Below are 72,089 nucleotides of genomic sequence, written 5' to 3'. Positions count from 1 at the left end.
TACTTAGATTAATTATTCAGATCTAAGTTAAACACAAATAAATCATATCATGTAAAGATGCGAAAAAGTAAATAACACCATGATATGATGACCTAGGAAAACCAATTAAACGAACTGTTTCAAGGTAAAACCTGGAGAGGATTTTACCTAACTATCCTTAAGGTAAAACAAATCTATTATAACAGAATTGAAATTTTTATAATCAGATTTAATCCTAAATCTATTGCTGCCTCCAGTAGAAATTGCTGCCTCCAGTAGAACTTACTGACACAACCACGTGCAAGCTCCGAATTCACAGACTCCTTCTCTTCTTGGATTTACACCAACACAAGCTGCCTTGCTTGTAATTTTGAGATCCCACTCAAAGGTTTCAAATCACCATTAGTAATGATTATGAAGTAGCAACTATATTCTACTGACGCTTGATTATAGTTTTGGCTCCGATAGATTCTTGTATAGTTAAAAGGTACAAAATCTCTCAAATCTCACAAAGAGTAACACACAAATCTTCTAAGCATCTTCAAAACGTAGCTAGGGTTTCCCTTTTATATGTGGAGAAGTTTAGATGAAACCCTAAAAGTTTTCACGGGCTTGGGCTTGGGCTTGTTCAAAAATTCTGCAGAAAAACTGTGCTTGCAATTTTCAATCGGTCAAGCCTAATTCACAATAGGTCGAGCAAGGCAGAACCTCACTTTCTTTTTTTGCAATCAATTGGACTTGAATCTTGAAACAACCACTTTTAAGCATTGCCTAAAAACCTAGACTAAACATGTTTTGTTCTCAGTTTGCCAACACAATAAAAACATGATTCTAAATATTTAAATCTAAATCTTTAGAACCTAACAATCTCCCTCTTAGGCAATCAGTGACAAAACACACATAAACAATGAAATACTTAAATTTAAATACTAGCCCAAATACAAGTTATTGCCCTAATACAATCCTTACACAACTACTAACTATTAGTTGCTAGTTTATACAGCAGCTGTTGAAAGAATTAACCTGTAAATTCCTGAAACACTGAAAACGAACCATAAACACATGTGCGGAAAATACAAGTACCATAATCTAAGTAAAAAAAAAAACTGAACTTTGATTCACAAAACATATAAAGAGACAATAAACACACCAATAATGAATAATTTCATCATCAACAAATATCATAACCAATAAGCACATCAATGTTTGTGAATCAAGAACATAAACACTAAACAAATATAAACAATGAAAATATAAACAACAAAACCAAAAAAAAAAAAAAAAATACATCAAACTCCCCCTAAATACAGTATAATTACTCCCTCTACGAACAAAAAGTCCTAAAACTACTCCCCATTTTTGTTACGAATTGCCAAAGGCAAAATTAGTCCTCAAAGGGTGAAGGAGGTGGAAAGGCACTCCTATACTCCATAAAATTTGCTTTCAAGGAAGCAACCTCCGTCAACAACTCATTGAGAAGCTGTCCATAAGCCACCTGTGTAGTCATGAAAGACTTAATCATGGCATGGAGTGAGAGAGGAGGGGCAACAGTAGAGTCTGCATTGTCAGCACCACCAGAAGGATCCATAGCAGTAGTTGAATTCACAGAAGTCTCCTCAGCAGCATGCATAGCGCCAGAGGCAAGAGCTGTAGTAGAAGCTACTCCTCGTGATCTCTTAGACGACCCAGTGCTTGGCTCAGCACTCTTCATCTATGCCTGTTGCTGTCTAAGATAAGTGACTCCTACGGGAGCAGTGATGTGAACTAACTCTAAGGGAGGAAAATCTGACAACCCTAGAAACTTCAAAATCCTATATATGTACATAAGGAAAAACAACTTTTGAGCTTTACTAGTACTCCTATAGATATCAACAATGGTTTGAATAAACATAGAGGGAAAACACATAGAACCATCAGTGACAAGAGCATAAAGAAATGCACACTTATCTATGGGAATAGTATGTACATGAGAAAAAAGATAGATGTTATGACAAGAAATCCTTAAGTACAAAGAATTAAGCTCAATGAATTCACAAAAATTGATTCTTGGTTCAGTACCCCAAGAAATAGGACGACCACAAAGAAGTGACATCATGTCATCAACAGCAAGAAAATCAGTGTATGGGTATGTGGGTTTACGAACTATAGGCACTCCTAAAGTTTTAGAAACTGTTTGCTTATTTATGGTAAACTCTTGACCTCTAATTCAGGAAGTCAAATAGTGACCACCTGTCATTTCAAGATAGATAGAGAGATTTGAATAAAACTCTCTAATCAAAGCTGCAGGAGAAGGATTAGACACCTCACACAAAGAAACCCAGTTCCTAGACACAAAGTTCCTACAAATGGATGGATCTAGCTCACTCAAGATAATCTCCATTTCACCCCAAATAGACCTATATTTAGTTAAGGTCTCATAAGTCTCTTCACACTTATCAATGAGAAACCTAACTCTATCAAAATAAGCTGAACTAGAAGAGGATGAACTAGGATTCTTATTTGCTCTAGTTTTGAACTTCCTACAAACCTTAGGAGCCATGACTAAGGACAAAAACAAAGAAAACACAACAAAAACCAAGGGCAAACTGAATTAAGAAGGGTTAGAGACAAGATAACATGCAAATTTTAAAAAATATATGATGCATGATATTAGAATGCATATGATGCATGATCTAATGCTCTATCAATCTAAAATCATCATAAGTTTGACCAAGAAATTTAAGAATTATAGAAAATCACCAATTTTGAAAACCTAACTTTTGAAAACAACTTGATTTTGATAAATTGAACAACATAACAAGCACAAAACATGTTATAATCACTCAGTCTATCAATCACACAAGTCAATTTTGTCCAATTTAGCTCAATTTTACAAAATCCCCAAATCTCTCAAGAACATTAGAACCCTAATTTCAAAAATTTCAATTAGCCACAAAATTTTGAAATTAAAGCATGTGAATCATGTTTATATGTTGCATGAACAAAAACCCATGATTTATTTTTGATCAAAAAGCCCAAAAATATCAAAAATGCCAAATTTTGAAAAGTGCAAAAATCCAAAAAAAAAAAAAAATGCATGAGAACATGCAATATGATCAAAAAGAAAGGGCAAAAGTGTCTTATCTTAGGATTAGGAAGAAAACCTTTGATACTTTGACCAAGAAAACAAAAAAATAAATAAATAAATTAGAGAAGGGATTGAGAGAGATATCCATGAGATAGACAAAAAAAAAAAAAAAAAAAAAAAAAAAAACTTTTGGAAAAGTCAGATCTGATTCCTATATGTTTTTGAAAATTGAAATCCGATCGGTCGAGAGGAATCGGGCAGGAATCGAAATGTACATGAAGAAAGGTTCAACTAGTCGAAAGGAATTGGGAAGGAATCGAATGGACCTAAGACTTTAAATCAAAAACCTGTTTTTCTTCTTCACATTTCGATCGGTCGAAAAATAGACTCGGTCAGTCGAATTCTGAAGGAACAAAAATTTAAAAAAATTCTAGAAATTTTTTTTTTTTTCCTTCAGAATCATTTGAAAAACTGTTTTTGTGATATGACATATATGTTCGTGGCTTCAAATGATTTTCAAAACCAAAATTTTCAAAGAAAAATTCAACCTTTATCAAATTTCTTTAATCTTTTCTTTCCTCACTCCCCAAAATGCATTAAACACATCAAGAAGTTTAATTTTGGATGGTCATAAAACTTAACACACAATCACATGTACCAAATTTAACAAAGTTTTGCTTGTGGTGTGTGCAACTAGTAGGTGTATAAGATACTTACAAGGTGATATGTAAACAGAGAATAAACACACTTTCTACATTATTCATCACATAAGTTTGAAAGTGACTATCACCTAAAGAGTTACATAATATAACTCTCACATCTCCTAGAAAACACGCTTGCAACCATGCTTTTTTTTTTTTTTTTTTTTTTTTGCTTTTTCTTTTTCTTTTGAAGCAAATTTTTCTTTGTTTTTCATTTTGCTTTTTGCCTCTTTTAACTAATGTACAATAACACCTTAAGTATTTTGTTGTGCAAGTGCTACACTTTACCAAGCACGACTTTTATGATTTGCACACAAGTGTTCATAATTGGCGAGTAACAGTGGTGAGATGGTTATTTTTGCCTTTCTCCTAGGATTTTTTAGTATTTACAATCAAAAGAATGTGACTTCAAAATCAGGAGAATGTGATTAAAAACCATAAACAACTCACACAATATAAGCACCTACATAGCACAAACTAGCAAAGTGCAGAAAAAATAAAGCTCATCAAAGCTAAACATGGTACACAATCTTGAAATGTAAATTTCATAGGCCAACCGCAATTACACATCTTGAAGATGTATAATACAAAAACCTCTTTTTTTGTTTATTTTCTAATTTTCTATTTTTAAAAAAAAAAAAAAAAAACATAAAAACAAACCTAGAATGCAATCTTTGAATATTAAACAAATGCAAACCTAAAGAAAAACAATTTTGGTCACAAGAGATAGAAAGAATTAACACAAGGACTATGTTAGACAGACTCACTGAGGCTGAGTCTTATGCATCCAGACCTTTTTAGATGCAAAATTGGAGTTGGGATTTCTATTAGAATTGACCCTAATTTCAGCTCCAGTGTTGGTATAAAGGTTAAGAACCTTTACCAGCTCATGAATAAGTGCCACAGGATCTCGTGCTTTTGGCACAGGCACTTTTTGTTTGGAAGCTTGCTTTAAAGCTTGCAACTTAAAGCAATTTAGTCTAGTATGCCTAGCTCCACCACAAAAGTGACAAAACCACTGAGGTTTGTAGTTTTTCTTACTTCCAGATTGATTGGGATTCTTAGGTTTAGACTCACTCAGATCTACCTTAGTTCTTCTAGAAGCTGGAACTACATCCTTATGTACCTTAACTTTAGAGAGAGTTGGATGAACATTAGAAGATTATGTAGCAGGTACAGACTTAAGAGGATTCACCACAGTAGTAGATCCACTCTCAACAAACCCTAAACCTGTCTTATCAGAAACAGACTTTTGAACATGTAACATCTCTTCTAGTTTAGAGGTAGAAGTTTTATCTATTTGTTCTCTAGCAACATATAATTCTAATTCTAAACTTTTAACCTTTTCAAGCAAAAACATGTTCTCAATCTTAACAGAGTTTAAGAGTTCATTAGCATCAAACAACTTTAGCAGCAAATTCTTCTTTTCTTGTTCAAGAGTGTTTATCTTTTTCAACCCTGATTCAACACTTATAGCATCTTTAGCTGCTCTCTTGTAAAGCTTGTTGTAAGCTTCTTGCAAATCTACATTCTTAGAAAGTTCCCTATCAGAAGGGTTCTCATTAGCAGTCTCAATTTCACTTACTACAGCAGTAGCAGTGAAAGTCATGAAGTTTCCTTCTTGATCACTTTTAGACTCATAATCTGAAACTTCATCATCACTCAGAGTGACAGCCATAGCTTTACCTTTTGACCTCAAGAAAGTTGAACACTTAGATTTTAGATGACCATAACCCTAACAACCATAACACTGTTGTCCTAAAGAACTATTTGAAGATTGACTTACTTTATCTTTTGATTTTTCAGAGTTGTTGTTTTTGGCAGTGTCATTCTTCTTAACATTCTTAGTATCAACATTGTTTCTATTTCTTGCCCTCCTATTATTGTTTCTCAGAAAATTTCTAAAATTCTTGGCAAGATAAGCAATCTAAGTAGATTATTAGTTTTTGGTAAGTCAGATTCATAGGACTGAAGAGATCCTACAAGTTCATCTATAGGGATAGATTCAACATCTATACTTTCAATTATGGCAGTTACTTTAGGTCTAAAATCCTTAGTTAATGATCTAAGAATTTTCCTAACAATTTTTGGTTGATCATAAACTTCACCTAAATTAAAAGCAGAATTGACAATATCATTCAACTTAGCATAGAATTCATCAAAAGATTCATCATCAGACATTCTAATACTTTCAAATTTAGAGGTCAACTGTTGCAATTTATTGATTACTACCTCAGTGCCTTCATGCACTGTTTGCAAGATGTTCCAAGCAACGTGAGCAATCTCCACTTTTGAGATCCTCTTAAATTATTCCATGGAAACAACATTGAATATCGCATTCATAGCCTTACTACTAAAGTTTGCTGCTTCCTTTTGGGCAGTAGTCTATTCACCAATAGCAGTGGTTGGTCTTTCCCAACCGTTCTCAACAGATAGTCACACTCTCTCATCAATGGATTTCAAGAAGGCTTTCATCCTAACCTTCCAGTGACCATGTTCCATGACAGCAGGGGTCAAGGATCAACTCTAGGTTAAGAAACCTATAAACAAGAGCTAACCTACTCTGATACCACTTGTTTGTTCGTTTAGACCCCTAAAACCAAATTGTTTAACCTGTAATTACTTAGATTAATTATTCAGATCTAGGTTAAACACAAATAAGTCATATTATGCAAAGATGCGGAAAAGTAAATAACACTATGATATGATAACCCAAGAAAACCAATTAAACGAACCATTTCAAGGTAAAAATCTGGAGAGGATTTAACCTAGTTATCCTCAAGGTAAAACAAATCCACTATAAGAGAATTGAAGTTTTTACAATCAGATTTAACCCTAAATCTATTGCTACTTCCAGTAGTAACTTACTGATACGACCACTTGCAAGCTCCAAATCCATAGACTCCTTCTCTTCTTGGATTTACATTAACACAAGCCGCCTTGTTTGTGACTTTGAGATCCCATTCAAAAGGTTTCAAATCACCGTCAGTAATGATCTTGATGCAGCAACTATGTTGTACCAACGCTTGATTATAGTTTTGGCTCTGGTAGATTCTTGTGTAGTTAGAATGTACAAAACCTCTCAGATCTCACAAAGAGTAACACACAAGTCTTCTAAGCATCTTCAAAATGTGGCTAGGGTTTCCCTTTTATATTTGGAGAAGTTTAGATGAAACCCTAAACGTTTTCGCAAGCTTGGGCTTGTTCAAAAATTTTGTAGAAAAACTGTGTCTGCGATTTTCGATCAGTCGAGCCTAATTCTCGATCAGTCGGGTAAGGCAAACCTCACTTCCTTTTTCTGTAATCAGCTGGACTTGAACCTTGAAACAACCACTTTTAAGCATTGCCTAAAAACCTAGACTAGACATGTTTTGTTCTTGGTTTGTCAACACAATAAAAATATGATTCTAAATATTTAAATCTAAATCTTCAATGAGAGGAATCTTATCCCATTGTATTATGTCTTTGCTTACTTCTACCTTTTGCATTTGGATGTTTGAAGAAGCAGATATTACCTTAAGCTTCCCTGTGAGTAATGAAGAGAGTGGCCGCATAAAGGAGAAGCAAAGGAATAAATTCAGACCTAAAAGTGTTTTTAACTACTATTCTATAGTACTATTATTCTATCCTTAGATATATTATTTCAAAATTACTTGTTGATATTTAAATTTATAAAATGACTTGAATTTAGGTCAAAATAAAGTTAATTTTGTTCCATAAACTATGCATCAGATCTCAATTTCATTTGGTATCATATTCAAGTTCAACTTAGTACTTATTTCTCAAAAAAATGTTCAACTTAGTACTAGTGAATATTGGACCTGATGGTAAGCCCCATCCCAAACGTACCCAGAAAAAAAATCTCGGTGAACCTAATAATATGAGCCCCTCTTTTCTTTTTAAAGAATATTGGCGTGTAGTAGGTGACAATATTAGTATTATGAAAAATGTATTGTCAACTATTCAACTTGAAGTTTCAAAAAAAAAAAAAAAACTATTCAACTTGAACTTTTAGGATTCTCTAAAAAATAATAATAATTTTAGTCTTTTTTTTTTTCTAAATAATTGCAGTCATTTGCTTGAAAAGAAAAAACGTTACATATATGCTTAATGTATTAGTCAACCAACTCAAAATAAATAAATAAATAAACCCTACCTCATCTTAGTTACTTTTGAGATAATTAATTATATTAAAAACAAGCGTACGGGCAAAACAAAGAAAGCAAGAATCGGGCAAAACGCCCAACCCAACGCTGCATGCATTAAAATTTAAAATTAGAGGTGTTCACAGGTTAGTCAAACTCAAATTTGGCATCAAAGTGACAACCGACCTGAAAATGGCGATTCTGAAAACTACAAACCTATTGAGTCAAAACTGATAAGGCTTTGATCTTTAATGGCACCAACCAGATCTAGTAGAAATCTCACACCAGATTTGACAAAGATCTAACCAAAATCTAACTGAGATCTTGTGGAATCTAGCTTAGATCTCCTCAAAACTCTTAGACAAAGCTTAAGTAGTGACTCATGGCAACACTGGCGAAGCACCAGCTTAGTTGAAACGTCACATATATAGGTAAAAGTCATTGGTTCTTCAAGCGAGGAACCCACCACTGGGACTGATATTGCTGGTTTTGTTAGTGGGGAAACATTGTCAGCCAATTCAACTCCTTGATCCAGTGGTTTTTGGTTCGGGTTTCACCATGTCGAATGGATTTATTGGGTCTAGCCGTCTAGGTCTGGTTGGAAACTTCTACTTTAGAAGAGTGAGGTACTCCATTTTAATTACTAGTGCACCCAAAGATTACATTAACCCATTAAGGAAATTACAATAGGGAGGCCTTCTCTCCTTACCGTTTGTTTTTCTATGTGAAAAAGGTCAAGCATCGATGGAGAATAGTTTGCTGTTTTTGCTGATAACAGTCTGCTGTTTTGCCAAATATATATAAATAAAAAAATAATAATAAAAAAAGGATGCCAAGAAATTTAAGAGAAATATCTAGGAGACTAGGACTCTCATCAATTATAGGAATATCAAAGAAGCAAACATTTTTAGAGTTTGTATAAAAGATTCAAGGCTAGAAAGTGAGGTTGTTGTCCAAAGTTGGTAGAGAGAAACTCATCAAAGTGGTGGCAGAAGCGATTCCAACGTATGTGATGAGTGTTTTCAAGCTCCCAACTACGTTAAAGTAAGGAGTTAAATGCCTTGATTATTAGCATATTCTGATATGGACAAATTAAGAAAAGATGAGAAAGAACTCATTAGGTGAAATGGGACCGTTTGAATGACTCAATAAAGCATGGGGGTATGGGCTTCCAAGACTCACAAGCTTTCAACCTTTGCCATTTAACTAAACAAGATGGAGACTTGTGTACAATCATGATTCTCCACAGTTTTAGAAGCTAATTAAGTACAATAAAAATGCTTCATATATTTGTAATATTTTGGACGTGAGGAAACTACTCCATGAGAAAGCAACAATGACACTGATTCTGAAATCAAGTTGTGGAAAATTGATTTATTAGAGTTTATTTGTTTGCCATTTTGAAGTAAATGATATTTAGGAGATAATAATGTTTAGTTCTGAATTGCCTATTGATAAATTGATTAATTGTAAACTCTAGTAGAAAATTTATGGTCAAGAGTGTGTATAATATGTGGCAAAAAGATGTGGAATTCAGAGGAAAGCATTGTGATCGACGAAAAAATCTATTAAGATAATAATAAATAAAGAAAATGAGGGTACGTACGTTGAGATATTTTTTGATTCTAAGATTAAATTACGACGATCAACAATTCAAAAGACCAAATTGGAACCTAACTTATAGAACAAGGAACAAAAATCATAGTTTGACCATTGAATTGGTTATTTATTTATTGTACCATTCAATGTGGTAGGTATCATCGAGCTAAATATCCATTAGCAATATGTTTCTGTAAAATTGGTGCACAAAGTCATAGATTCCCTAATTAATTACACATGTCATATATTGGTAATTGGTGTCATAATATGACTTTCATTAGCATTGATGTGCTCTATTTTTTTCCACCATCTTTCTATAAAGCTAGTAATGATGCTAAAGCTTGTGCGGTTTCGAATTAGGACTAACAAATTAGAAAATTAGAACCAACTTACCAACCCACCCACACACACACACATGCATGTCTAGCCTCCAAAGTTGTCACATTCATGCACATTGCGGTATTTTAACTCTTAAAGAGTTCAACTATGAACAGGAAAAAATATGAGCCGACTATTTTGCATGATTATGCCTATTACCGACCAACCCCACCAAGCATCAAATTTTGGTGGTTCATGACTTCATGTTTCTTTCTTCTTTCTTTCTTTCATCTATAAAATATTTGTTATTTCTTTAATCTCTCTCTCTTTTTAAAAAAATACATTTCTTTAATATTTTTTAGGTATTTTTCTCAATTGCGTTGTTGAATTGTGCATCTTATTAATCCTAGATGGTGTGTATTTGGGAACATATTATAAGCTAGATTTTTGTTTTTCAGCTTTTATTTACAGTTTTTTTTTTAAATCTCAATTTTTTTTCTCACTTTTTCAAAGTATAAATAAATTTGAGCACACTTTCAGCAAAAAGCAAAAAGTTAAATAAGTTGTTCTCAAATGGATTTGTCTATAACTATATACTTAGTCTGGTACAGAAATCATGGAACCTATGAACTTTGATGAAATGAAGGGTCCTGAATCTCTCAATTGTGAAATGTGCTAGGAACAGAAATTGATAACGATAGAGAGCAGATTCTCCAACGGACATGACTAAGTAATGGTGCCTTGATGATGACTCTAAAGGAAAAATGTTAAGTCCTAGGAACCTTTCCCCAACATGTACTAGTGGTAGTGGAAATAACATGTGCTGTATGGGTTCATAAAAGATTGGAGGTAAACTAATTTGGAGGAATTTCCTCTAATCTACTATGTGATGTATAAGGCAATTTATGTACATTATTTAAACAAGTTGCATGACTTATCAAAAAAGTCATTGGACTAAAACATAAATAGTCTCTTCAATAATCACATAGCAAGTTGGACAAAAATAGATTTAAATTACAAAGGGTTCTCCAAAATTTAAAAAAAAAAAAAAAGAAAAAGGAAAAAAAAAAGAAAAAAGAAAATAACATAGACCCTATTAATTCAGTTCTGCTATTATTTTGCAGACACAAACCCAACCCAATCACTAGGCCCAACCGCCTGTCAATTAGGTATAGAATCATCAAGTAACAAAGTTCTTGAATACCCATTGACATCATTTACTCTGACTCAGCATAGAGGTCAAATGCCAAAGACGGCTCATTTCTCCTGGAAATTCCCACTACATTTTCCATTTCTTTTTTGATAATTAAATTCCCACTACCATTTCTTCTTTCTCAAGCTTCCTATAAACAACATTATCATATCCACTATGTCACTTCACTCACATCTATTAAAACCTGGGGAGACTAAACTCTTAAGGTGGGATGCCTAGAAATCAACAGAATTTTTCTCAAAGTTTAATCAATTAAAAGTCAAACTGCTTGGAAGGTTTATCTTTATACAACCAACTAAAATATTGCTATCCATCTCACCTTGAAGTTGAAGGCATAGATCTCTACAATCACTATTCCGTCCAGCGGAGACCATGCATTTCACTTGTTCCACATAAACGTTGTACGAAAATGTGAATTTTCTATTCGACACTGCAACCAATCACAGCTCTCTCATGTGTGTCTATGCACAACCCTTAAGATCCTCCCCCTCCCTGAGAAATTATAAGATCTTCATGGTGGACAAGTGGCGTAGCCCACTATTTCATTAAAAGACTCACATCTGTTTAAAATTGTTGAGTTAGAAATTTTTTTTAAATAAAAACTAATTATTGACTCAGCAATTTTAAACAAGTAAGAGTCTTTTAATAGAATGGTAGACAAGTGATATGGTCCACTAGAGGACTGCATAATTTCTCCCCCCCTTAATAGCTAGTTTGGATGGAGGGAGAGTAAAGTAAAGCACAGTTAGTCGGAAATTGACCAGATATAATGGAAGGAAATATAATAGCTATAATATATATTTAAAACAAGGTGAAGATGTGCCCATGGACAGCCAAGTCCAAGCACCTAAATATAATGGGAGGAAATATAATGGCCAGTATTTATATTAACAACTAATTTATAGAAAGTGAGGGGTAAACACAAATGCAGTGCATATGATCTACTCAAACAGATCAAACTATTGTGGCATAGATAAAGCAATTGACCAAATAACCCCAGGTTGTGCCTAATCATAACTAGCCAGGGGGGCATTATACCTTCTATAAGCTCAAACAAGAATATAACAATTCAGCGTAAATGTGACTCTATTCCCTAATTTGTCCATATCAATCTAATGTTGGTGGTATGAATTCAATTATAGAATATGACTAAAGAGGCGCTACTAAAAAGGAGCTGAAATGCTTGCTTGAGAATTCATTTGGACCTTTCCTAAAGTTTTTTTTTTTTTTTTTTGGATAGATAACCTTTCCTAAAGATTTAATATCTACATGCTACAAACATGTTCCATACAGACGAAGAAGGCTGCTAGTGCTTGTTAATCAATCACTACTAAATCCACCTAGACAGAGTAACATAAATTTCTAGAAATCACCAAGCACACTGGAGGAGAATTTTGCTCAACTTGGAAATAATTATATGATAAGCATCATACATTGGAAAATCAAGTACCATGAAGGATAACAAGAGCTCGTATTAATGCATGGGCAGGGCACCAATTATACAATGCAAAATGACACATTGCAAAAAGGAAGAAAACCAATTCACCTATGAAATTGTAATTTAGGCCAATTAAATGTATAACATCTATAATTCAGAAACAGCAGGAAAAATATTAGTGTGTGCTAACATAGTCTTAACAAAACTATATCCCTAATATATTAGCATCTACCAGCTAACTTTTGATTTGAAAATTGCTCCTGTTAACTAGCTTAAGCCGACTTGCTTTCATTAATGAAGATGCCGACTGATTTGAACCAACGCATGAGATTCCGGTGGTCCTTCACATAAAGCCATGCTTGAAGGAAAGGAAAGAGACTCTCATTTATTCCTCGCTCATCTATGTAACTGTGAAGTGCATCCCTCATACTTTCATCAAGATCTCTGTCAATTGACAAACAAGTTGAGCCAAATATAGGTTAATCAACATTGAAGAACACAATCAAATTTTAATTCAACAGAAAGTAAGAATTAAGAAGAAGATATTACATCTGCTCAATAGGACATAAAAACAAACCATTTTATAGGGCCATTGAGTACAATTGGATGAAATAGAAAATGCATGGGGAAATTGTTTTGACAAAATATTATCCCATAAAATTTAAAAAGACCACAGTAGATTTCACTTTTAGAATTACCTATTCATAAGGAGGGGGTATAGAAGAGTGGAAATAAATACAGGATAGAGTTATTGATAAAAGACGAATATGTTGAGCAATTTTTTAAAAACTAGGATATAGTACGATGGTGATACACTAGTAAGAATCCTATCATTGTTTGTTTAATTGTTAACTGGTCCATATTTATACCATGTGATTGTTAATTATATCGTTTTTGATGATTTCACTCACAACTATATTAATTCTACACTGTTTAGGTCATATCCCAGCTCTTAAAGATCATCCAATATTAATCTTTTGGATAGGTAAAAAACACTAGCACCTGTATTGACATTATCAAATACTAAAAAGAGTATCGAAAGAATAAAATATGTTTAAAAAGTTACAGATTTCAGACACCAGACACATCTGTGAAACATCATATACATATCAGGAAGTGCACGAAAAGTCCAACTATTGTCCAATAAGTATACAAGAAGGGTATGGATCCCTTCCAGGAATATCCATGCCACATGACAGACAAGAGTTTCTCCCAGTTAGAAAAGAAGCCTTCAGAACAAATACTGCTTAAAGTCATTAGATGTTTACACAATAAACATTTTCTGACAAATTACTGCCAAATACAGATTTTAAGATGCAAAAAGTTAGCAATTGTTCCATTAGGGAAGCTTTATATTCATTATCAACAATGTTAAGAAGCAAACAAAATGAATGTTCAAAATATATATTGAGACAAAACAAATGAATTAAATTCAAAGGTGTGACTAATATAATGCATTTTGGCAAAGAGGATGCTAAGTAAAAATCATATGGTGGCCAATTCAATAGTAGAATTTCATTATTAACAATCATTTCAAATTCCACTGCATGAGACCAAATATATATTCGTAAGGAGCTTATTTACTTTGTCTGTCGACTATTTTTTTTCTTTTCCACTTTTTCAACTGATATTTTTAGACGCTTTCTTCTTGTAGGTTTAATGAGACTTTTTGGACTGTACCTTTTGTGTAGATCTCATGTACAAGAGATGTACACCCTTTATGCCACTTTGAAAGAAAATCCCAACATGAGAACTAATGTATTCTTTAGATGCATCTCAACTATGTCAAAACCAAATGAAATATTCAAAATAATGGGAGCCTATTTCCATTGTTTTTGACAAATTTTGGATATTGTTCTAAACAGAATATCAATCTTATTTAAAAAGCTAATAAATATGATAATATTTTGATGTCAAGGAGCTATGGCTGAAATGGGCACCATCTCTTCTTGTATAAACAAGGTAAAGGATGAATTTGTGGGTTCAAACTCATTGAATACATGTGTAATTTGTCACTCAAAAAACATGACACTCCCTCTATCCCAATTTAAATACTTATATTTATTTTTTTGGACATCCCAAAATACATATATGTGGACATTTCTTCAATTTCCTATTTTACACTTACTTCAAGCTATGAACTCTAGCTCAAATAACACTTCCTCCTACCATGATTATGGGATGAAGGTGAGGTTGTGGGTTCAAAATCCACTTGGTAAAGTCGCATAATTTTACAAAAGTTATTGACATTTTAGGAAGATTACTATATTTTAACCTTTTCTGATAATAACTACGAAAGATGGTTAAAGTCAAAACAATCCAAGAAAAATGATAAGATAATTCCCCTATTTCATCGCCAATGAGCTATAGCTGCTCAAGTGACGCTTCCTTCTCCCATAATATGGGATGGAACCCATAAGACCCATTGGATGGGTGTGTAACTTACAATTAAAAAAAATATATCCAAATTCATAAATTGTTCTATATTATGGGACTAACTACGATAAAAAAAACTCTTACTGCCAGTTTTTGTACACACTTTGCAGAAGATTAATTATGCGTGTATTTATCCATGGATTCCCCTGCAATTCTTGCAATCACATTTCTCTTGTCAATGATTTTCCATCATGTTGTTCACAACTTAAATATCTCAACAATTAGCATGTTCCTTCAATTGACCCAAACAAGAAATCTTGACTCCATTTACGATCTTCTTCAAAGCTCAATCCTTTTAAAAGATAAACTAGACTTATCCAACACAAAAACCAACCAGTCTCAACTTCCTCCAAAATAGATCCATCAAGACACAGTCTCATATCCTAGGACCTCAAACGTTACGGTAGCTATTGCTGTATCTTAATTTTTTCGCAAAAAACAAAGACCTAATTAGATGAATACACAACTGGAAAGGAGATGAGACCTCATCAAATAGACACCCTAATAAACTAAGGCAATAATCTATTGAGTTGTATGCAATCCACCTAACAATGGTAACATGACTGCTTTAGAGAAATTTCCATATGTACTAGTTAAAATCAACTGAATTCCCACACCAGGTACGGGAAAATGATTCCCTGTTCTCCAATAACAGAACTTTGACTCAAAATCACATCTTTACAAATCATTTCCTAATTCTCAACTCACTTCCAAAAAAACATTTCCTACATACTTAAAAACCAACTACTCATTGGTTTGGCATCAACCTATTTGGCCTTTTACAAATTGTTTATTTTTTAACAAGCGGGCTAAACTATACTTGTACTTGTAATTGTTTATTTACTCATTTCATGTGTCATTTCAAATTTTCAACCAAAACCCCAACAACGAATTAGTACCAAACAAAATAAACCAACGATAACAATCACATTTAAATGAAAAACAACCAAATCAAAGGCAGAATTTTATTCCAACTCACTCGAAAACTGGCCCGGTGTACTGAGACGGAACAACGAGAATGCCAGAACTCTCAGCCTTAGGCCGCATCGAAACAGAGTGAATCCCCAATGCATCCGGATACAATCCACAGAGGAAGTGCAGAGAATCCTGCTGCCCGGGTTTCGACACGTTGACATGAAGAAACAGCTGATTCATGCTATCATCATCATCATTGTCATTACCATTACCACCAGGGATTATGTTAGCTAATCGCATAACGGAAATGTTGATTTCTTCTTTGTCGTTGAAAGTCCTTTTGAGGACTGGACCATTGCCATCTAAGGCGCCTGCCAAGATTGTGAATGAAGCCGGAGGGCTCACCTTCTGTATTATTCAATTGATTAATTAATACCAGTCCCTTATCGTAAGAGCTTACATAAAAAAAAAAAAAATCTACATTTTTTTTCATAGATACATAAAAATTATATGGCTTAATGATTGATCTTTATCATCAGACGGGTTTGAACCCAAATCTCTTATTTGACTACAGGAACTAAAACCCATTAAAAATATAGAGGTTTTAGAGAGAAGGGTTTTAGGAATAGGCTAATTAGTTAATAATATGAAAAACCCTTCTTCTAAAACCCTTCTGAGTGTGTGTGAGCGTGAGAGAGAGAGAGAGAGAGAGAGAGAGAGAGGTACTTACAGGGGGAGGAACCATTTTGGAGACTTCGAGATAGTGGTCTTTGAGGGAGCGGAGGAGCATGGAGTTGACGGCGGAGGAGACGGTGGTGTTGGTGGAAGAGTGGCGCCGGCAAGCTATGCTGAGACATGGCTGTCGAAGTGCGGAAAATGTTTTCCTCCACATTTTCTGTCCTTTGTGTTTCTTTCAGATGCAGCAGGCACAATATTTGCAGATTTCCAGACTCGAGTTTCGTATAGAGGCCTTGCTTTGCTTGGAGGGCTTGGGGCTGTACTGTAGAGTAGTAGCAGATAGATACTAGTATTTTCTTTTATTTTTATTAGCATTTGAAAATTATGGGCATTCAAATCCAAGTCACAATTCACAAATTAAATATATATATATATATATATATTACATAGCAAAAAATTAATGGATGCTTTAAAGGTAAATTCTTAGAATTTTTTATATAAAAAGGAAAAAAAAAATTGATGATTTTTTTTTACAACTTTTTATATTTCTCATTAAAGTAGTATTAAAATTTTTCTAAAATAGTCAATTAAAAAATTGAACTAATTAAAACTCAAATCAAATAAATGTTTATGGGAAATGCTAACAACTGCCTTTAGGACATTCGTTAATAATTCATTTAAAGAAAGTTTTTATGGGAAAAGAAAAAAAAAAAGTAATTAATGTTTTGATTTTTTTTTTTCATTTTCCATAAAATTGATTTCAAAACTTTTCTAAAATAGATATTAATCAATACCCTAAGAGCACTTATTAGAATGACCCAATGTTTATAATAGACTTATTCATTTAATGGAAAAGTTAACGAATACATAATGATATCAGTTTAGAAAATATTTTTAGACCACTGCGCGATGGTCACTCCATAAGTATAAATGTTTGTTGGGTGTGGGAGGTAAGGGCTGGAATTCAAGTTTTTAGGAGGGAGTTTCACACACATGACACATATACACTCAAATTAGGTTAGAGTGGAATTTCTATCTTGTATAAAAATAAAATAAAAATTAGATACTTTTTATGTGAAAAGAAAAAGGTAAATGGTTTTTTTTTTTTTACGGCTTTTTATATTTTTCATAAAAGTGGTATAAAAAATTTCCTGAAATGCTCTATCTTTTACCTAAGAAAAAAAAAAAAAGCTTTCCTATAATTGTATATTAAAAAATGCCTTAAGACACCTGTGGGGTCCAATAATTGACGGGCCAGGCCCATTTGCTGATGAAGGGTCCAAAGGCCTAAGTCGAAAAAGGTCATGGCCAGAGTTCAAGAGTAGTATGGCCCAATTGGCCCGGAGAAGCAGCCGAGGACAGTGCAGTCCTCGGCTGACCCAAGAACAAGGGCAGAAAGGTAAAGGGACGTGCTTGAAGGGAAATCTAAAATATCTAAGAAAGGCTTCCTTTGCCACTTTCCCCATGCATATCTCTGCGCCTAACAGATCCTTATCCGTTAACTTTATCAACAACTCTCAACGACTTAGGTCTAGGACTGATGGGACAAGTATCAGTCTTGGAAAGGTCGACCCTACACGTGGACGAAGGAAATTGAACGCATGCTAATATAAAAGAAAAAATATGTAACCTAAAAGAAGGGGGGGTTCAAAAGGTGAATACACCTGAACCAGGTATGAAAAGCTTAACAAAACCACCACCGGGTGAACACGACTTAGCCTTTCGATCCCACTCTCTACAAATGATATTGTATGGGCACACTCACGTCCTGACCCAACTACAATTTCGGTACGTTCTAGAACGTGACCCTACAATTGGCGCCGTCCGTGGGGAGGCTTGCGCGTTAGCTCGAGCGGTGGCGAAGTTGAGTTTCTGTCGAACAAGGGGCTACGAGGGCGCCTTTATCACCGGCGACACATTGTTGCTATTCCAACACAAGCTCCCACTAGGGGCTACGCTCCGCGGGGTCAATGACATGGGCAAGTCTAGGGGCTTCAAACATCAGGCTAGCTTCCCCCACCTTCTTCGAGGAGCTAAACTTACGAAAGATAAAGACAGAACCAAGGCCTTGTATGGTCCTCGGACCCAAGCCTCTGGGGAAACCAATTACTTAAAAGGAGAATACAAGTTTTGGACAGAACCAAGGCCTTGTATGGTCCTCGGACCCAAGCCTCTGGGGAAACCAACTACTTAAAAAGAGAATACAAGTTTTGGACAGAACCAAGGCCTTGTATGGTCCTCGGACCCAAGCCTCTGGGGAAACCAACTACTTAAAAGGAGAATACAAGTTTTGGACAGAACCAAGGCCTTATATGGTCCTCGGACCCAAGCCTCTGGGGAAACCAACTACTTAAAAAGAGAATACAAGTTTTAGACAGAACCAAGGCCTTGTATGGTCCTCGGACCCAAGCCTCTGGGGAAACCAACTACTTAAAAAGAGAATACAAGTTTTGGACAGAACCAAGGCCTTGTATGGTCCTCGGACCCAAGCTTCTGGGGAAACCAATTACTTAAAAAGAGAATACAAGTTTTGGACAGAACCAAGGCCTTGTATGGTCCTCGGACCCGAGCCTCTGGGGAAACCAACTACTTAAAAGGAGAATACAAGTTTTGGACAGAACTAAGGCCTTGTATGGTCCTCGGACCCAAGCCTCTGGGGAAACCAACTACTTAAAAGGAGAATACAAGTTTTGGACAGAACCAAGGCCTTGTATGGTCCTCGGACCCAAGCCTCTGGGGAAACCAACTACTTAAAAAGAGAATACAAGTCTTGGACAGAACCAAGGCCTTGTATGGTCCTCGGACCAAAGCCTCTGGGGAAACCAACTACTTAAAAGGAGAATACAAGTCTTGGACAGAACCAAGGCCTTGTATGGTCCACAGACCCAAGCCTCTGGGGAGACCAACTATTCATAAGGAAAAACCGTGTTACATGGATTTTCTAGTTTGCCCTCGGATCCTCAACGCTAAAGGGACCAGTAAGGAATGGAGTAACGTGTTTCCAAAAGCATAACCGAAGTCATGCAATGCTCGGTCGCTCCCTCGGATGAATTATTTAGAATTTGTCGTCCTCAGACAGTACTCCCGCGCTTATTACAGAGCATTCAACTGTCATCTCGGTTAGTTTCCTAAGTTTAACTTACTATGAATGATTATTATGCCTGATAGCGTCGGTAGATTAGAATTAATTGGATTGTGTTTCAAGAGTTCATGCTTTAAATACCGCCGAGGAGAAACACACGCATGGGGCGCACTCACTCACAGAGTAGTGTAGTCAAAGGAACATTATCCAAAACAAATGAAGAAATTTCCATTATTACTAAAACAAAGAAATAGTACAGCGTATAATGAAAAGCTGGAATCAGTTTGCGTCAAAGCTCATTACATAACCGAAAGGAAAGGAAGATACAAGAGAATAAAATGAAGCCGAGGAAGTAGATCAGAGGAGAGGTTGGCTACAGCTCCAAGACCTTGTTCTTCCTCAATGCTTTCGCATGCCCACAACTCAAACAGTAAAAGAGACCCAACTTGAGCCTGACACCGTTGAAGGAAAGGTGCAGGGAGTTGGAGGTTGAGGGCCTTTCTCTAAATATACGCCTGCCGCAAAGCAGAGGCGCTGATGGCGGAAAATCTCTCTTCTGCCATACCAAAATTCTGGCATGGACAGAACCTGCTTCGGATTTTGACTAAAAGAGGGAGAGACACCCTTCCCCCTCGGTCGAAATGGAGTATTCTCCTGAACCTATGCCTTCTGTGCCCATACCGTATTATCCGGAGTCTCATAAAGGCACGGTGCTTCTGCGGCGGAGAGAGCTCTCTCTTCCCAACCCTTGCCTTAAACATGTGGTGCTAAGAGAGGAGAACTCCAGATGTGGGAGTTATGATATGGGAAAGAACTGAAGAATTTGTGCGTATATAAAGCAATTTCCTCTCCCTCCTATTTATTGGAAAAGACAAGGTGGTGGCAGTCAACTCACGCGGCATCCCTAGGGTACGCTACAGACAAAACAGTTCTAGCTCAACTTCCAACATCAACTACAACCACAGGATTAAAGAAGCCTCGTAAAGGCGCACCTCGGTCATTGTGACATCAGAGAGTACCGCGTGGCCCGAAGTTGCAGAAATATCCCTTAATTCATGGGCTAAGTGGATTCGCGGCCCAGGCCCGCTTTGCGTGAGGGCCTAGATACTGTGGCCCACGCCGAGAAATAGTCGTTGCTAAGGACGACCCCTACTCGGCGCCTTGGGAAATGCCTGATGAAAGGGAGTCTTGGACAGAACCTAGGGCTTGCATGGTCCTCGGACTCAAGCCTAAGGGGAAACCAAGTACAAAAAAGATATCTTATAAGTCTTGGACAGAACCTAGGGCTTGCATGGTCCTCGGACTCAAGCCTAGGGGGAAACCAAGTACAAGAAAGATATCTTATAAGTCTTGGACAGAACCTAGGACCTGCATGGTCCTCGGACCCAAGTTTACGGGGAAACCCAGCACCGAAAAGAAAAAGTATAAGCCCTAAACAAAATCCAGGCTGTGTGAAGTCCTCGGACTCAGGACTCTTGGGAAACCAACTACTCGGATGGAGAAGTTTCTCGGCTCAAATATCGTGAAATGTTAAGGCCAGTGTGTTAAGAAGACGGTGAAACAAATTGACGATCGTTAGCTTAAGGAAACTGTCCATTTGGCGAGTGAAATGTCCTCGGATAGTTATTTCCTACAATACATCGAACACTTGGTCCTCATCCTGGCTAATTCCGAGGTGAGTTTCGTTCCTCACTGGTCGGCTTTGCTATGTTAAACAACTTTATTAAAGTTATAGTGACACTTTATTTATTAGCAAACATTTTAGCCTTAAGGATCATTGATTCAAACACTATATTACGGTGCCGAGCAGCGTTGGTAAACTTGTAAAAGCATAAAAACATAACATACGAAATAAATGAATATCAACTTTTATTAATATGGAAAATTGTTACAACGTACAAAGAAGGGCTTAAACAAGCCTATACAAAAAATGAACTGCCAAAGCAACACTAACATCTGCGATACAGATAAGTAAATAGTCAACTGCCTTTTAAACTCGCCTTCAAAGCTTCTCCAATCTTTGCCTCAGTACTGCTCGTATCAGAGAGAGAACCTTTTTGGAAAAAGATAAAGGAGAAGGAAGAAGAATTGGAACACATGGAAGCACTTCAGCAAGCTGTTGTCGCCGAAGAGTGCAAAGGAAGAAGAAGATGGAGGACATGAGTAAAAGAAGGAGGAGAAGAAGAGGGAAGCAATGAAAAGAAAGTAAAAGAAGCAAAAGAGGGAGAAGGAAAAGCACCAGGATGGATCTGGTGGGGGAAAGAAGAAGAAAGAAAAGTAAAAGGTGGCGCCAGTGAACGAAGAGAGGAAGAAACAGAGGCATTTAGACCCTGTCCCGGTCCTGACTCCTTGCACACTGGTACCACATTAGATATGCTCATGAGAGAGCGGGTGGTGATGATGCTGTGTGTCCTCGGCTCAGTCACGTCGAAGGTGCGACGTGATGAGTTCCTGCTTCGGATTTTGGCTAAAAGATAGGCGGGATAGATCTTGAGTCTCCGCCATCCTTGCCCCGACCGAGCCATCTCGAGCTTGGTCAGAACACGGTGTTTTTGGAAGGGAGAAAGTTTCTTCATCACCTATGACTGTGACGGACGTATTACGAGTCGAGGTATAATCAGAGGGTAAATGTGAATGCTAGGAGGAATATAAGGATTTCAGTTTTCCGGGGGATTAAATGATTCGCATATGAAAGAAACAACTCATGTCCACCCTCTTTATATAAGGGATGAAGAGGATGGCATTAAACGTGTTCTGATCTTTAAGGAAATCTGTCAGCAAGAATGCGACTGTTCCGCTCCCCCACGTTATCAGTAGCCATTGAATTTGAGAGGTCTCGTGAAGGAACACATTAAAGACCTACTTCGGGTAGCCAAACGGACAGAACGGATAAAGGCTAAATCAAAAAGGATATCTCGTAGATAGGAGCGTTTCCTGGGCATTCGGATAACTGCCAACGCCAGGGAAGGGTCGAATTAAATGAGCCGTAATAAAAGCTCGGAGTTACCAAAACCCCCCTCTCCAACCAAGAGGCCGGACAGCAGGGTTTTGAGGGGCTATTGTGGGGTCCAATAATTGACGGGCCAGGCCCATTTGCTGATGAAGGGTCCAAAGGCCTAAGCCGAAAAAGGTCATGGCCAGAGTTCAAGAGTAGTATGGCCCAATTGGCCCGGAGAAGCAGCCGAGGACAGTGCAGTCCTCGGCTGACCCAAGAACAAGGGCAGAAAGGTAAAGGGACGTGCTTGAAGGGAAATCTAAAATATCTAAGAAAGGCTTCCTTTGCCACTTTCCCCATGCATATCTTTGCGCCTAACAGATCCTTATTCGTTAACTTTATCAACAACTCTCAACGACTTAGGTCTAGGACTGATGGGACAAGTATCAGTCTTGGAAAGGTCGACCCTACACGTGGACGAAGGAAATTGAACGCATGCTAATATAAAAGAAAAAATATGTAACCTAAAAGAAGGGGGGGTTCAAAAGGTGAATACACCTGAACCAGGTATGAAAAGCTTAACAAAACCACCACCGGTTGAACACGACTTAGCCTTTCGATCCCACTCTCTACAAATGATATTGTATGGGCACACTCACGTCCTGACCCAACTACAATTTCGGTTCGTTCTGGAACGTGACCCTACAACACCCGTTAACCGAACCCTTCATTTAATTTTATTTCAAGCACGACACCAACTTGAGCTTATTACAAAACAAGATTACATTTTCAGGTTTAGTTCATTTTCTTTTTAAATAAACTCGAGTTTGTTCATGAGTTACTTAATTAATTTTTTCTTTTACCATATACATTAAAACCATGACTAATTTCAGGAAATTGCTAAAATATTGAACTTAGTCAACTTACATAATAATTTTGAGAAAATTAAAATATTAAGTTCAATTGCGTAAGTTGTAATCATTTATTAAATATTGACTCTAAATAGTTGAATGAAAATTTACTTTTTTTTATTAGGCTTAATAAAATAATTTCAATTCCAACCCAACCAATTGGATTGATTTTTAGTATTATTGTAGATTAGGGTTTGAGATTTCTCAATCTTATAACAACGGGTTGAGTTGCAAAATACTTAAAACCCATTGCAACCCGACTAATGCAAACTCATAATCATATGTCAACCTCAAATGAAATTTTTTAGAGATATTTGTTTTATTTTCTTTGGAAAATCGGGAAGTTAGGATTTGAATACATCATGATGGAAACATTTTTAGATAAAGGGGAAAATTCTTTTATTTTAATTTTAGTGAATACTAAGTGTAGGGTTAAGGGCCTAAATTATGTATTGAGCCTTAGGCCCTGACCGAGGACATGAGCAATCCGAGGACAAGTGAATGGTAATGAATGAGCCAAACCCAGGATTCGATGATTGAAATACAGATAGGAGGATAGTCCGAGGAGGAATATCTCATCGGATATGATAAATTCGTCTCAAATACGTATTCCAACAATCACGGTGACCTTCCAGGAAGCTCCAGTGATAAAGATGTGCCTCATGAACATACGAGAAAAAAGGAAACCTAAAAATATCTAAGGGAAAGCTACTACCACCGCATTAAATGCACTGCAGCTACTTTTTTGGCCGCATTTATGTGGAGAAGACCTTTAGACAGTACTGCATTGGCCACCCCAACTCACAGAAAGCCAAAGAGGGTAACTGATGGGATAGGTACTCAAGAAAGGGCTCAGATAATCAACAAGTGTAGGATCAAGATGGTTCAAAGAAAGTTATGTAATGTGAAAGACCCTCCATGAGAAAGGGGGCGGATAATTCATCAGAGAAAGTACTGTAGCAATCTAAATTGTATTTGTACCCAATTGTGATCAATTTATACAAGTGTGACCTCTTCAGATTGAAAGTCTATTGATATCAGAACCTTTTATTTGTATTTGTGTTTGATTGTCCTTTAATTCAGTATTAGCCGTTGTCTAACTCATTAGAACCTAGTTCTTTGACCTACTCTCTACAAATTTATTGTATTGGGTTCATTGGACCAAGATCTCATACATCTTAGGATTGGGTTGTAAACCGTGTCCTTACACTAAGGTAAGGAAAAGTGGAATTCAAACCACATAGATGAGACATCATAAAGTATTCCATTTCAAACTATCACTTGAACCTTGATAAATTGAGATTTTAACACAGCATAATTAAAACATCGTGAGATTAAACCAAAAAAAAATTTTCAACAACATAAAATATTTTAAAAGGACGTCATGAAAAAAAGTAAAAAATTACTATATTTTAAACCTTATAGTTTAAGATGTAATAAATTAAAGTTATAGTATAATTTTAAAAATAAAAAATAAAAGTAATATATATATATATATATATAATTTAAATAAAAATAAATAAAAAGACCTGATAGAATAGATCGATAGAGTTAAGACCGAACAAACAGACACTGTGTATGTGTGATATGTGTTAACTCAAAAAGTGAGGAGTGAGGACAAAGCTTTGAAGTCAAAGTGGAAGTTTAAAGTTCGATCCTTAAACCACGAATTGAAACACACCAAGCCCTCAGACCTCACTGTCCAAATTGGCCTCTGCTGCACTTCATTCCTTGTTGTCTATACGATTTTTTTTTAAAAAAGGTTAGACAAACAAAAACTAAGACGACAAGCACTATTTTTTTTTTTTTTAAGTTACCTTGAGAATTCTGTGTTATGTGTTATGTTTTCGAGCTCCTTATCTTACTAATGTTCTTTTAATTCTTAAGGGTTTTTGATTGTTTGAGTGTTTTTCTGCCATGAAAGAAAATAATCAAATACAAAATGTTGTTGATAACTTTTTTTTTTTTTTTTGTTTCTAAATTTAAGTAATCCATGCCTCAAATGATTAACTGAATAGGGTTGTTGTATTTATCAGCAGCTGAACTAATATGATGAAATGGGTTCCTCATAATTGTGTCAAAAAAATTGAATTCAAGCGTGTTTATCATCATTAGTATTTACCTTGTGTTTGAGTGGTATGTAGCTGCCTCATACATGGGGAAGTCCTCAGCATTGCAGACTTTTGAGTCTTACTGATTGGGCCAAGAGTCCTTGTAGCTAAACTAGCACCTCCTAGTGTTTCCAACAAAGACATCTGGGTTCAAATCCCCCCTACCCCATCTATCGAATAATAGAAAAAAGGTCCTACCAATTGGTAAATTTAGGGTTTTGTAATATGTGTGTGTATATATATAAAAACAATCAAAGGATAGAAAGATTCAAACTTTGATGGGGAAGTGATGAGAAAGTGGATAGCTTTATCTCTGTCTTATTGCTGCCTCCTTCATTGTGCGTAGTGAATAGTGTATGTCTTTTTGTATGTTCTGTATAGAAATTAAAACTTCTGCCATGACTTGTGACTTTTCTCCCATTGCATCATTGTTAATTCAAGTCCGTTGTGTTTTTTGGTTGCCCTAACAGGAGAATGAAAAGGCAAGCATCTTATGCCGATTCCCATGTCAATCCATATGTTGCTTCTCATATGCCGCACATGCCTGCACAAATAATGCAGCCAAATGCTGCATTGAATAATTTTCCAGGAAATCTAAACCCTCTCTCTACTGAGGAAGAGTATCGATATAAGTCTTCAAAAGTAGAGGGGCAATGGCAGCGGGATAGAAATGCACCAAATGTTGTGAATCCAACATCATCTCATTCTTTCATTGAAGGCAAGTACTGTTCTTAAACTTTTCGTATCCCTAGAAACTGTTAGAATAACATTTTTAATATGGAACATTGACACTTTGCTGATGTCCTTTATATAGATCCACACAGGCTTACTTCTTTTTTTTCTTTTTCATATTTGCTATATTTGTGTTCAGGGCATATTAGATACATAGCATATTTGTGAGCACTACTATTACTGTGTATAGGAGTCAGAAAAAAGTTTAGGATTTCCATGTAGATAATATGTCATGCTTTGGGAAAAGGGGTTACCAATGCAAAGCATATTGATACGATCAAGAACATGCATGCCAGAGGGGTTGCTATTATGAAGACACTTGATTATATTTGGTTTATCTTGAGATGTTGAATTGGCTAGGCTTAGGCATTCTCAAGATGACAATTCAAGGTGTATGTGTGTTTGCCAACAATATAATGTCAACATGACACTAGAGCAAGGCTAACTCTGGGAATGAAATCATGGTATTGAGATGCTTTTTCTCATGTTGGTATTTTATATGTCGATGCTTTTCCCTGCACAAAAAATTCCAGATAAGTTTTATGCTGAGAATAATACATCCTAGTATGTAACTTTGAAAGAAGAGCTGGATCATAGAACTAATAGATCCCTCACAATTATATTTATTTCATAGAGTGACAAAATACCTTGCCATAATTAACATCAAAGCAGGGTTTTGGTGTGGCAGCAATTTATCAGAAAAATGTTTTTAAAAAATGATTAAGAAGAGGGCTATTGAAAAAACCAGCCATCTGAACTGATCGGCAGTTTTTTTGGGCACTGGTCGGTGCCCGTTTTGAATCCTAAAAAAAATAGGTTTTCATTTCAGTGTTGGCATTGGAATTTTCCTCACCGACACTGACTGAAAGTCTGAAACCTACCGGAAAACATATGCACGTGTGTGTTCATACTTCTTAGTGCAATAGGAAGGATGAAGATGATGATCATGGTTGCCAATGTGGGCGGCATGAAATCCAATCAGAAGAAGCCATCTCAACTGCCAAAGTCAAAGCTTCTTCATGACACTTCATATTGAGTCAAGACACTTCAAGCACATTCTTCTGTGTTGCACCCCTATCTTTTAGGATGTATCTAAAAAATTAAAAATAAAATACTTCTGTGTGCTAAAAGAGCCCATTCCTGATTCTAAAACATTACAATTTGATAATATTTTAGTGGGTTCTGGTATTCAAAATTATCATTGCAAAGTATTGTACATTCTTATTTTCTGAAAGATGGATTAGAAGGATTTCTGTTTGAGCATAGGGCTTATTCCAACATGGACAACACTATAGCACTGGTGAATTAATGTTATTTATTGAGCCTGAAATGCATACAAGAGTAACTGATGAAGTGGTGTTAATTGTGTTAGTAGGATGCATTCACTAAGCAGAGTTTATGTACATTTGCTACCAATGTAGACATGCATGGTATATATTTGGGTGGATATTAGCATATAGCAGTACAACCTTATTTCTTCCTCTTATGAACAGTTTATTCAAAATGGAAATTCTCATGGTATTTGATCACTATTTGCAAAGTTTGGCTTTGATTATCATTCTTTAAACCATTGATCAAATTGGATTCATGAAGGGAAGAGTGGGAAACTGGAAACATGTTAAAAACAAACAACTTTTCTTTTTTTCTTTTAGTTTTGTAATAACAATATAGTAAATCAAAGATTAAGGCCCTTCTTGGTTGTGTTTTCAGATTTAGTATTTAGAAATTGCTTCAGTGAACAGAAAGTAAATTTGCGTAATAAGATGTTTCGTGTTCTCAGAAAAAACATTTTGAGTTATAGTTCTCAAAAAGGGGAAACAGATAACGTCCAAAACACCTAACCAAACATATAGCCTTCTTTTTTCTTTTTTCCTGTTTTTGAATACAGAAAATTGTTCATAGAAAACAGTTCCGATTGCTCAAAATGGGAACTCCATTTATAAATTTATATATATGTGCAGGCCAAGGGGACAGTGGGACAAGATCTTACTACCAGGGTCAGATGCCAGACCAGAAACGAGGTTCAGATAACCAATCAAACGGAGAAACTAGAAGCCTGCCTCATGAACAAGACATGGAAATTGGCTATGAGGACAAACCATCATCGCTGACTTTTGAAGCTCTTGAACAAAAATTCCTTGATGAAATAATTAATTTAGCAAAGGAACAGAATGATGCTGAAGCGGTGGAAAATGAAAGGCACAGGGAGGTCAGTAGATTACGATACATATGCTGGATCTATATCTGCAAGAGTGGGGAAATACTATAACATTGCTGACTCATTAAAAGTGAAATTTGCATGAGATTATCAGTAAAGTACTTATTAGACAAATATTATAAACTTCTCTCATTTTGGGGCTTTGTATGTCTTTGAGGGGTGTGTATGACCTGAGTTTCAAAAAGCATAATGGTAATACTGTTTTTATAACCTGAAGTTAGTGTGTGTGAAACTTGTTTTTAAGCATAGAATTTTTAGAATACTTGGTATGGACTGCGTTTTGGAAATAGCTATTGCTTTATTTTTTGGGGGGAAAAAATGTTCACAGAAGAGTGATTTATGCACCAGTAATAAAGAGTGAGTCAAAAAACAAAACAAAATGAAACGAAAAAAACAAAAACTTGTCAATTAAGGAAGTAACTAAAATTATGACTTCAAATGGAATAGAATGATGGAAATGAATAAATGTGTCCAATCCCAACTGATCTATTGAAAATCCCTAGCTGATCCCAAAAAATTTGGGGCTAAGGGTTAGTGGTGGTTGTTCATAGAAATAAAATAAAATAAATAAAATTTTCAATTTTTCTTGCATTTGCAGAACTTGATAATGTATGAATAGATCTTTTAACTGCCCATCATCCAAATGTGTTCATTGCCCCGATTTACTCGGTTTTAAAGCAGCACTGTTACTCCTTTCAATAGCAGACATGATGAGCAGCATTCACATATTAGTGCTACTCGTGCACAATATGGTGCTTCAATTGCAATATAATCCTTTTATTTGTGCTGTACCTTGAAAGCATTTTCTCTGGAGCAAATATTGACGCTTTAATTTGTTTTGCTGCTTCAGAAAATAATTGAGTTAAATACCAAGTATCAGGAAAAAATATTAGCACTTCACTCTCAACAAGCTGCTCGAAGAGAAGAATTCCTTCGCAAGGAATCACAGGCACGGTTAAATCAGTATCAGCAAGCTGGAATGAATCACTATCCTGATACTGGTATTCGGGATACTCATGGGACTCCAGAAGAATTCCTCCGCAAGGAATCACAGGCACGGTTGAATCAGTCTCAGCAAGCTGGATTAAATCACTATCCAAATACAGGTATGCGCGATACTCATGGGACTCCAGTTGCAGCTGCAGCTGAAGCACATCAAGCTTATGCTGCTAGTCAGTTTGAGTCCTATAGAGAGCGACAGCACATGCTGGGGAGTGGGAGAACTCAGGGTACTGAGAGGGTTCCATACCCTAGCGGCCGTGTTTACAACAATGCTTCCCGCCATTACTAATGACATAGCATGAGGCGCTTTATGAACTTAGATCAGTATACTATTTCTTTTATTTTTTCTGGCAATGAATTAGAAACCACCAATATATATATGCTTCAAGAACTGGCTGTAAGTACTGATGCCTACTGTTGTACACTTACATATCATCTTTCTTTGGGTGTATTCTCTCGGCCTGTTGTGGTGGTGCTGGATTGTTGATTCAAATTGCTTGAAATACCTTTGCAATAATATCAGGTCAGGTCTTAGTGTGGTGGTAAGTGTCTTTCATCAAAACCGATAATAAGTATCTTTCATTAAAATCACAGGTTCAAGTCTGGAAATTAACCTCTCTGACAAAAACTGCGATCTTTGTGCACTAGGTGCAACCTTATCAATGGTTTCTGATCATTTTCACTGTTAGATTCTAACACATCTTAAGATGATCGTACTCATTCCTAAGGATTGAAGCTTGTACCATGTTGTGATTTACTTTAAGGCCATAATTGCAACTGCATGTGACTACATAAGATGTATAGCAGATACCAAGAGCAAATAAATGTTCTTCACCTCTCTTTATCCTGTAAATAACCGAACTAGGGAATTAGCCTCACAACTTACTTTAACGGTCATTTTTAAGTGCTTTCACCTTAAAGCACCAATTAATTATTTAATACAACGAAAGGACTATTGTAGTGTCCAATATTCTCCCACTCCCACCTAATAAAAGACTGCCATTTGTTGAATGACTTAATCATATCATTAAAAAAAAAAAAAAAAATCCACCGAATAAAATTATGTCATGTGTTTAGATGATTTAGTCATACCATTAAATAAGGAAAAATTAAATAAATTTTTTTTATTAAAAAAAACTACTTTTTGCCAGAAAGAGAAATACTCTTGAGAACAACTTACTATGGCATGGAGGAATTTTCAGTCAGTTACGTCTCAAAATGGTTGGAATAAAAACATCAAATTGCATTTCACTTGGTCTAATTAAAAGGGTGGGACAGAAATTTGTAATGGCAAAGCTTCATAGAGCTTTGAAATTGTAGATTGGATCAAATGGCAAGCATTGTTACTAACTTGCTTATCATTTGCTCTAACCATGCATGCTTCAATCATTTTAAATACTTGAAAGGGACTCACTTTTTAAAGACGTTCCTATTGTATTGAGGCTGTGTAGACAATCTATTTTGTGTCCGTAGATGTAATTTAAAAAAAAAACGAGAGTAATTCTCTAATGTTTAGTAACTTTTAAAGGATTCAGATTCTCTAGATTTCTTAGAGTACTCTACAATATAGAGTTCTTTAAATCTCAACATTTCTTTTAAAATAAATGGTTAAGATGCTGTCACATTATCGATTCATAAATACAACCCTAAATTAGTCTTAAAATACAAAAAATATACTTAATGTATAGTAAAGGTTGACGTTAGCAACTTAACACCATTCAACTTCTTTTTTAATTTTTCTTTTTCCATAAAATCACCAACTCAAAAAACAATCCTTGCCTCAATTGATGATTTACAAGAAATGAATATTAATATTAACATTTAATAAGAAATGAACCAGTGAGGTCAAGCCATCAAGGTGGACTCCCAAGCCAGAGCATGTCTTAATACTAAGTTTATCTTCAACATTGGGATGGTTAATCCTCCCAAGGATGATACAGTTAGAATAATAAAATTGCTTGAGCAATTCTGTTCAGATGGAGATGCAAACGCTTTTTACTGGTTCAAGAATCTAGAACCAACTCTAAAGATCTTGTTGCCAACAACGCTAGATGCAAGCTATACCCTTGAAAAAAGCATATGATGAAAAATGATTGGGTTGTTATTTAGTTTTTAAAGATAGAAACGTGGAGATAAATGCTTAAGTTATAATGATCATTGTTTTTAGGTTGATGATTTTTCTGAAAAAAGAAGTAACAGAGATAAGTCCATAATTTAAAAAAATAAAATAAAAATTGAGAGATAAGTCTAGAAGTTGAAAGGTGTTTAGGATAAATAGGAATATTTTTGTGTTTTGAAAGACTATTTTAAGATTGTATAAGTGAATTGATGATGTGTCACCATCTTAACCATTTATTTTAATAGAAATGTTGAAATTCAAAAAACTTTACATTGTAGAGTACCCTAAGAAATCTAAAAGATCTGAGTCATTTTCTAAAACCTTAACTTTTTTTTCAACATAACTGCAACCAACTTTCAAATTTCAATAAATAAGTAGATAACTTTTTAGGAAATAAATAAATAATTCCCTATATCCAAACTTATGAAAGGCAATAGAAATAGGTATGTTTCCAATATATAAGAACCTGGATGAGTATTCTCAAAAAAAAGAAAAGAAAAAAGAACCTGGATGAGAAGTTTGGCTTACATGTGCTCTACTCTAAGTCATCATTATCAATAGGTACGTTAACTTTCAATCAGAGTGGCCTAAATATGTTGTACAAATCACTAAACCAATAAAATATATATTACCGTTCTCCATCTGGCTCTAAATTCTAGCTTGTTTTTGGTCCATCCTTCCCACCATTCTAACTCATCTTGGCCATTCCAACTTATGATTATATTTCGGCCTGATTAACCTGATTGTTTAGTATTTTTGCAATTTCATATTTTTGATTTTTTTTTTTTCTGAGCAATTTTATAGATCTTAATGACGATGGTGTGCTTCATTTCTTTTTAAATATTGACATTGGCACTTGAAGAATTTTATTATTTGATTTTTAAACAAAATGCAACATAATATCTATATGTTGCTGTATTTAAATACGCATATTGTAAAAAAAAAAAGAATGTAATTATAAATACAATCTAATATTTATAATAAAAAAATCACATATATATATTAAATATAAATAAATAGATATTATAAAAAACTATTTAATTAATATTTCAATTTTAATTTCATTTGAAAATATAAGAACTATATTTGGTCTTAATGCTATACTTAAATCAATTATTCTAGGTTTCTAAAAAAAAATCAATTATTCTAGAGAACCCGCCCCATTTCATAATATGTTAATAATATGTTTGTATATGCAAGTAGTGAACACTAAACTCTTGTTTACATAAACCCACCATTATTGGTTGGTTGTAAAGTTCCGTATGAGAATAGGTGTTTCCATAATATTCTTCACACTTGAATAGACTGCTATTATTATTATTATTAAGGCTGCTTTCCATCACATCACTTATTCTCCTAAAGGTGGCACTGAGTGCTTGAATATTGATATCAAAATTTTCATCCTCGTAAACATGGTTTAATGTATCGCATATAAATTTTTTTTTTTTTTTTTTTTTTTCCTTACATCCTTCTACCAAAAACCAAAAACCAAAAACCAAAAACCCAAACATTCTCTCTATAGTTGAATTGAGCACATCTTTTTTCCAAAATTTAATCCACCTTTCCCTGCCACGAAGAGCATTTTAGAACGATCATTCCGTTTTTGCAGTTCCCTTTTAAAGTACAAGCTATTATAACTCCCATTATACTTCAAGACACATATATATACTAACCAACATTATTTTCTGCCTACTAACACCAATCCTTGCAGGCTTCCAGCAGAGATTATGAACACAAAGGCTTCACATGTCGAGCCGTGATACATTTGTCAAACTAAAAAAGCACAGAAAACTCTTAACTTTCTTAATCGAGAGCAACTTTCTTTCCTTAAACAGATTCATGCCCTTTTCTTTTTATGTTACAAAATCACAGTACACATAACACCATCACTGGCACAGTTGCCCAACCTCAAATTCTATGAACGACTACTACTAGTACAGCACAAATGTTCTTTAGATTTGCTACAGACTGATACAAAACTGTCAAAACTTATGACCGCACTGCAACCATGGAAGACACGAAAAAAAATGTAAAGGAGAATGAGAATCATTGGATTTTGAGACCTAACAGCCTTCTTTCAACTTTGTCAGCACCAATCAATTCCAGGTGACCAACAGATACAGCAATCTCCCGCTATTGATATCTAACCATTATAATTATTTATCCATCAATTGCAACTGTCGCCTCTGACAATGATCCCAATTTGTCCGAAATGGTTGATATAATGATCGGTATATTTACTTTCTCCGCGTCTTGTTGCGACTAACTCTGACAATTTTTCGATTAGCCTTATCACCGCCACCAGCACCCAGTGAGAAGCTGCTCCCTCCTAAACTATTTGAAGCCTGAAATGGAGATTGGTTCTGTGGGGTGGCTGAATTCTGTGGGGCTCCAAATTGAAAGGGATTTCCTGCTGATGGAGTTGACCCAAACACAAAGCCAGACTGAGGAGGTGTGACAGGAGCTTGGCCAAATACTGGAACTGTGGGCATGGAAGCTTGAATGGTATCCTCTGCCATGCTGTCTTCCATATTCATTTGATCATTATTTCCCGAGGAAGATGGATTAATTGTGAAGGGGTTGGGGTTACCAAATACAGGCTGTGATGTGGGAGTAGCCATGGCTGAAGTAAATGAGAAAGTGGGACCAGATGATGCAACAATGGATGATCCAAATGCAACAGGTGCACTGCTAGGAGCAGCAGCAGAAGCTGTAGATGCTGCAAATGGAAACCCAGTTGAGGGAGATGCACCAGATGCCACAAAGGGAAATCCAGTTGAGGATGTTGTAGAAGCAGCAACAGAAGATGTAGATGCTGCAAAAGGCGATGTAGTGGTAGGAACAGAAGTTGTAGATGATACTGGGAAGGAAAACCCAGTTGAGGGTGATGTTGTAGCAGCAACAGAAGCAGTAGATGCTGCAACGGACGACCCAATTGATGAAGATGAAGAGTTGAATGTCGAACTTGAACCAAATATTGGAGACTTTGAGGGCTGCCAAGAACCAAACAAGCTTGAAGTAGTACTACCTATGGCATTATTAGAGTTGGCATCTGCTGAAGAAGCAGAAGTGCCAAGTCCAAAAGCAGCTCCTGAATTAAAAGGCTTAGCAGCAGGAGTTGACACAGCAAATGATGAACTCCCAGAAGAGAGAGCTGTATTGCCAGCCAATCCAAATGATGGGGATGGCGCAGATGAACTGAATTGAATGGGAATGCTGTTGGTAAAAGCTGCAACCCCAGTCCCAGCAGGGGATGCCTGTGCACTAAGCGCAGATCCACTACCAGCGCTGAAAAGGGTAGAACCCTGAGACTGACTATTAGCAGCGGAAGATGTGGCTGCAGCACTAAATCCAAAAATGCTACTTCCTGTACTTGCATTTGTAGCAGATGTGCCAACAAAAAGATTGCCGCCGAAATTGCCAATCCTTGACTCAGGCCTCGTCTTGGCAGCTTCTGATGCTATTCCAGAAGTAGCTGTTACTGGTGCTTCCACAACTGTGGGTCCAAATTTAAAAATAGGCCCTGATGCAGCTGAGGTAGAGAGACTGGTGCTGCTGGTAATGGAGGTGGCAAAGGCACTGGTGGTTGTAGTGCTGCTGCTGCTGCCAGTGGAAGTAAGAGTAATCATAGAGCTATTTGATGAATTTTGAATGGGAACATTATTAAAAAGAAGAGGTGGAATGGTTGAAGGGAAAGATGGGCTTGAAGAAAGAGACCCATTATTTAAGAAAGAATTATTGGCAGTGGTGTTGACGCCAATACTTGCAGTAGGTGTTGATGTTGATGCAGCAGATGAAAATGCAGTTTCTGGTGTCCTAAAAGTGACTCCAGCATTTGAATTGTTCTTATTATCAGCTTTTTCCAATTCAGGTACTTTAGGCATAGAATCAGTTGCACCAGCCACAAAAGTTGAAAAGCTGCAGATAAAAAGCATACAAATTTAAGAAAGAAATTCACAAAGATCAATTACTCAACAAAAGACGACTAGGTCTAAATCTAAGAAGTCAAAACATTACATTTTGAACATTAGGCTTTAACTTAAAAGTGAAATAAATAAAACGTCCTTAGACTGCTAAACTTTGATGCTTTGTAATATCACCCCACACTATTTTTTCACCAATTTAGTACATAGACTTTGGTATTGTAGCAAATAGACCTCCTGTCCATAAATGAATGGTAGCAGTGAATTTTACCCAGGTGAAATTGATGAATGTACATAGAAAGACCTCACAATACAAAAACATGTTGCAGAACTGTTGAAGCATATCAGGATAATTAATGTATATCAATTATCACTGGACAGAGGAACAAAAAGTAAATAATACGTCTTGTATGCCATAAGTTCCAAAAAATCAGTATAATTCCATCATAGATATGCAGAGTCTTCACAAATTCAAAAGTAAGCCATAGCACTGATGACGTGATCATGACTATCAATACATATTAATTACCACAGAAAGAAAAACAAAGAGACCATGTAACGTATTTTATATCCCTTCAATTCCAAAGGACATTACAACTCAACTTCTCTTTAAAATTATAGCTCCACATACAAACAGGTGTCTGCTACAACTCCATCTCCATATAATCTAAACAATTAATATTACAACCCTTTTTCCCTGAATTGGTAAGTTAGACATGCACCCAGGTTCTAAAACACATAACTTGAGTTGAGCGCATTGACAAACCACTCCCATTTTTTAATTATCAAACATACAATTGTCTCTTTTTTCTGATAGGTAAGAAAAAAAATTTATTGAGAAAAGACAACTTCATTAAAAGGATAAAATAGCCAAAAAAATATGTACAAACAACAAAGGAAACAAATTTTAATTCCATGGCCATTCCATTCTATAGCTGTGTCCTGTTCTATAACTGCTGCATCTTTTAGTTTCTTTTTTTGTGCAAATACAGACTTACTAATGAACTCAAGAATTGAACATGGATTTGACAGGTTCTATTTCCAGATTCAGAGCCATATCACACTTGCTTCAAATGCTCAAGAACCATAGGGAAATTATCACCTTAATTTCCCAGCTATTCAAAGTTATGGAAGAATTCTTAACTAACCCTGGGGAGGCAAACTTGTGATATGTTCAACATTACTTATTATATCCAGGCTACAGATGTTTTGTACTAAAATGGGTCAAAGCTAGACATAGATCTCAAAAGTCCTTGCATATACAAATTAACTAAAATTTCAACTTGTTCCCCTCAGATGGTGGACGAACTATAATTTACATTTGTGAATCATTTTTCATCCTTGACTTAGGAGTATCCCTCCACTACTGTTCCAATATGTTCCTCTAATAGAACTCCCTTTTTATCCAAAACAACAAACACACAAAATCACACATATATAAGACAGCATCAATATATTTCAAACAAGATAACCACCCCTTCCACCGTCTATCACACCAAGACAGACCAAACATAACTAAATATGGAGACAATCAATAAATTCCTTTAATATATTTAGTAACAATAAATATACACTAACCTGCTAGAGCTCTCCGGTTTTGGGTCCGAACTAACACCAAATTTATGTCCTGCAGATTCACTACCTAAAGATGAGGAAGCCAATGTAAACTGTGGCATCTTTTTATCAGCACTTGAAGCAGTAAAAAAGCTAGCAACTGCGGAAGCAGCATTTGGTTCCTTTGGTGAAGCAACTTTATCTCCAAAGCTATATGTGGGAGGTGAAACATTTGGTTGTTTTGGTGATGCAGATTTATCATATTTTAAGGATGACTGTATCGATATCATTGCAGGAGGGACAGCCTCGCTGGTAGAGTTGGCCTTTGGAAAGGCAAAGCCAATGCTCTTTTCAGTAACCACAGGCCCATCAGAAGTTACATCAGTTTTTTGGTTCAATGCAGCACTTTCAGGGGGCTTAAATCCTGATAGAGATGGAGGCTTCTCCTGTGTTACCACTTCGGCAAAATTGGACTTCCTCTCCGCCACAACATCATCCTTTTCTCTCTCTTCAACCAATGAAGTGGGAGCTGCCCCGTTAGAATAGTCATCATCCAGCTCCAAAAAATCCTAAAGAAGAGATCCATAGAATAAAATTTATTTGATGATTTGTTAAGTGGAATATCAAACACCTCTTTGGAGAGTGTAAGCTAACCTATAAAATTTTATAATTTTATGCGTTACATTATCATGACCATAAATAAAAATAAGCAGCAATTAATATCAAATAGGATGGAAGAAGAAGCAAGTTGACCAAGGCATTTATCAGATGCTTCGGATAGAGACTAAAATAGACATGAGAAAATAAACACATACCTCCTGTGCAGTCATACGGAAAGGTCGTCTCTTTTGTGGAGGATAGTTGAATGAATTAATCACCACAGAATCTGCAAATTTAATGCTGGGTAAGGTGTCCTTGTTTGGAGCTTTAGAATCTACACCATTCACTACAGAAACCGATATGTCACTAGAAGAAACAAGCTTCAATGGGCCATTTTCTTCAACTTTGTTTTGCTTCTGCTGAGTAATGTCCACAGCATCAGGTAACAAGGTATCAAGTGAACTATCCAACTTGTTATTCTCCGATAAATTCTCCAGAAGTTTTGGTGATTCTACAGTCTCCAGGCTTCTAAGAGCCTTTCCACGTAACATAGATGGTGACAATTTAGAGGGTGAGCTATCCCTCACAGATGCTAGCTTGAACTCAGATGATTTCTCTTTTGGTGAAACCAGCTTTTCAAGTTGCTGCAATATTTTTGAAGCCATCTCACTAGACTTGGAGGAAACAAGGGGAAAACTTGTACCCGGAATGCTGTTATCTCCATTCTCTGTTGAGTTCTTCATCAAATGATCCTTAGATTCAACCCGTAAAGGTGACTTTTGTGTCAAAAAGGAAGGGCGTTGAGCAGAACCAGGACTGACTCCAGTTCCAGCAATAGGGAGGGGACTACCAGAAACTGGGACGCTCAAGCCTCTCGAAGAGAGAAGACTAGGCTTTTGACGAATTCTACGTATAGGACCAACAGATCCTATATCATTATCTAAGACTGAACTTCTGCGTTTTAAAGCCTGCAAAGGAAAGAAACATAATCAACAATTTAATCAGGGTGATGAAATGAAAACATAGAGGATAGCATCTGATGATCTGCAGAATTTATACCCCTTGTTTAGATCCAGAAACTTTATTCTGCTCCCATGCAGCCTGAGATGATGATGATGATGGCCCATCATAAGCAACAATGGGCCCAACACCCTAGAAAATGATCAAATGATATAAGAACTTCCTTTTTTTTCTTTCTTTTTATTTTTCTGAGAAGAAAATTATATAAGAACTTAACTCTAGAAAAACAATGATATTCTAAAGGACGTTATTTTCACTAGTAGGAATACCTTGATGGTAGAGGTTGGGTTAACTCTGGAATATGGCGTCCGAGCCATGCTATATATTGCAGATTTTCCTCGAGATCTAGGTGTCATAAAACCGTTTTCAGGATACCCAACATGACCAGAGGACCGCAAAACAAGTGGCATAATGGGTGACTTTTGCAGAAAAGGCCCACTGCTTATCACGGATGAATCTTCCCTCAAAGCTTGACTACGAATACCTAGCATTGATGGGGATACTTTTGAAGGCTTAGAACCCATGTAAGCTTTTGCAAGCTCTGCAGGTGAAGCAACATCCTCATCAAGGACCTGAAGACATTTTTTAACCATTACATGTGAAAGAAGTGCATGCAATATGTAATTTTTTTTACATGATAAGAGCATCGTGCACAACCACCCAAAAGCATTTTAAATTATGTAAACCATAAACAGAATACAAGCTATTTTTCTTACACTTGAGTTAATGACAGGAGTTGAAATGAGGTGGCTCCCAATCCCATTTTCTAAAGCTTGTGCTTTTGAAAGTTCCTCCCTTCCGACGTTAGACCCTACCGGCTCTGATGGAATCACTTCAGACTTTTTCTCTTCATCCCCAATATTGATATCAAGAGTTCTTGCATGCAACAAGGCTGTCAAACGATCAATCTCAGATCTGCAAAGTAGTTGAATTAGGTTCAGCATCAAAGGAAGTCATGACTCAAAATAAAACAGAAAGAAAAACAAAAGCATCAGCATCAGCATGATATCAAACAAATATTAACCGCCACAGATATATATAAATATATATATATATATTTTTATATGGCAAAGACTGGTTCAGTTGGAACAGTAGAACCTGAAGTCATTACTGCTACTGCATTCGGATAAACAAACATGGAGACAAGTGTGATCCAAATTAGCAAAAACAACCTCTCATGACATCCCATGCTTACTGAATTTCAAAGTTCTCACAGAAGGAAAAATAACAAAAAGGGGTAATAATTCCGCATCAAAGATGGCATCAGACTTAAATGCGCATCTAAGAAACATTAACTGCCACAGATCTAAGTATGACAGAGACTGGTTTAATTGAAACAATAGAATCTGAAGTCATTTCTGCTACTGCATGTGGACAAACAAAAATGGAGACAAGTGAAAACCAAACTGACAAAACAACTCCTAAACATTCCATAATTATGGAACTTCAAAGTTCTCACAAAGGGAAAAATAACAAAAATGGTAATAGATTTCAGATCAAAGATGGCATCAGACTTAGACAAAGCACCAAAAAAATTCAACAATTTTAATCTCTCATTTTTTTGCTAGAAATTTTTTTTTTTGATAAGTAAAAAGGATGTATATTCAAGAAAACTACCTTATGCCAAAAAACATAAGGCAGAGAAAGATTACAGAGAAAGAAAAGGAAAAAGAACAAAGAAAAAAGAAAAGCTACTAATTACAAAGGAGAGAGCTAAGGAACATAGGGAGAGAATCACTAGTGGTGAGTCCCCAAGCCCTAGACCAGTCAAAGAGTGAGCCACTAAATGAAGCCAAAAGCTGGTCATCGGAACTTTTCATGTCCTCAAACGTCCTCCAGTTTCGTTCCCTCCATAGACACCACATTAAGCACAACGGAGCTAGATTCCAAACGCTAGACGAATGCTTTCCAAGCCAATTCCACCAACCAAAGAGAGTATCCACAACCGATCTTGGCAAGACCCAAGAAATCCCAAAGGATCTAAAAACCAAACTCCACAACCGATAAGCCTTACCACAATGAAGTAGCAAGTGATCTACCGTCTCACCATTACAATGACAGATAATGCACCAGTCAACAAAATCCATCCCTTTACCCCTCAAATTGTCACCTGTAAGGATCTTATTCCATACAGCAGTCCGTACAAAGAAAGAAACTCGCCTAGGAGCCTTAACCTTCCAAACACCTTTCCAAGGAAAGATTATGGGCAAGGGATTTCTTAACTTATTATAAAATGATCAGATGTCAAAATCCCCATTCTTCGTCAACTTCCATCGCATACAATCTCCATTCTCAGAATGAGGTAAATTAGAACCCAAAGTACGGAGAAATTCATCCACACCACCCGTTTCCCAATCATTTGGTCTCCGAATGAAATGAACATCCCAACTTCTTCGTTCCTCTGTCCCCAACCGTTCAAGAGAGGAAGCCACTAATGCCTCTTTATTGGAAGCAATCCTGTACACACCCGGAAAGGTTAAGTGAAGTGGAGACTCCCCATACCAAAGATCTTTCCAAAGCTTCACTCTATCCCCCACCCCTACCTCAAACTGAATATTCTTACTAAAAACCTCCCAACCCATTCGGATACTTCTCCACAAACCACACCCATGTACCCCTCTATCTAGCTTGGAGGTCCATCCCCCCCATTCTTTCCCAAATTTTAGAGCTACAACCCTCCTCCAAAGCCTTGTCTCCTCAACCCCGAACCGCCACAACCATTTCCCTAGTAAGGCTTTATTAAGAGTAGTTATTTTCCTTACTCCTAACCCACCATTTTCCAGAGGTGCACACACCTTGTCCCATCCCACCAAATGAGTCCTGGAATCCCCCCATAAATTACAAAACAGGAAGTATTTTCAGTAAGAGGTTGATGAGTGATGACATTTTAATGTTACAAAGACTACCTGGTAAAAGTCTTCTGCTTTAAAATTTGCTCAAGCTCCGTCAAGCCTCCTTTGTCAGAACTACTACTTGATTTGTCAACTCGATCAATGGCTCCTCGTTGCACTCCGGGAGAATCCTTTGCAGGCAAATTTTCAACAACACAAACAAAAAATAATGAATAAGAAATCAGCACACCATATCAATGGAATAATTCTGATAATATTTTATTATTAATGAATCAATCCATCAGCTAGATACATGCAGCCAATGAGATACAGCATATAATAATTCCCTAGAACATGTTCACACAACCTAAGGATATGAGATGTGTAGTGTCTACACATGAATCCATTTACAAATAAAGCTCACAGAATCAATTTGAAACAAGTACAGAAACCAGTCAACATTGAGGCAAACCATTAAATAATTCACCAAGAGACTAATAAAAATTAATTTTACCACTGCCTGTTCGCGTGTATTAAAAAGCAAATAAAGGAAACAGAAGAATGAGCTTCCCAATCAGAATTTTTAGAAAGCATTTAAATTCTACCACCTAACACATGTATTAACAGAAGGCTTGTGAGTGAGGTACCCTTACACGTGCCATGATTTTTTTTTTTAAATGAAATCTCTATTGGAAAAGAAAAGTATACTAAACAAAGAGACAAGTACTGCTTACTACACCAGCTAAGACAATAAACAGTGATCATTTTCCCACAATAGCAGAACTTCTAACATTGCTGCTAACCATAGGATCTCTGCCAGAACTAGTCAAAAAGAAACTCAGCTGTATCCATTCAATTTATCAGAAGGCACTTAGCATCTTACATATTTCTCTTTAGTTTGGAAAGAGTAACATCTTAACAATCTTATATTTCTACCTATTATGTAGCACAAGTTTCTTCTTCCAGATCAAGCTTTTTTCCATGCAGGAAAGTTGACTATAACAGAATTGTGCCCTCTTTCTGAAAACATTTAAGCACGCTACTTCATGCTAAAATTTCTTTGTTCACTAAATCTACCCTCTATTTTAGCCACTCATGAGTTCATCACATCAGATGCATACAAGACTGTTTGCAAAAGCAATGATTCAGTAACAGGATTAAGTCTTCTGGTCTTAGTGGAATATAAATGGACGTCACTCTGCAAATACAATTTCACAGCCAAAACCCCATTTTAATTTCTAAGGCATTCCACAATGAAGAGGACAGTTCACACTTGAATGCCCACTGGACCTATGTGCAACAAGATGGGAGGCAACTCTTCTACCACATAATGCCTTAAAAAGCAATAAAGACAGAATTTGATCCTAGGCCTATGGTGCTGTGCCCAGAGACTTCACCAACTAGACTAACTAGCACTTTAGCCATGTAGCTTAATTGATAAAATTAAAATAAAAGAATTTTACGTCGAAATAAAATTAAGAAAATTAAGAATACCATTTAAGTGACAGGTGACAAGAATAGAAACCCGTACACATGCAAGAAGTAACATAAAAAAGCATTACAACTTACAATGTCAACTGCTTCATGGTACTCATCCCTTACTTCTGGGTGCTTATCATTTAATTCCTGGTTTGCTTCTGGTCAAATATTAAAATTTATATTATACGAGCTCGTGATTATCAAAACTAATTCAAATTTCATCACAATAAAGGTAAAGCAAAACAACTCATATGGTAATCACAAAATTAAGCTCATGAAAAGCTATTATAAAATACAGAAGAAAAATGATAATAGCTAGTCCTTATAAGCTTAAAGTCTCCATATGCAGCGTGCAAAAATACAGATCCTATTAAAATAATTAATAACAAAAATTATAGGAGACAGTGAGAGATTTATTTCACATGAACAAGGTTTTCCTCTAGAATCTGCCCCAACCCATTATGTAGTGATTCATAAAATCGTCTACGTGGGTATTCAACGACATGGGTCATTAAATTACTTAAACAAGTCAAGTACAGGTAAATGGGTATTTGGAGGTAAACACTGTTCTTTGGCAAATATACATATAACATAAATTTCCACTGATACATTGCATAATTGAATCACAAAAATTGACTTCCAACGAACCAATTGAAAAATTAAATCATTTCCAACTCCCATAATTTCAAGTTCTTCTAATTCAATACCACACATATTGCCACAAGTTCACTGTTCAGATAGCCAAATTTAAGCAATCCCATTACTTCTAAATGCAAGTTTGTTCCAAATCCACAAATTTTTGGTTCACGAACAAAACCCTAACAAAACGTAAATTGCAGAATTTTACCCTAGAAGTAGCTCCAATACAAATTAAGCTACTTCCACACCTAAATCTCGCGTCTCACAAAATATCAAACCCTAACTAAACGTTCCGTAATGAAAAAAGAAAAAAAAAAAGGACACTATTTCCACAAAGCAACACGCGCAGAATTGGTTTTCGCATGCAAAGAATAAAGAACGCTAACCAGAATTTGACGGCTGCGGCGGCTGTGGCGGCGGCGGAGGAGCGAGGCGCTTGCTGAAGAATGCGGAGAACAATCGGTGGGCGCTAGAGGCGATGAGGCGCTGAGCCGGATCGACGAGGCGGGAGAGCCAGCCGTTGTTGTTGGTGGCCACGGCGGCGGCGAGGCTGGGGGTTCTGATAGCGGTTCGAGGACGATCGTACGGCGTCGTTTGGGTGGCTCGTCGGAACGGACGCTTCCGGAACTTGCCGCCGGTGCCGAATCCTCCTTCCGACGAAACGGCGGCGTAGGGCTTCTCTTCCCGCGCCGTCTCCATGAGAGAGAAAGAGAGAGAGCTCTTAGGGTTTCAAAATTTTGGGGAACAGGGGTTGACAAGAGAGAGAAACTGAACAAAGTGCAAGTTAGGGTTTTTAATGGACAGAGAGAAAAAATAAAAAAGAAATGAAAGATACTCTAGAGAGAGAGAGAGAGAGTACGAGAGTTACTATTAAATTATTTCGAAAATAAATACTATATATATATATATATATTTTTTTTTTATGGTTAGGACACGGCCAATGTGACATGTTCTGAATTTTGAGATACAGTTCTTTTATTACAACATATTTTGTTAAAAATTATAATACGTGTGTAACTGTAATTGGTGAAATATTACTTTCACATTAATTGTCAATTTTTGTTCATTGTTTTCAATCACACATATTAGGGCTGTATGAAAATTTTGTGATAGAATCATAAATCGATGGTTTTGATTTGAATGCAATGATTGGTAAACCATTACTCTCAAGTGAATTGTTATAATTCAGAATGACACGTATTATTGTGGGAAAATTTTATGACTGAATCATAAGATTGATGTTTTTGATTTGAATGTGTGATGATTTGGGTTTTTTTTTTTTTTTGTTATTAATGTGATTATTTATGTATAGACAGGTTGGTTGGTAATTCTATATGTTGATATTTATGAAAGGTAATTATTGTATTCATAAATTCATTTGGGGTTTCTCAAAAAAAAAAAAAAAAAAATCATTTGGGGGATATTTGGTAGACTTTTTTTCTAAAATCACATATGTATTGTCCTTAGAAAATAAAAGTGACTTGTAAATGGCCCAAAAAGTAGGATATGCTGAGAGTGTCTGATTCCATATAGGCTCCAAAAAGGTCAAAGAAGGGCGCCCAGAAAGTGACAAGTACACAAGCTGATTTGAAGCATAAGCTGTGGAGAAATAAACAAAACTAGAGAGTGCTCATAAAAACTGGACATCCCCACTTCCAGTGTCAGTGCATCCCCCATTGTCAATGTGTCAGACTAGATAAGATCTGGCTCCTTAAGTTTCTAAAGGCATCTTCCTAACATTACTATAATTGTATGTGATACAACTTTGGCATAATTTTAATAGGCTAAATTATAAGTAGTGGAGAAAAAAATAATTGATTTATACCTACGCGATAGGAAGTCAATCATAATATGCCACATAAAATAGTTGTAATACTAGAATTAGTTAATCGTTAGAGTTACCAATTGTTTCATACACATGATGAATGTGAGGTAAGTAGATAACTTATATAAACCCTACACTTGTTTTATTAATCCAGTTCTATACTAGTTGTTTGACTCCTTTTTATTACTTTTAAAAAAAAAAAGTTTTTATGTTCTTTTTTTAATAGGGAATCTTAGTATGTGAGGAGGAATAAAATCACTTAACTAAGTCGTTTGCCAAATTAACAAGCTTATTGATTAAGCAAGTTTATTGGATGAGTACATTTGCAATTAATGAGTTGTCCCATATTAAGGGAAAGTGTATATAGATTCTTACCATAACTAAAATAACTCCTCCTAGTGCCAACTTTAGGACCTCATTCAAAATATGTCCCAAATTTAGAGGATAATTAGTTTTACTAAAAAGAAAAATGGTAGAACTTAGGTACACTACCTTAGCTATTGTTCATTAGGTACCCCATTTAAATTAAATTTAGCCACTTGTCTATTCACTTAACAGAGCAAACGGACGTCTCTTTTTCTGTTTTCTTTTTCTCCTTTCATTTTCTTTTGATGCATCAAAAGGCTCAAACCTTAAAAACCCTTGGAAGTCTGGAACTCCAACATCCCTTAGCTCACACTCTAAGACTTCTAAATTTTGAAGAAATCAATATTTCAAGAGGAAAGGGCTGGCTCACATGTGTTTTGCATTGTCAATTGAAAATTTTGTTGGATACCAGTCTTTATTTCTTTCTTTGTTCCTCTCTTTTCTGATCTCTCTCTTGATAATTCTTTTTTCTGATATAACCCTGTTGAAGGCCAAAATTTCACAAAAAGCCAATTCCATGAAAAATAAAGAAGACCCAATTCAAGCAGCAAGAAGAATCAACATTAAGGCCCAATTTATGTTCAGATTTACAGCAAAAAGGTCATCAAAAAGTCCAGCAAAATCCAGTGAAAGAACTGGGCCGGGATACCCAGAGGCTACCAGAGGTCCGGGATCCTCAGGTAATGCAGCACAGTTACTGTGGGATTGAAACAGCTCAAGAGAGGTACCACGAAATACAAGAAAGGAAGAACAGAGATGTCCTTCTCAAGTACCCAGTGGTGCAGTAAAGAATCATAAAGTATAAAGCAAACATTCATGAACAAAGGAGCTGTACCACAAGGAACCAAGAATGAGAAAATCATACGTAGAAGCAACTGGAAGAGAACTTTCAACCCAGCAGTAAAAGATTCCAACTATTTGGGAATAATGACAACAAGGAAATAACACCGACAGCTAAATGAGAAACCTTGAAAGAAGAGAGATTGAAGGCTAATTGCTGAGGACGCCCCGGAATGGAAAGTCAGCAAATGACTTTTAGAGAAACAGCAATAAAAGACGAAAACTATGAGAAAAAAGGGAAGAGACCAGCCATTGAGCAACTGTCACAGCACGAGCTCTGAGGGGCAAAAGAGAGAAATCACTAGTACCATGGAGCCCTAGAAAACACACTATAAAAGGAAGAGAAAACCCATGTTGAAAGGAGGAGGATTTTCAATAGGAAGAATATCAAAACAGAGTCATTAGAACTCTGTAAAATTTAAGAAAAACAGAGGAATGTCTCCCGGTATCCCAGAAACAGCCACTATAGCACATACTTGGATTCAAAAGGATTCAAACTTTGCAAGTCTTAGAGGCTTGAATAGCCATCAAAGTCTGTAATTTTTGAGCTTATTTGAACCTTGTATCACGTCTTAGTGAGCACATTTGTAATCCACAATCAAGAAAAATAATGAAATATCTCATATTGATTTGAGAATTTCTAACAATTACTTTGCATATTTCTTTACTACTTCTTGCTGCTCAATACATATATATTCTTGCTTGTAAAGCTAAGTCCCTACCCAAGCAAAGCCACTCAGATTTGAGTTCCAAATCCCACAAGTCTTGTGCAAAAGCATAAGTCTGTGAGAATTGGGGCCAGGATCCTCGTGGCTGAATCATCCTTATGAAATTCATTTACATATATGTATATGTATTAATATATATATATATATATATATATATATCCTAATCTAATAAACTAACAATTATTTGAAGATATATGCATTGTATAGTTGTTCTTGTGTAGGACCTATAGAGGTAAAAGGAAATGACAAAACTTCATTGCATAACAAGCATGGAGAAAGATTGTATAGTGCACAGAACCAGAGATTCTGGGTTCTTACAGGCCTAATACGCCCCGGGATCCCACGACAGTACGTCCCGGGATCCCACGACAGTACGCCCGGGGAGGAATCGCATTTTTGCCTTGAGGAGATTTATGTGACTTGCACACAACTTGGTTTGTAATCATCCCCCATTTAGCTGCGGTGAACCAAGCCCAGTCCACCAAAACACAACTATTTGGCCCAGGATCCTTGGGCCTGTGTGCTAAAGAAAAAAGCACTCTCACAAACCCTTAAAACAGTCAGAAGGTCGATGTGGCTGGCTTTTGATCTCAAAGATTTGAACTTTTGTTTGCAATTTGAATGGCTAGTTGGGCTCGATGGGTGCCTGGCTTTGGTGGCTAAAAAAGATACTGATCTTAATTTCATATTGGAGTTGTGATTTCTAAATAATTACTACATGGGTTAAGGATAATTTTTCCCAGAAAAAAGGAGAGAAAGAAGGAGAATTCTAGGTCATGAACTTTGGTTTTCACACATCTGAAAGAGACGGACAAAAAAATAAAATAAAAGGAAAAGGATGTTAACTATTAATGTACATTTGCTCTGTTAAGTAAATAGACAGGTGGCTAAATTTTAAATGGGATACCTAACAAAAAGTAGTTAAGATAAAGATACTATACTTAAGTTTTGCCCAAAGAAAAATTTAGGTGGGTGTGCGCATTCTCCCATGCCTTCAAGCAAGTCCCTAAAATTGTAAACCAGTAAAAATACCACCTAATTGAAAATCTTAAACTGTTTTACACACATAAAAAAATTAGAAAAAATTAAAAAAAAAAAGTGGTGTGAGTGTGTCAAAATCATCATTGACAATCAATTTTCTCTAATAGCACAAGGTTTTAATTGTGCTAAACCTGTCTCTAACATGTACAATATATTGTCAACATTAGTCACTTAATCTCCCACAAAATCAAACACCAAACAATCCCTTTCTTTCTCTCTAACACCAAAATCAAATTAGATTTAAGCTTTTAGAGTAAAACTCAATTCTTAAGAAAATCATAATTTTTCATATCTTTTAGTTGAATTTACACTTGAACTATGAAATTTGATTATTCATATGAAATTAGTCTTAGTTTGATTAGTATTAATTAATTAAGTATGTATTTTTTTTATAAAAATTAAGTATGTATTTAATTTGCCTTTACTTGGGTAGGTTGAGGTTATAAAGTAATTTTATTATTAAGTGATCATTTTGTTATCCTATTTTGAAACTAAACTTTTTCAAAGTAAAATAGTAGATGATTTTTTTTTTTTTTTTTTTTTTTTTTTTTTTTTTTTTTTTTGCGGGGGAAAAAGTATCACTATTTGTGCTTCATTGGTTGATACAACCATCTGGTTGAACTTAATAAGGGAACCTAATGTAAAAAACCTAATTTTAACATTTGTTTAACCATTCCAATATGGTGATGATTCACAAATCCTCTCTACCCCAAATTTTGAATGGTATTGGTTTGGGTAAGGCTGTCTAGTGAGTCAGGTGCCCTTACCAAACTGACCGGATCTGCCCTACCTGAAGCCCAACAGGTAGGCCTAAATAGTATGGTTAGTCAAATTCAGATCCTTTGCTGTTAAAAACCAAAAATTCGGTTTGGGTGGTGGGTTAAGGAATTTGTGTAACAACCCAAGGAAAAGCGTTAGCCATATCTGTGCTATATCTCAAAAGGACTAGTCACAATTGAGGCTCTTTGTAATTGTTAATAAAGCCCAGTTCAACCCAGTAAATACCCGATGTGGGACTCATCACACACCCACACACATCACACAATCAATCAAATTGGGGCATCACAATCTCCCGTACTTAAATCCCTAACATCCTTGTTAAGGCCCACTTTGTGGGGTAGTGTCTCTGAGCCCACACGGGGTTACCGGGCCAACTCTGATACCATACGTAACGACCCAAGGAAAAGCACTAGCCACATCTGCGCTATACCTCAAAAGGACTAGTCACAATTGAGGCTCCTTGTAGTTATTAATAAAGCCCAGTTCAACCCAGTAAATACCCGATGTGGGACTCATCACACACCCACACACATCATACAATCAATCAAATTGGGGCATCACAATTTGAATTCCGTAGAAACTGACTCGATCATTCATAAATTTAAAAGGAAAACATTTTGAGTATTACCCATTTTCATGCTTAAGGGCTGAAGATTGAAGTAGATCCATTCTCTCTCTCTCTCTCTCTCAAATCCCTAACCCTAGCCTCTATCTTATTGTCGTTGTCAACAAATTCCCCCTAATACCACCGTCCTAGGTTGAGTTTCGCTCAAACCCCACTCTCTTGATCTGCTTGAAATGGCTTTGATCTTGTACAATTTGATGGTGGATGTACTAATCTTGTGATGGTTGCGGTGATGGTGGGAGGACAGAGTGGTGGTGGTGCCCGTTGAGTCTTATTTATCCTCTTTCTCTCTTTTTCTTACAATCTCAGATTTGGGTTTGAGGTGTTTTTTGTGCTACTTGGTTTCAATTTCATATTTGGGCTTGTGGTATTTTTGGTGTTATTTGATTTCCCTAGCTTTGGATTGTGGTTGTAAGCTGTGTTCTTTGGGTTTGAGTTTGAGTTTGATTTCTTCTATGTTCTTCAAACTCGAAATCACCTAACACCTCCAACTTGCTTAACCGATGACTTGAGCTACCTAGTCCGACCTGAATATTCGATCGGTTGCAGGTCCATTTTTTGAACACCTGATTCAATTGGGTTGATTGCGGGTCAACCCCAAACCTGATTTGACTCGACCCATGGACGACCCTAGGTTTGGGGTTTATTTGTGGGTGGTGCCCAATATGAGAAAGTTTAATACTCTCTGTACATGTGGGGCAAACCTAGGGGAATAAGTAGGTGCTCGAAAAGCATACGCGAGAGAGCTTATGGGGGCACCAAATTACCACTTGTGATTATGAGTGGGTTTACTTTACCAATTATGAGAAAATAGAAGAAACAGAAAAATGGTAAAAACCAACATATTTGTTTGGGCTAGACAAATTTTGCAGCTTTTTTCCTTTTTATTTCTTCTTAATTTTAAATTCGGTTTCTATAACTTTTTAAAATCTTACCCCTTTTTTTAAAGAATTGTTTTGCTTTTACACATCTTATTATTTATACAAAAATACAACAATAACAATAACAGAGCCTTAGTCCTAAATTTTCTAGGGTTGACTATGAATTCTCAGGGTCCGAGCACATGTATTCTTATCCTCCACTAATAGTAGCAACTTGGTTGTTGTTGCTGTACTAAAAAAAAAAAAAAACTATACCTAGTGCATATTTTTGCCTCCATTCCTTAAAAACAGGTTGAATTAATGTGAGATTGTGGATCCAAAACCCCCTAGATGCATGTATATACCAATAAAAAAAGAACATATTGTTGCACTTCCAAGAATGTCCGAATGTTTCTGCCATAACCAATTTGAATACAGGAAAAGGGCAACACTAAAAATACCATACAAGTTTTTTCCTTTGCAAAGTATGATGCAATACAATTGAAGGGCTGATTGCTGTTTCCAAACTCACAGTACATGAAATCTGAATAAATCCAACAGTTACACTCTAAAAAAGCATTGCTGCTTCTTAGATAAGCACCAAGGCTCCTACTATGCAATCTTTGATCCCTCAAAAGGTTAAAACAAAGAAGAAAGAATCAAGAATCCACCTGCTTCCTTTGAGAATACAGTCCTAGAACCTCTCTAAATCCAATGCTGAAACTATTTTCTAGACCCTTCTTACCAACACCTACAGGGTCTCCATGGGCGTAGCTAGGAATAATTACTTAGGGGGGCCGGGTTGTAGTAGTGATATACTAAATATAATTCATAAGTCTATTGAATACAAAATTATCAACTTTCATATATCATCATATTTTTGTACATTAATGAACATGAAAAACTGTATAGTTCAATGAAGACATACAAAAAAGAATATTCACATCAAATCATGCCTGGCGATGATTTTTCATGGAATAAAATTCATCCATTATCATCTCTACAGTGAAATTCCCTGCAATTTCTTTCTCTATATAAACTATTATATTATTTGCCAAAAGCTCTTCCTCCCTTCTATTGCGAAGTCTTGTTTTTAACAGCTTCATAACTAACTTGTGAGAGAGATATAATAAATTATCATATAAAATTCCTTCTTACATGAATTATAATATAAATACACCTTTAGTTAAGTAATGACCTTTTAGGATAAAAAAAATTAAATAAACAAATCAATCAAAAGTATAAACAAACAACATAAACAAAATACACAAACTCACAGCCCTCACCCCAATTGCCTTCCATAGATTTTTTTTTTTTTTCATTTATAATTTACTTACTTTACTACCCAATTACACAATGCAAGCCCCACCCTACCCCAACTGAAGAGATAAACAACACAAAAGCCAAAATTCATCGAGGCAGTGGAGTCAGTGGGTCAAGAATAAAGAATACAATAACAATAAACACAAAAAGACAAAGTCAAATAAGCATAAATCGCTTTGCTGGCAAAGGGATATTCACATATTCACATACACATATTTGATATTTCTATTCTGCTACTTAGACTTCAGTTGTAGAGAACAAAAGAGAGAAGTGAGATGAGAATGAGATACCTTGAGGAATTGAGATTGAGATGAGAGCTTGAGAGGTGATGAACAAGTTAGCGGGCTGGTGGAGTTTGCGGCGTCACGACAAGCGGACGAGGTCTGAGGAGATTGTTTCTAAGGAGAGGCGTCAGGTGTGACACTATGGAGGCGTGAATTGAGAACAAAAGGGAAAAAAAAACAAGGCATAGGCGTGACAATCAGATTGTTTTCTCCTATTTTCTAACGGTGAGGATTAAAATTTGAAGATGCCTTTGTTTTGTTTGATTAGGCATTTTAGATTTGGGGTTGGGCTGGGTTGAAAGTGTGTTTAGTTTAAAGGAGAAAAATTTTATTTTATTAGGAATTTGGGGCTGGCTGGTGGGGCTGGATGTGGGCCAAGGTTCTTCTTTTATTTGAAATTGCATTGGACTAGAACTCTAAAAGAAATAAAGAATGGTTGAAATAATTTTGGGGGGGGGGGGGGGGGATGTAAATTTTTTATAAACTCTAATGGACGTTAAAAATTTTTTGGGGGAGCCATGCCAAGTGGCTCCGCCCCTGGGTCTCCTTTTCGCATCATCGCCACAAACTCATTGTAATCTATTGCTCCATCCTGCAAAATTGATAGAAACAAATGATTATAGGCATCACACATGAAAGGAATGAGCAAATTGCTGAATAGTGAATTTCTTCTCCTTGGCAGGACTTGCACCTAATACCTGATCTAATTCCACCTACCTTTTTACCACTTGGTGTCAAGACTCATGGGCTGGCTGAATGAAACTTACTACTCTACACTATGTGAATGGAAAGAACAATATGCAGTGCCAGTCATGTCAATCTGGTCTGGAACCTAATATTTAGGCTTTTTTGCATCAAATGCAGCCATCAACCATTGCACAGAAATGGCCTTCAGGCAAAAAACTAAATAGTTGCAAAAACTGTATCATCTTATTATTTAGGAAGATCAACAAGAAAAAATCCATATCTCAACCCCCCCTCCCTGCTCCAAATGCCTAATCACAATGGTATGATAGTTTTAGCTTATTAAATTGTACTTAATTTTCATCAGAAAAAACCTTTAGTCAAATCCAACTTAAAATGAATTTCAAGTTCTCTTGGATGGACATATAGCTTGACCGAAGTGCTACCCTAATCAGGTTTTACTGAGTTGTCAAGGTCTCAGAAGCAAGTAGCGAAGAAGGGTTGGAAGGCCATAAAGATTGTTCTTTCAATCCTTTACCATAGTACTATTGAGAAGATATGATAAAAGAAAACACACACGTTGTCCTGATCAACTTCTTGGATCAAATCTTCCAGGCGAACATCTTCTATGCCAAACTCCTCACAAGCTTTTTGAATCTCATCAGCAGTAATAAAACCACTTCCATCCTTATCGAAGTAGGAAAAAGCTGCAAATAGATGATCCTCTCTCTCAATTTTGTTCAGATGCAATGTTGCAGCAATGAATTCTCCATAATCAATGGTTCCACTGTTATCAATATCTGCCTGCAATTTAGTAAAACATCAGATTTAAAATATAATTCAGTAATACAACATTATTCCATAGTCTTATGGGAGCTAACGAAATTCTCTGAAACATTATAGCCCTTTTAAATATTCTTGCCTATAGCACATTCATGCAATGAGACGAGAGCAGTTTTTCAAGCGAGCTCTCTCAGAAAGCAGTTCTAGTCACATCATTTTTTTAAGATATAATAGAATGCATTGTTGTTCTCATATATCAAAATAATTCGGAGAAATAGAAAATTTATACCGCTCGAAGTAATAGCATGCATCCCAATCATCCATGTGGCTAATCCCTCTTATAAAAAATAACATAACATTAAGGAGGGATTATTGTTTGATTTTCATTTTCAAAACACTATCCATCATGTTGTTAGTGATATGAAGAAGAAAACACCTTCCCTTTTTTTTTTACCCCTAGTATTTAACTTTTATTAACTCAATGATAACAACAAGATCCCTTTCCTGTTTTTGAGCCTTGATTCTAGTTGGCCTTTGTTTCTGTTATATGTGTTATGTTAGCTGAGTTTTTCAGGTTTTGATGGCGTAGGTCGTGTTTTCTGGTGTTCTACAGCTCAGCTGCTTCTTTAAGGGCAGAGTTGGCCATAGACATTTTGGGGTCTAAAGTAAGAATTAAAAATGAGACTTTTATTTTTTTATTTTTTTATTTTTTTATACTTATATATTAATTAAATTAATGTTTATTTAATATTTTTATATTATAATATATTTCATTTAAAACTTATTCTTCTTGCCTTTTGAGATGCAAATTTATTAATTAAATTTTTATTTTTTTAAAAGTTTTTTATATCCATATGCATATTTTCTAGTACACATTTCTAATCAAACAATATATTTATAAAGACTAAAATAAAAAATAACTTTCAAGTGTAGAGTAAATGAGAAATAGAATTTGATTTATATAAAAAGCATTGTTGTAATTTTATCGAACAATAACAAGTTTTTAGCAATTTCAGCCTGCATAAATAAAGACTTATTTAATATAGGGAAAATTACACTTTACCACCCTAAACTATACCCTAGATTACACTTTGCACCCTAAACTATTCGAATGCACATTTTGCACCCTAAACTATTATATTTGTTACACTTTGCACCCTGACGTTAATTTTACTATTATGCTGGATGGAAATCTTGAGCACATGACTTGCACATGTGTATTACTTAAGTGGCACAAAGTCAAAAGACCAAAAACCCCTCTTTTCAATTAATTAAAAACAAAAATTTATTTCTTTATTTTTTACCTAGCTCTCTCTCTCTCCAATCAAAATTTGTGAAACCCTAAATCCCCAAAACAAAATTATCAATGGCACCACCACCACTCCACCATCAAGTGAGCATTTGAAATTATGTCTTTCCATTGAATATTATAATTAAGTTCAAGGTAAGTCTGCACTCCTTTTTGCAGTAAGTGGCTATCAAAAAGCTGATATATGGCTTACAAGTTAATATTAATTAAAGATCCAGTGCCATAAAATTGGCAGCCTCGTGGAATTGGCAAAGCCACATATTAACTATTAAGGAAAAGGTTGTTTTTCACTTTCCCTCAGGGACATGTTCAGTGGCTCTTGTAAAGACCATTTAACCATTTATATTCAAGAGGTCAAGTTGGCCATTCGTTGCAGTGGTGGTCCTAGTGGAGCAGTAGTGGTGCCATTGATGATTTGATTTGGGAAGAGGAGTTGCTACGCACGCACAAGAGAGGGAAAGAGAGAGTTGGGTAAAAAAAATAAAGAAATAACTTTTTGTTTTTAATTAATTGGAAAGAGGGGGGTTTTGGTCTTTTGACTTTGTGCCACTTAAGCAATACACATGTGCAAGTCATGTGCTCAAGATTTCCATCCAACATAACAATAAAATTAACATCGGGCTGCAAAGTGTAACAAATGTAATAGTTTAGGGTGTAAAGTGTGCATTCGAATAGTTTAGGGTGCAAAGTGTAATCCGGAGTATAGTTTAGGGTGGTAAAGTGTAATTTTTCCTTTAATATATTACCACTAACTAAAAAAACACAAATAAACAAAATATAAACAAAACACGCAGGCTTAAAAAAATAAAATAAATGATACACTGATGAGCCAGCCAAAAACGCAGGCTTAAAAAAAAAAAAAAAAACTTGAAGGCCCAAACCAAACGTGAAACGTCCAGCCATGAGCCAGCCATAACTAAACTCTTCATTATAAACAAAACACAAAACAGGCCCAAAATATGGATAACAAATAAAATGAAGAGAAAGCCGAGCGCCCAAGCCTCTATTCTTTATGGCATGAAGCCCAAAAATATAAATTGGGTCAAGTTTACAATTATTGTATAGGCATGGTTTCTCATATGCCAATACTCGTTAACAATTCTTTATGGCATGAAGCTCAGAAGCTATAAATTCATAACCTCCTCTCAAAACCTCTACTAGCACAGGCCCTCTAATTAAGACTCCAGATTCCAAATCCATATCATGGAGTGGTTGACTAGCCAAACAATATAAAATTGTTCTGTGTGCAGTTGCCCCAACAAGCAATTAAATTACAAAAATCTTGATTGCTATCCTTTTATAATCTTCTATCCCAATTAATATCTCACTAATATTGCAAATGTTCTAGGCGAGTCAATATCGAATGACTGAACAAGCTCATGAGTCCCTTAGTTGAAAGTAACACACACTTAAAATTTTAAGTTAGTAGCTTTAAAGATCTGTTAAACTGACATACTTTATTAACTTCTACACCTATATAATAAATATTACCATGGAGTAATAGCTAAAATTTCAGACTCCTTAAGATTAGCTCCTACTCTTTTCAAACAAGCCTTGAGTTCTTCATAAGTAATTTGACCGCTATTGTCCGTGTCTATCGTTTTGAACATTTCTTTTAGGCCAGCTGTCTCTTCTTTAGATAAGCACTTTGCAATGACATGCAAAAAAAAGAAGAGAGAGAAATGGACTAGTTATTCTATCTAATAGAAATCCAAACAATAGTTTCAACCTGAATCTGAATACACAAATTATGTAGCAACTCTATCTATTGAGCTTTTCTTAAAACTGCAGAATGGAGAGCTTTTCTTGAAACCTAATATAAGTATTATAGGATTTATATACATAAATAATGACGATGATTCAAGACAAACAGCAGAAGCCGAAGACCTGGTCATTCTGAACAAGTCTGAAATTTGAAAAGGGAAAAATAGAAAAATAAGGACAAGATTCTTTGTTGCATATGAAATTTCCATTGACGTTGTGGATAATATGGCAAACCTGGATAGAATGAATTCAATGGCATTTCAAGGTTTCAGCAATTTAATGATTCAAAACACAGCCAACAAGACTATAAAACTGCTTCAGTATTATTTCTCAACAAACCTTTGAAGACAAATATTCCTTCTTTCATCATTTGGAATACAAAGGCTAACAGTACTATTACATTGAAGATACTCTTATATTTACTTCAATCTAATTTATGTATACATGTAGGGGTGTGCAAAAAACTGATGAACCGAACAAACCGACCGAACTGTTGCCAAATTTTCAGTTCGGTTTTGGTTTCATTTTTTAAAAACCGAAATTTTCGGTTTTGGTTTCGGTGCTGGATTTTTTCACCTGAAACCGAACCGAACCGACCGAATATATATATACTTATGTAACATTATTACATAACTGATCAGTGGCCTTAATGGTATGCTCCTTATGATTAAGCTAGCTGATCCCAGGTTCGAGCCCTCGTGCGGGACGTTTGTATTTTTTGCTATTTAATTTTTTAAAACCCTAGTAGTAGCATAAATACCGAAATACCCCTGTTTAATCTTCCCTTTTCTTCAGCTTCCCTTTTCTTTCTTCAGCCGCCGCTCTCCCCATTTTTCTCTCTCAAGTTTTTCTCTGTTTGTCTCTTCCTTTCTCGTTTCAATTTTTTCTCTCTACCCTTCGTTCCTTCCCCAATTTTCTCTCTGGTCTTTGCCCTTCTCAGTCCAGCCGCCTCATTCTTTTCTTTTCTTTTCGTTCTCTGAGTCCCATGGACCATGGCCATGCCTTTCTCTTCTCTCTAAGTCACATGTCTCTGTTCTTTCTTCAATTCACTACAGAGACATGTTGAAAATATTTGTTCAATTCAATGGTAAAGTTCTGTCTGGACCCTTTTGCTAAATCAAAATATTTTCAATTTTTTGTTGAAATCTGTATGTAATACTGTAAATTGTTGAACAAATATTGTTGGAAATTTTTCTTTCTCTGTCGTTCTGAATTGTTCAACAGCTCTCTCTCTGTTACTCTATTTGTTTTTTATATGTGATTAAATTTAGGGTTTTGAAAATCTCAATAACCCTCTCTTTGGAAAACCGAAAACCGACCGAAACCGACTGAAACCGATATACACTAAAACTGATGGTTTTCCAGCCATTTCAGTCGGTTTCGGTTGAGAATTTCACAAACCGAAATATTCGATTTCGGTTGGCCATACCTATACAAACCGACCGAAACCGAACCGAGCACACCCCTAAATACATGCATCAGGGCTCATAAAGTCACAAGGAAAACCTGAATGGAAAATATTATAAAATCTTACATGAATTACAATAGAAATAGATTCTACTCAACCCCATTCCCTAATCATGTAATTCCCACATATCGGAATTAACTGATCAAAAAACAAAACAAAACAATGGAGGACTCACACAAAACGTCATGTGCAGTTGGCTGCCTCCTAGGATCTCGAACAAGCATTTTCCTCACTAAATCTTTTGCACTTTCGGATATACTAGGCCAAGGTTCAGCAGTGAAGTCAAGACCGCCATGCAGGACCTGTTTGAATACCCCTTTCTCGGATTCCACATAATCATTACATGGATGAAAAGAGAAAATGGGGAAAAAGGAAAACAATAGGCAAAATTTGGAACATATTTAGACAAATACAGACAAAAAAGTAATGAAATTTCAAGAACTAGTAGATTCTAAACTTCTTACCAGCACAAAAGGGAGGCCCTCCACTTAATAAAATGTATAGAATCACTCCAACACTCCAAACATCTGCTTCTGTACCATAAAGCTTTCCTAGAACTTATTTGGTCCTTCAATTCCATCTAGAGTGACCAATCTTTAACCACAAGCTGATATTTAAAAACTCGATAATAGGGGAAAAAAAAAAAGGAAGAAGAAGAAGATAGAACTGTCCAATTTTTTTCGAACTGTCTTATGCCACAGTATATGAATCTAAAGTATTGTTTCGAAAACCACTCTTATGGTAAAAAATATTTGGGAAAATAAGATATTTTCGTGGAGACAAAACTTAGCTTCAAGTATTATTCCACTCGAGAGACACTCGTGACCCAAAATTTTAAGGTTGGCATCTTTTTCAAATTGAAGTTATTCATAACTCCAGAGATCTAAAAAACAATAATGTTCAAAGCACTCTGAAGATACATTGAATGATTAAATAATGTGTTTCAAATGAAACAGAGTCAAACTCACAGATAAGCACTAAAACACAATTTTCTAATGATTTAGGAAACTAGGCAGCTTTACTAAAAAAGATTAGCCCCACAAGACCTGTCATGGTATTATTTTTCGAGCCCCTTTGGTATCTGACATAAAACCATAAAGATTCTGGGTAGAATTCAGAAGGGTAACCCACCATTAGAAAGTTACAAGTAAAACAAATTTGATTGAAAAGCAACAAGTCATAGATGCAAACAGATGGTAACTTGCACAAAAAAGGTATTTACCACATAACTAACATAAATGACATTGTCAATTTGAAATCAACGAAAAAGGAAAATCAAATATGCAAATAGAAAAGCACAAAAACAATAGACATCTTCATCCAATGCCCATTAAAGGTATGCTTTGCAATCATTATATCTACTAGAGTTCAAGCAATAATATTGTAAATGATAGAAGCATAGATGCATGCTCAATTCTCTTAACATAGAAATTTACCCTAACTGTACAAGTGGACAGTTCACAAGGGTTGTTATTGAATTAGCCAAACTACAAACAAAAGCAAAGAATGAAGGGTGGAGGGAGGGTTATAGGGCGCTGGGATGTAATTACTTAAAATATCAGACATTCAGATATATAGTTCAGCAAATTAATGATTAAACAAAGAATCATCAGACTCAGAAATGTAGTCTTTTTTAATTTTTGCAAGTCTCAAGGCTCAGAAATCAGAACTAGGAAAATCGGAAATTTCAATGGTTTGACAGTCATCCCAGTCTGCTAATTAACCAATGAGAAATGGAAAATTCATAGCACTCAGATGCAACTAAACAACAAAAACTATGTGGCTTTAAAATTTCCAGGAAATCACAAACCAAAGTAGCAATATCCAGTCTCCAAATACTTTAGCCAATTCATCACAAAAACAACATATGAAAAAAATAAGGTAGTAAACCCATATATATGTGGTATGACCTGTTTTCACTTTGTCTACCTGTGGTTTAAAACTTAACACTTTGCCCACCTGAGTTTCAATCCGTTTGCTCTCTGTTACCCACTTCACCCTCAGATGTTAGAAAAACACATTTTTAATCCAAATCACAACATAACATGGATCAAAACACGAACCCTTTGAAATCTTTCCTCACGAGTCCTAGAATCATGAAAAATCCTTGAATTAAGCTGGGGTTTTGATTCTTTTGACCGTGTTGCATAAAACTTTCATGTTCCCAGATATTCTAACTTTGGGTTGTCTTGAGGCAATGAATATTTGAAGATACAACAAGCCAGGTATGAAATTTCTGCTTTATGTGTTTTGGGTTTTCACCTTTTGATGCTAGCTTTGATTACAAGAAATTTGGGTAGAAGTTGATAAGCGATGTCTTCTTCGAGTGGAAATTACTTAGGTTCAAGTGGGCATATGTGTACATATGAGACTTCTGTGTTGAGAACAAGTTTGACAGTGGATAATTTTGGGAGAAGGTTTCTAAGTTGTAACCGATATAAGATAAGTATAATTTTTAGTTAATATAGTTTACGCAAGTGAGTGTGGAATGTGATATGTTCAATTCAATTTAGGAACAAGTTTGTCCTAAGTGCCCATTCTTTCATTGGATTGATAATCCCACTTGTATGTGTGGGAACGAAGCTGCCCGTTTGGTGCAAAAAAAGCTGGATTTACTGCGGAGTGAGCTGCAACTTGCAAATGAAAGGGAAAAAATAGCTACCCAAATAGCAACAGAAGCTACCCAAATGGCAAAAATTGCTCAAGAAAGGGTAGCACAAGCTATTGAGAGGGAGAGAAAATTTCGAGCTTCCTCTGTTAAAGCCAAGGAAATAGCAGTGAGAGCTTTAGAACAAGAGAGAAAGTGCAGAATTGCACTAATTCTGTCATGGTATTTTTTTTGTTTTGCTTATGTTGTTTTCCTGTTTTGGCTAAAGTGAGAATGTTGAAATGATAAAATTGAGTCTGCCTGGTGGGTTGTAATGTATAAGTAGGTCCTTAATTGGCCAATGTTGGCTTGAAGCCACTTTGTATTATAATAGAACTATGTTAAATGTTGTTGGCTTGAAGCCACTTTATAATATAAGCTTTTTAAAGATAAAGTGTTATTTATGTTAGATGTTAGTGTTTTTGTTTAAAGTGAATTGGTAACTTGTGTCTTGTGATTTTGTTGGATGTTGTGAACTATATTAGATGCTATGACTTGTTTAAAGTGCAGAATTGTGTCTGGTGTTTGTGCAGAAAGTGTATTGTGTGAAGATAATTGTGATGAAAATGAATTGTTTAAATTGTTTGCGTTGAAAGTGCATGACAACCATCTGTCAACTTGTAAGAAACGACAACAAATGCACACATAAACTTACTGTATTCAATACATACACACATAAATCTGTTATGTTCAACTGCAATAATCAACCACATGAGAACAACCAGTCAAAATAATAATTTTGAACACCTGTCATTAAGTTGGGAAATTGTATACACATTTAAAGTGACATTGAATATTGTCTTTCATCAACCACCAGTCAATATAAGACATTGTACAACAACTACAAAACAATTGCACATGCCCTTGTTTACAAAACTCACAAAAATAACACAAGCCCCAATGAATGTTTTAAGTCTTTTGACAACATATATAACCAACAATTGTCAGCCCTACCATTGTTTACAAAATATATTTAACCCTAACACCTAATTATATTACCCTAACACTAAATATACATAGCAACAATCTTCTTCACAAAAACATCATTTACTACCCCTGCCTCTCCTCCTATAGCTGCCCTTTCCACCTCTCGTGTTACATTTCTATGTCCTCACTGCATTACTCCTTCCTTTTAAAGCAACTCCTCTAGCAGTAGGTGGTCTTGTAGGCTACAAAGTACAAGAATTCAGATGCTAGCTACCAATATCACAGATTTATGAATAAAACATCAAACATAAAACTACAGTACCTGTGATGATAGTGCTCTAGGGTCCCATGTTTCTGCAGGAGTGTGTGGTGCTGGCTGGCTTGAAGAGAACCAAGGAACTCCTTTAACCACGTACTTGAAGTTTGAAGAGTACCACTGAGTTGGATGTTGTGACCATGGAATCTGACTTGGTGACTGTGACCCTGCTGTTTGGTTGGACGAGGCCATAGTATAAGGCTGATGAGTTGGTGGGGGCTAAGATGATGCTAAAGGCTGAGATGAGGACGGGGCTCAGGATGAAGATTGGGCCTGAGATCCTTGTTTGCATGGGGCTTGGGATGAAGATTTGCCTTTTTGCACTCTCTTCCTTCTTTCCCATGGTGTCTCACTAGTGACGTTGGCCTTGCATCCCTTTGAATTGTGCCTTTCCTTTTGACACCTCCCACACTTGACTGGCTTGTTTGCTCTAGACACCTTGTAAGGGTTCCTTGGCTCATTAGCATCCCTTTTCATTTTTATGGGTGGCCTGCTTGGTGGCTTATAGATAATAGGTGCAATAGGAGTAGGTTGGCCACTTATGATCCACTCAGACTGGCCAAGCATGGGAGGTATGGGTGTCTTGTATGTCTCCACATATGTATCTTTGTAGTAACAAGGGTGGGTGTAATCCTCCGGTTTCTCACGATTCACAAAAATGGCTGCAACTCCATGCTTGTGGGGGATTCCTATCAAGTCCCGTACTCTACAACTGCGTGTCTTCCTTACTAAGTCCACCACATGCCTCTCCCTCTCATTGTCAACTTCATACACAAACCTCCCAAATGGCATTGCACAAAAGCCCTTAGACTCTACTTTCATCTTCTCCAACTTGTCTTGTATGCTTGGACACAACTTGCCACCATACTTTTTTATGACAGTCCTCTTTATGTACAGTCTGCCCATAAGCCTAACCCTAATCCATTCTAGCATTGATAATATTGGCTTGTCTCTAGCCTTCACAATCATAGAATTAAAACTCTCACTCAAATTGTTTTCCAGACAATCTGTTAAAGCCCTAAGAGAAAAGTGGAATCTGGTCCACTATGCAGGATCTATATCTGCAAGTTACTTTCAAGCTTCTTCATCCAAACTCTTAAGATACTGCATCCCCTTCTTAAATTCCCTAACTAATGTTATGCCAGCACACCTCCACAGTACACTCTTCAACTCCATGCCCTTGTGGTTAACCTTGAAGTTGTTGTATGTGTGCTTCACATAATACCTATGCTCTACAGTTGGGAATAGAGTCTCCATTGCAAGAATAAGGCTCTGAGTATTGCAAGAAAGTAAGCAAGTTAGCAAGTAAGCATTCAATATGAAATCACAGGCAAGTAATAAACATGAGCAAGTTACCTTTTGCCTGTCACTAATGAATACCAAATTAAGATCCTCTGGGCTGCCAATGTCATCTGCAAACTGCTCCAAGAACTAGATCTAGCTGTCCTTGTTCTCTTGCTCAACCACCACCATTGCTATTGGGAATATATTGACATTTCTATTCTTGGCAATGGCAGACAGTATTTGCTCACCAAACCTATCCTTCAAGTGACATCCATCCAGTCTAACGAATGGTCTACAACCACCCAGAAACACTAATTTCTGAGCATTGTATCTAATGTACATCCTTTTAAACTTGAGTTGTGCATTCTCATCTTCCATCTCTGTTTGTAGTATCACCTTACTTCCAACATCTGTCCTCCTTATCATTTTTGCATAATCTCTTAGTAGGCCATACTGAGACTCTTCATTCCCAGTGATTAAACATTTAGCTACCTTTCTTGATCTATACACTTGACTAAGACTTAAGTCAATTGAAATATGCTGCATAACATAGTGCTTAACACCTGAGACCTCATAATTAGGATTTTTACTAAAATCTTCCAAATACGTGCTTGCCATATATGCTGATGTAACTTGCCTATTTTGAAATGATAGGGGGTAGGTACACTCAAGATTAAGTGTCTTTATCTCAAATGTGCACTTTCCAGTCACCATTGAGGCATAACATCTCCATCCACAGTTATTCTTACAATGTACATAAACCTTTTTCTTCTCTTTCAACTTCCACTTGATATCAATGTGATGCTGAATCACATACTCCTTCAAAGCCTTCCTAAAAACCTTAGAGTTTGGAAATTTCATCCCTTTTACCAACTGAACATTTGTCATATCAGTCCTCTCATTGAATTTTGGGTTTCTAGGCCTTTGCTCATCATCAGAACCATTCATACTTGCAATATCATCCTCTTAAGTTGGTTCAGTCTACTCCTCATCTAAATCTATGTTTAGAGGTGGAACAATGCTTGGTTGAGATGTATCTGTGTTTGGCTGAGGTGTATCAATGGTTGGTTGAGGTGAATCATTGTTAGGCTCAGATGAATCACTGGGAGGTGGAGAAGACTGGCCGAAAACATCATCACCAAAGTCTTCTCCTTCTAGACCTTCATTCAACCAATCAAACTCCTCTTCTTCCCCCACACTAGCATCACCCCCTCTAGCAACCCCTTGACCAACCCCTCCATTTATCTTTCCAACAAACCCTTCAAGAACTTCAACTACAAGTGGAGCATGACCACTTTCCACATACAATATGATAGTATCTCTTGGCTCTCCTTCATGAAGCTTACACATAGATACCACATCTCTATTATCATGTATGAGCCTTAAATCTTGCTCCAAGTTGCCCCCAAGAGCTAAATAATGAAACTTAGATGGTTCATCAATCCCCAATTCCTCACATATACCTTCTATTTCAAAATAACTAAGCCTCTCAGGATCCTTATACACTATTTCAACTTTCCCACCAAAGTATTCTAAACTTGGGTTCCACAGAAAAATACCCCAATAATGAACTTTGAATTTCACTTCCTAATCATCCGTCTGTAATAAAAAATTACTAATTTACATGTAGACAATTAAAGAATTGTAAAAAACAGACACATAAAGAATAAACATTTGTATGTTTCTGTTTTGCTTTTGGGAGGCAACACAAACATCAAAGGGACCACATTTTTTGCTTTGCTTTTATTTCTATTTTACTAATAAGCACATGCAAACACTAAAATTAAAATCCAACAGATTCGTGTGGTCCAAAGTGATCCATAGTGAAACACAATGACCACGATAGACAAAATGCCCATAAACAAACACAAACCCAAACCACAGGTGGTCACATTTTTCATAAACATCAACGAACACAAACAATATTCTTAGTAAATTACATGTAACATTGACTGATTACTAAAAAAATTATAAAACCCAAACAAACCCAAATAAAAATAGTTCGAAAACCCAAACAATGGCTGATTTATTACCTGGGTTTGAGTCCCTTGAACATTTTGTTGCTTGTCTCAGTTTATTCTGGCAGCGCGATTTCAATATCGGATGCGGATGGGGATTTTTGTGATTCTAGGGCTAGTGAGGAAAGATTTCAAAGGGTTTGTGTTTTGATCTGTGTTATGTTGTGATTTGTATTAAAAATGTGTTTTTCTAACATCTAAGGGTGAGGTGGGTAACAGAGAGCAAACGAATTGAAGCTTAGGAAAGCAAAGTATTAAGTTTTAAACCACGGTAAGCAAAGTGAAAACGGGTCAAACCACAGGTAGGTTTACTATAATTTCCCCAAAAAATAATAAAGTACACATAACCATCTAAATCAACAAACAGTTCACATCTCATAATTCTCACATCAAAATAATGTCCTTTAAATTGCACATATGATATCTTACCATACAATCAAATCTTAGTCTCAAAATTTGAAGGTCAGTAGAAGGGATATTAAAAGAAATGGAATAGTTTAATAGTCCAAAATTAAAGTTATCAAAACTATAGAAAAAGAAATAAAAGTTACGATACCATCTTGCCCACTGTATGGGATTCGAGCTACTCAATTTAGTATTTGGAAAAGATTGTAAAGCAGGATTATATAGTACTTTTCAATTTTTTTTTTTTTTGATTTTGAAAGCTTTAATTTGGACTAATAAACCATTTTGGGCAGTAATAGACTTCACTTTGTTTGTTTTTAGACCCCTTAAAACTCAACTAAATTAACTTAGTAAATTAGCCAAGTGATTACTTAGTCCAAATTTCAGATCTAGGTTAACACAATCATATAATCATATCAATGTAAAGTGCGGAATATAAAGAGCACAGAGATATGATGACCCAGGAAATCACATCGGTAAAAACTTAGGGAGGATTTAACCTAGCTATCCTCAAGGTAAATTTGAATCCACTATGAAAGAATCGAAGTTTTACAATAGCGACTTAGACCACTAACATCTTATTGCTATCCACTAGTAGAAACTTACTGACACGACCACGTGCAAATTCCGAGATCACGGATTCCTTCTTTCTTGGATTCTCCAGCAAATACAAGCCCACCCGCTTGTGTTTCTTTAAGCTCTTTAATGCAGCAACTGAATCGATCACCAAGTTCTTGACATAGTCTTGAATCTTGGAAACCCTAAGTATGTGTGAAGGCAACCACCTCTTGATTTCACAAAAGATTCACACACACAGCATAATGGACAACAAAAAATGTGGCTAGGGTTTTCCCTTTTATACTTAAGAAAAAACATAAAACCTTACACATCAAACGGGCTTGGGTTGAGTTGGAAAAATTCTGCAGAAAAACATTCTGCCCGAGTTTCGATAGATCGAGTCTAATTTTCGATCAATAGAGCCAGATAGAATTGCACAGTAAATTCTACAGTAACTCGATTCCAACTTTACATAAAACGCATACACTTTGAGTAAGTCTAAACAAGACTAAAACCTGTTTTGATCATGGTTTGCCGACAATACAAATTAGAGTTCTAATACATTAGTTCCTAATCCTTAGAACCTAACACACTTGATAGAGAAATAAGTGAAGACAACTATAAAGTTCTACCACTAGGAGGAAGGAAGCTTTGAAGTTTAAAGTGAAAAATTTTAGAGAGAGCAAATAACATTTTATCTAAAATGAAAAGGTTGGGGCTGTTTTATGGGTTTGTGGGGATGTGACTGTTGAGTCACATTTTATAGAGTTAAAATGATCAGGGCTATATATGAGTCATAGCCTATGACTCATATACAGCCTTAAATGGAGGAGTCAAGAATTAATTTTTAGAGGTGCCATCTATAAAAATTTGTGTGTATGAAATATAAAATAGTAATGTACAATACTTCATAACTCAATATGTGCTACAAACAATAATTAAATACATGTTATTTTTTTTTTTTTGAAGTGCTAAATACATGTAAATCTAGTAGTATATACGGTATATTTTAATCAAACTAATCAAGTACATTTATAAGATTATAATGCCATACAGTATATAATATATTGATTATTATAATAACAAATAATATATTATAAGGGAAATAAAAAAGAAAGCAAATGAAAAGTAAAGTAAAAAAATCAAAAGAAAGCAAATGAAAAGTAAAGTAACAAAGGAATACTATACATGGGTGAGGGGCTTATTACAAAAGCTTTAAGCTTGTCTTTCTCTCTTTCTTATCTAGTTTAGTCACACAGAGCTTTTACTTTTATATTGTAAACACAAAACTGTAGTAGCAGTGGGAAAATGAAAGAATTGAAAAGAAAAAAAAGATTTTGGATTGTATTTTATTTTACAATATTTTTACAAAATATTGATGTGACTAATCTTTTATTGGTTTTCATTTATATCTACCGTTAATATCACTTTTTCATTTACCAATAACCACTCACTATATTAGCAATTTGTAATATTTTTGTAAAATAGCTCGTATCTCTAACATTATTCTTCTATTTAAATGAAAGTTATGTTTATTTTTACACTTTCTTAAATATATATGTATATTATCAAGTATGAGGGCCAAAATGATAAGGTTCTTTTAAAAAAATTTAAATTATTTAGGATAATTCAAAAAAAAAAAAATTCATTAATTTTTTTCAAAACTTTTAGGGGGCCAAGACCCCCCTTGGTCCTTGTGATGGTTCGCCTATTCATAGTCTTGCAGTTTTTGCACACACAAACACATGCCAAAAGCATGTTGAAGACTTTTTTTTGGAATAACATGTTGAAAGTTGTTGGTCATCTGTGTAAATAGCTATCCAACTAATTTCGAAACACATGAATGAAAGGCATGAATTAACCCTAAAAGACTATAACATGGATGGGTAATATGTTTTGTCTATTACTTAAATGGAAAGTGCAATCACAGAAAGTTTATAATTACAAAATTTACATGAGCTATTTTAATATTTTATGATATTTCTAGTAAAATTGAAACAAAAATTAATGGAAAATATGATAATAATCTAGTGATACAAAATTTAAACAGAATATTTCTTGTGCTTTTTTAAAAATGCATAATTATTTATAGCCATGATTAAATGAAGTATATAATTTAATCAAAATATATCCAAAAGGCAAAGACTCTAAAATGAGGAAGAATATTAAATTATTCCTAGTCCTGTATTTTGATATGTTAACAAATAATTATTTTTGCAACATAGCAAATTAGGAATAGCATTTGTTCTTCTCCAAAAAAAAAAAAAAGTATCTATTTAATGATTCATAAAATCAATGTGTATGTCATTTCTTTTAATATCGAGTAGTTATTCTAATGATTCATACATTTTTTTAACAAAAATAAAAACATGTCTACGTGTGCTTTGTGTTTCTTTAAAACTTATTAATACTATTATTTAAGGGGATTTTCCTATTTGGATTTCTCATTTTGTAGTTCAAAAATGCCCCTACAACCCTATATTTAAGTAGAGACAAAACTAAAGGATAATCGAGTAAAAATGCAACTCTAACTCTCACTAAAACATTACCTAAAAAATAGGACCACTCTCCTATTAATTTTCAAATTGATTTATTCACTTATAAATTAGATTTTTAAAATAAAAATTATATATATAAAATAATTAAATACAATTTGTTTCTACAAAATAAGACCACTAAAAAAAAAAAAACCTCATTGCACGCGCTTCGCGCGTGTGATGAGGCTAGTCAAATTAACGTGCCTAAGGACTTCATTAAATGAGTTTCACTTCCACAAAGCAAAATAATTAAACCATAAGATTTTGAGTTCTGAGCTACTTTAAGCGGGGGATTCCAGTCCAAACAAAAATAATGAAAATTCAACATGATTGCCAAATATCTCTCTTCATTTTTAACAAGTAAAAGCATGTGTGAGATTTATTTCAAGCAGTAATCTAGATTTAAGTCTGTGTTTATGTGTAATGATGTGTAATAATTTTATTGATTAATTTTGGTATTATGGCTCGAGGAGAAAAATGTCTGGTAGGGTTACCCTACCTTTCACATCGTCCTTATTTTTTTAAAATGATAATTAAGGCATCTCTTTTATTAGTTTATAGAACTAACACAAGAACTTAGGTTTAAATGGCTTAAAAGTGTTACTTATACTTTCTTTCTTGGAACTTTTTTTTTTCTTGGAACTTCTTAGATGTCCTTGGATGGTGATGAAATGTCATCAACATCTGCTTGTATTAAGTTGGCGAAATTACACTTTTGGTTCCTAATTTACATTGTGAGTGCAATTGGTTCTTCAAGTTTCAAATGAGCATTATTAGTCCCTCAAGTTTAAAAAATAAGCACCGTTGGTCTTTTTATTAACTACCATTAGTGTTATTGTCTTGGTGACTAACGAAATAATGATGTGACATCTTTTTCACTGATGTGGCATTTCTTTTAATTAAAATATTACAAAATTGAAGAGAAATCTCTACCCCTCTCTCTTACCCACTTCTTGTTTCCTACAACTTGTTCTTCTCTACCATAACAACAACATTTCCAACTCAACCTCTTGAGCCCAAAGCTACCACTTTCACTTAAACTAGAAATTTACTCTAAACCTGAGAGATAGAAGAGCAACAAGACCTTGATATCCTGGCACTACAAAAAAAGAGGGCTATAGTCACGTTTGAAAAACGTAGCCTATACTGTGCGACTATAGCTCCCTGCGGGACTTAGAGCTGCATTTTCTAGCCTCTATAGCTACGTTTTTACACGCGCACAGACTCGGGACCTATAGTTGTGTTTCATAGAAAACGTGGCTATAGACCAGGTTTGGGCTGCGTTTTTACACACCATATAGGCTAAGGAGCAATAGCTGCATTTTGTATAAAACGCAGCTATATGTTTGACCTATAGCCGCGTTTTAAACGCCGCCCAAACTAGGCCTATAGCCATGTTTTCCACAAAACGCAGCTATAGGTCCCAAAGCTATGTGTGCGGAAAACACAACTATAGAGGTAAAAAACGCAGCCTAAACCGGGCCTATAGCCGCGTTTTGAACAAAACGCAGCTATAGGTCCGGCATCTTTGGGTGCTAAAAACGCGGCTATAGAGCTACGTTTTTGAAAATGTGGCTAGAGACACTGACATTGGGTTTTCTTGTAGCCGCATTTTCAGAAACGTGGCTATAGGTTTTATTTTATTTTATTCTATTTTTTTCTTCCTAAACACATTCCTGCCCAAAATAAGACCTATAATTCCTGCCAACACTTAGATGCAACCAATTGGAATCAACAAAACAAATTGCCAACACTCAACAATTCCCAACCAATAGCCAAAAGATTAATTACATAAACAAAACAAGTTCATTTCCAAAAGATTAATTACATAAACAAATAATTAGAAACAAGTTCCCAACAATAGATTTTTACATCACGAAATTCATATTCCTCAAGGATTTTTTACATCACAACAAATTGTCAGCAAGCATCATGGTACTTCATTAGCCAGTTCCCAAAAAGCATAATGGTACAGCCAAGCTTCTATGACAATGAGAACATTGGAAATAAGTTAACATTTTAAGCTAAAACAAACAGACTCTAAACAAATAACCAAATATTTTGCTCAGTCAATCTATTAATAAGGTCAACATCCCTTAAATTTTTAGTCGTTATAATATATGAGCTTGTTAACATAGTCTTTTTGCTTGTATCCATTTAAAAGCATGGCATCTTAAAACAAGACTGGGAGTGAGACATAGTTCACTAGCTGCACTTTTAAAGGTTTAAATCTTTCCAAACTCTATACAGTATCATAGATTCCACTCTCTTCAAATTCATATATACACATACATTTACATAATCCATATTCACTACCGTTTTATAAATATAACAACAAATGTTAATAGACTCTTAGATGGAAAGCTACCTTCCAGTAAGGTCCCTTCATATTCAAGCTCACTAGTCATCAAATTTAAATTCTTTCAAGTTTCAACAATAAAATGCAAACAATACTCCATGTTGAGTATACCATGTTCTAATTAACCACATTGCTATTATTATCCTTCCTTTAAAAAAATTAAATAAATAATGTAAATTGCATTGGGAACTATCAGCTACATTTAGCAAATGTAATAAGGCATGGTTGAAATTTTCTAATTTGATTTTATGTCTTATAGTACATCTAGCTACTTCCCTACTTCTTGCTTCATATATACTGATGTGGGACCTTCAAATTGGAATAAAACCAACAAAGAAGAAGTATATCTGATTTTCATTTTTATTTTTTTCCTAATATAGTTGTATATGTTATAATGAATAGTTGTATTTGTTTTACTAGAGGATTCACAGTTTCATTCCCATGGAGAGTCCCCATCAAGCATTGCCACCTTGGATATATGTAAGGCATCATATTAATATCACATAACAATGCATTGCAAAAAGAGTAGTTTTGCTAAATACACTTTCAATTTGGTACTTGAGACATATCCAAATCACATGTACCTTGGCTAAGTTGGGCAAACATTGCATTCATGCACGTCATCACTTCGGCCATTTATTGTTGGTGCCTTGCTTCTATTTGGGAGAGTTGTTCTTGGTGCCTTGCTTCTGATTCTTGGTGCCTTGCTTCTG

At 35.6% G+C, this 72,089-nt stretch overlaps 5 protein-coding genes across 5 annotated transcripts; 1 reads left to right on the top strand and 4 right to left on the bottom strand.

The window, feature by feature from the left end:
* Positions 1-12,550: 12,550 nt before the first annotated feature.
* Positions 12,551-16,838, bottom strand: LOC126722099 (uncharacterized protein At2g39795, mitochondrial). The gene is made up of 3 exons (XM_050425250.1): positions 16,542-16,838; positions 15,876-16,219; positions 12,551-12,904 (listed from the first exon to the last, which is right to left on the bottom strand). The coding sequence occupies exons 1-3, from the start codon at positions 16,701-16,703 to the stop codon at positions 12,733-12,735; spliced, it is 678 nt and encodes a 225-aa protein (XP_050281207.1). The 5' UTR covers positions 16,704-16,838; the 3' UTR covers positions 12,551-12,732.
* Positions 16,839-24,967: 8,129 nt separating this feature from the next.
* Positions 24,968-30,021, top strand: LOC126722097 (uncharacterized). The gene is made up of 4 exons (XM_050425249.1): positions 24,968-25,179; positions 25,999-26,246; positions 28,222-28,469; positions 29,329-30,021. The coding sequence occupies exons 2-4, from the start codon at positions 26,003-26,005 to the stop codon at positions 29,767-29,769; spliced, it is 933 nt and encodes a 310-aa protein (XP_050281206.1). The 5' UTR covers positions 24,968-25,179; positions 25,999-26,002; the 3' UTR covers positions 29,770-30,021.
* A 3,377-nt stretch (positions 30,022-33,398) lies between these two features.
* On the bottom strand, positions 33,399-44,477 carry LOC126722096 (nuclear pore complex protein NUP1). The gene is made up of 9 exons (XM_050425247.1): positions 44,032-44,477; positions 43,097-43,164; positions 41,603-41,718; positions 39,413-39,611; positions 38,966-39,268; positions 38,736-38,828; positions 37,892-38,644; positions 37,101-37,645; positions 33,399-35,517 (listed from the first exon to the last, which is right to left on the bottom strand). Exons 1-9 carry the CDS (start codon positions 44,342-44,344, stop codon positions 33,837-33,839), a joined length of 4,071 nt encoding a protein of 1,356 aa, XP_050281204.1. The 5' UTR covers positions 44,345-44,477; the 3' UTR covers positions 33,399-33,836.
* An 8,336-nt stretch (positions 44,478-52,813) lies between these two features.
* On the bottom strand, positions 52,814-56,703 carry LOC126721944 (calcium-dependent protein kinase 1-like). Its single transcript, XM_050425089.1, has 4 exons — positions 56,596-56,703; positions 54,181-54,192; positions 53,581-53,805; positions 52,814-52,909 (listed from the first exon to the last, which is right to left on the bottom strand). The coding sequence occupies exons 1-4, from the start codon at positions 56,701-56,703 to the stop codon at positions 52,814-52,816; spliced, it is 441 nt and encodes a 146-aa protein (XP_050281046.1).
* A 6,586-nt stretch (positions 56,704-63,289) lies between these two features.
* On the bottom strand, positions 63,290-64,447 carry LOC126721943 (uncharacterized). Its single transcript, XM_050425088.1, has 3 exons — positions 63,748-64,447; positions 63,572-63,627; positions 63,290-63,487 (listed from the first exon to the last, which is right to left on the bottom strand). The coding sequence occupies exons 1-3, from the start codon at positions 64,445-64,447 to the stop codon at positions 63,290-63,292; spliced, it is 954 nt and encodes a 317-aa protein (XP_050281045.1).
* Between the last annotated feature and the right edge of the window lie 7,642 nt (positions 64,448-72,089).

Source organism: Quercus robur, chromosome 4, assembly GCF_932294415.1.
Source record: "Quercus robur chromosome 4, dhQueRobu3.1, whole genome shotgun sequence".
NCBI classification, from domain to species: Eukaryota; Viridiplantae; Streptophyta; class Magnoliopsida; order Fagales; family Fagaceae; genus Quercus; species Quercus robur.
The sequence above is the reverse complement of the archived record's forward strand: the minus strand, read 5'-3'. Positions and strand labels throughout refer to the sequence as shown.

Bases quoted from the DNA above. Each gene is read 5' to 3' on its own strand.
- LOC126722096 (XM_050425247.1), bottom strand. From the start codon at position 44,344: ATGGAGACGGCGCGGGAAGAGAAGCCCTACGCCGCCGTTTCGTCGGAA. The intron at 39,269-39,412 runs GTAAGAAAAATA...AAATGTCTTCAG, and splicing joins CTCCTGTCATTAACTCAAGT to GTCCTTGATGAGGATGTTGC. The intron at 37,646-37,891 runs GTATGTGTTTAT...TCTCTTCTTTAG, and splicing joins TCCGTATGACTGCACAGGAG to GATTTTTTGGAGCTGGATGA.
- LOC126721944 (XM_050425089.1), bottom strand. From the start codon at position 56,703: ATGTTCAAAACGATAGACACGGACAATAGCGGTCAAATTACTTATGAA. The intron at 52,910-53,580 runs GTGTGTGTTTTC...TCAATTTTGCAG, and splicing joins AAGAAGTTGATCAGGACAAC to GATGGAGCAATAGATTACAA.
- LOC126722099 (XM_050425250.1), bottom strand. From the start codon at position 16,703: ATGTGGAGGAAAACATTTTCCGCACTTCGACAGCCATGTCTCAGCATA. The intron at 16,220-16,541 runs GTAAGTACCTCT...TGAATAATACAG, and splicing joins CCAAAATGGTTCCTCCCCCT to AAGGTGAGCCCTCCGGCTTC. The intron at 12,905-15,875 runs GTGAGTTGGAAT...GTCAATTGACAG, and splicing joins TACACCGGGCCAGTTTTCGA to AGATCTTGATGAAAGTATGA.
- LOC126721943 (XM_050425088.1), bottom strand. From the start codon at position 64,447: ATGAATGGTTCTGATGATGAGCAAAGGCCTAGAAACCCAAAATTCAAT. The intron at 63,628-63,747 runs GTGAGCAAATAC...AGCAGTTTGCAG, and splicing joins TCACTTGAAGGATAGGTTTG to ATGACATTGGCAGCCCAGAG. The intron at 63,488-63,571 runs GTAACTTGCTCA...TGCAATACTCAG, and splicing joins TCATTAGTGACAGGCAAAAG to AGCCTTATTCTTGCAATGGA.
- LOC126722097 (XM_050425249.1), top strand. From the start codon at position 26,003: ATGAAAAGGCAAGCATCTTATGCCGATTCCCATGTCAATCCATATGTT. The intron at 26,247-28,221 runs GCAAGTACTGTT...ATATATGTGCAG, and splicing joins ATCTCATTCTTTCATTGAAG to GCCAAGGGGACAGTGGGACA. The intron at 28,470-29,328 runs GTCAGTAGATTA...TTGCTGCTTCAG, and splicing joins AAAATGAAAGGCACAGGGAG to AAAATAATTGAGTTAAATAC.